At 40.9% G+C, this 70,242-nt stretch overlaps 6 protein-coding genes and 1 pseudogene across 6 annotated transcripts; 5 read left to right on the plus strand and 2 right to left on the minus strand.

Annotated features, from left to right (window-relative positions):
* Positions 1–11,729: 11,729 nt before the first annotated feature.
* On the minus strand, positions 11,730–14,359 carry LOC115674022 (uncharacterized). The gene is made up of 2 exons (XM_030596331.2): positions 12,528–14,359; positions 11,730–12,114 (listed from the first exon to the last, which is right to left on the minus strand). The coding sequence occupies exons 1-2, from the start codon at positions 12,817–12,819 to the stop codon at positions 11,933–11,935; spliced, it is 474 nt and encodes a 157-aa protein (XP_030452191.1). The 5' UTR covers positions 12,820–14,359; the 3' UTR covers positions 11,730–11,932.
* A 135-nt stretch (positions 14,360–14,494) lies between these two features.
* LOC115674021 (protein PTST, chloroplastic) lies at positions 14,495–21,707 on the minus strand. Its single transcript, XM_030596329.2, has 9 exons — positions 21,568–21,707; positions 20,451–20,483; positions 19,691–19,997; positions 19,012–19,101; positions 17,489–17,557; positions 16,098–16,203; positions 15,536–15,624; positions 14,963–15,075; positions 14,495–14,880 (listed from the first exon to the last, which is right to left on the minus strand). The coding sequence occupies exons 1-9, from the start codon at positions 21,690–21,692 to the stop codon at positions 14,778–14,780; spliced, it is 1,035 nt and encodes a 344-aa protein (XP_030452189.1). The 5' UTR covers positions 21,693–21,707; the 3' UTR covers positions 14,495–14,777.
* A 6,023-nt stretch (positions 21,708–27,730) lies between these two features.
* LOC115673900 (protein C2-DOMAIN ABA-RELATED 2-like) lies at positions 27,731–28,852 on the plus strand. Its single transcript, XM_030596161.2, has 2 exons — positions 27,731–28,006; positions 28,360–28,852. The coding sequence occupies exons 1-2, from the start codon at positions 27,896–27,898 to the stop codon at positions 28,744–28,746; spliced, it is 498 nt and encodes a 165-aa protein (XP_030452021.1). The 5' UTR covers positions 27,731–27,895; the 3' UTR covers positions 28,747–28,852.
* Positions 28,853–32,335: 3,483 nt separating this feature from the next.
* LOC115673917 (protein C2-DOMAIN ABA-RELATED 4-like) lies at positions 32,336–33,309 on the plus strand. Its single transcript, XM_030596184.2, has 2 exons — positions 32,336–32,620; positions 32,737–33,309. Exons 1-2 carry the CDS (start codon positions 32,510–32,512, stop codon positions 33,118–33,120), a joined length of 495 nt encoding a protein of 164 aa, XP_030452044.1. The 5' UTR covers positions 32,336–32,509; the 3' UTR covers positions 33,121–33,309.
* A 15,384-nt stretch (positions 33,310–48,693) lies between these two features.
* On the plus strand, positions 48,694–50,491 carry LOC130140460 (protein C2-DOMAIN ABA-RELATED 4-like). The gene is made up of 2 exons (XM_056319845.1): positions 48,694–48,955; positions 49,068–50,491. The coding sequence occupies exons 1-2, from the start codon at positions 48,845–48,847 to the stop codon at positions 49,461–49,463; spliced, it is 507 nt and encodes a 168-aa protein (XP_056175820.1). The 5' UTR covers positions 48,694–48,844; the 3' UTR covers positions 49,464–50,491.
* A 5,285-nt stretch (positions 50,492–55,776) lies between these two features.
* LOC130140459 (protein C2-DOMAIN ABA-RELATED 4-like) lies at positions 55,777–57,521 on the plus strand. Its single transcript, XM_056319844.1, has 3 exons — positions 55,777–56,053; positions 56,166–56,664; positions 57,378–57,521. Exons 1-2 carry the CDS (start codon positions 55,943–55,945, stop codon positions 56,559–56,561), a joined length of 507 nt encoding a protein of 168 aa, XP_056175819.1. The 5' UTR covers positions 55,777–55,942; the 3' UTR covers positions 56,562–56,664; positions 57,378–57,521.
* Positions 57,522–63,059: 5,538 nt separating this feature from the next.
* On the plus strand, positions 63,060–64,670 carry LOC130140470 (protein C2-DOMAIN ABA-RELATED 4-like; annotated as a pseudogene).
* The last annotated feature ends 5,572 nt before the right edge of the window (positions 64,671–70,242 follow it).

Here is a 70,242-nt window from a genome sequence, read left to right on the forward strand (position 1 = left end):
CCGGTAGTTCTTTGGCGGCGGAATAGCTTGTGCGGTACCTAACAGGTTGATAAGACCCTAGGCCAGCCTTTATTTTATAGTTGTTCTTAAGAATAGTGCGGTGAATAACATCCTCGTATCGGATCGTACCACGTCTAGTTTAGCTCAGGTATCTAGTTCCTCAAGCGAGACACGTAGAACACTTTACGCATAACAACTGGTTTCAGTCTGCTATGGCCTCATTAAGAGAGCGGCATTAGCTCCTGACCAGTTTATGCACAGAAGGCCAACCCCACCTTTAGAGCTGCTAAGGGTATATTTATTCTAACCTATAACTCTTAGCACAAACCACCCTGATGCCACTCTTACGAACCAGTTGTATCATCCTCTTTGTATCACTCACTCTTCACCACGACGCCACCAAGCTCCACTCACAAAGATACGAGAGTATAGGAGAATCATGGTCTGTGACCTCTCTCTCTCTCTCTCTCTCTCTCTCTCTCTCTCTCTCTCTCTCTCTCTCTCCAACGTTTTATCCTCCAAACAAAAGACAAGATGAAAATGTTAAGAAAATTGAAGGCGTAGAGTAGGGTTGAGTTTCCAAAAGAAGAAGATTTAGGTTCCTTTTGTTTCACGAAATACATTTTTCTCATTTTCCGGCATTTGGATCGCTTAAGAAAATAAGTCAACGGGAAACTAATGCTTAAATTCAAGAAAATGATTTCCTTTTCAAAAAATCCAAAATATTTTCCAAAATATAACTAAATATCGGCGCTTGGACCGGAACTCTGTGCTTGGGCTTGGGAACCTTTCTCGGGCCCTGGGCAATGGGGTTGGGACTAGAGGTTAGGTTTGGGTCTACCAGGGTCCACAAGGGCAAGCTCGGATCCATCGAGGCATGACCGAGGACCTTGTGCCCATGCTCGAGACTGTAGTGCACGGGTCTTCAGCACCCAAGCCCGAGTCCATTAAGGCCAAGCCTGCGACTCTTGTGCTTGAGACCCTGGTGCACTGGCCTGGGTCCATCTAGGTGGTGCCGGGACCTCGGCCACTGCGCTTGAGTCTACTAAGGCTGGGCCTAGGACACTAGTGCTAGTGTCCATGCTCGGTATGTTGGGCTTGGGTCCCTGATGCTCGTGCCTAGGTCTAGCGAGGCCAGGCCCCGAACCCTAGGTCCATTGAGGCCCCTAAACCCCAGGTCCGTTGAGGCTGGCCCCAAATCCCAATCCCCAGCACTAAGACCAGAGTCCATTGAGGCGGTGCTTGAGACCCTGACAACCGTGCTTGAGTCCATCGAGACTAGGCTTGGGTCTTGGTGTCCGCGCTAGGGTCCATTAAGGCTAGGCTCGAGACCCCAGTGTCGGTGCTTATGACGCCAGGCCGCGGGTCCATTGAGGCCAGGCCTGGGACCTCGGCATAGGCTCGGGACCTCGGCCCAAGCTCGAGATCCTAGCGCTTGGGATCGGATCCCTGGCACCCACACACGAGACCACAAAGGCCAAGCTTGGGATCCCTATGCTCGTGCTCGGAAAACATTTTCTTGAAATGTCACATTTTGTTTTAGTGTGAATGTAAGTATTATAAATTAGATGAAGTACAACGGCTTAGGGGCATCCCTTGGCATTACAAATAGTGCTAATAATTCAAAAAGATGGAGGTAGGAAGTCTCCATATAATAGCCAATACAACATTTGTTTGGGAATGTCTAATTTTTTGGTAGAGCTCGCTCTACCTCTGACATTTTTATGTACCTTAGCCAAAACAACATGGAAGTCAGTTGACTTGTTTTGAAACCGTCTATTGTTACGCTCCATCCAAATACAATATATGGTTGCTAGAAAGAACAACTTGAGGAGTCTTGCTACCAAGTCTTTGCTCTTTGTTGCCCTAATCATCCATTGAAGTTCTTCATTCCATCCTCCTAAAGGGCGACTAATCCCATGTTGTGCTAGGATACAACGCCATATGCTGCTTGTCCACTCACACTAGAAGAACAAATGTGTTTTGTCTTTAATACCAGCCCTACAGAAATTACATCGGATATCAACTGAAGGCATCCATTGTGCGACGATTCCTGATGTAGGTAGTCTATCTTTGCAAACTAGCCAGCCAATAAAATTGTGTTTGCTGATGCCACTGGTCCGAATAAGGTTATACCACTCCACAGTTGGTCCCACATGTCTGAGTTCATCATATGTATCTTGGCAAGAGTACCTTGAGCTCAGGATAATCAACATTATAACGGGTCGCAGTTTAAGAAGACATCTCAAGCTCCAAGCCATATTACCCTTAATGTCGAGCTACATAATTGGGGTGCCTCTGCATTTGGTGTTGTGAACCCAAATACTCCAAAGGGAAGATGATAGACGATTGATGAGGTTCCATAGCATGCGGCCTAGCATACTTTGATCCAAATGTTCAGATTAGGCAATCCTAATCCTCCTTCCCTTTTAGGTGAGCAAACTACTTGCTATGCAACCTTGTGCGAGACATGATTTGCTGTATTATCAGACCATAAGAATTGTTTAATCCTCTTCTCAACCTCGTATATAGTGTGCTTTGGAAGTAGGAACATTTGCATCCAGTAGGTGCAGATGGAGATGAGGACTAATTTAGCTAATTGTAGACGCCCTGCATAACTGATATGCTTCATGCCCCAACTTTTAATTTTCTGCGAAACAAACGGAACCTTAACACAAGTTACATATTGAGGTCCACTAGAAGTTTGAAAATGTTGTGATCCTTTATAAACAGATGAAAGGCAGGATCCTATAGAAAACTACATAGAGTGACACCGGTCGAAAACACCATATAGCTCTCTTATGCTTTTGTTTTTTTGGGAAAATGACATGATAATTACAAGTGTCATAACTTTCATATAGAATGCGATAATTTTTTTTTTCAATCATTTGGGTGCCATAACTTATGTACAATGCTTATTTGAGTATCACAACTTTTTTTCTGATTACAAGTGTCATACTTTTTAATCGATCACTTAAGTGTTATAACTTTTTAAAAATGTTTACCACAAGTGCTACGACATATCGAATTTTAAGCACTTGGGTGAACGTTCTTAAAGGCTATGGTCCTCAATTGAACGTATTTTAGAAGTCATGGCACTCAAGTGATCGAAAAAAAAAAGGTTATGGTACTCAAGTGAACGTATCTTTTATACAACGTTCATTTGAGTACCATAACCTTTTTTTATACAATGTTCACTTGAGTACCATTTAACCTTATTCTTTTCATTGGTCATAAGGTGCAGCTCCAGTTCACATTTCACACTCTAAAGGCTATTTTGCAAGTCTCAAGGATAGCAGAAGACCCGATCCTGATGTTAATGAAGTGCTAAGCTCAGCTGTTCCGTGTTTCAAAATGCCTGAAATTGCACTCCCAAGCTATTCAACCATTAGCAAGTAATTTTTGGTTAGCGCCTTGCCGACGGTTGGAAATTCTGGAGATATCGGCCATTCCCCATCCCCCAAGAACTTGATCTCATGCCTCCATCATGGAATTGGAGATGAACAATTCGGTAGAGTAACCGGTAACATTGAAAGAATGCATTAAACAGGATATGGGATACCTTCCAGGTCGAAGCATCAAGGTTGTCGAAAACTTTGCGAGGGAACCAATATATTCTGGGGACAAGTGCTCTATTTGATTCCAACCCTCAACTGTGCCCGTCACTTGCACACTCTTAACACATGACAAAATTGTCTTCGTGAAACCCTTTTTTGCCTTTCGGTTTTATCTTTTTAACATTGTTATTTGTTTACGTTAAGGTTGGCGGAGGTGGGTTATTTTTACTTACATTGGTAACTTGAAATAACATAACTATTCAGCTTGAACTGTAACCACAGTCAATTAAACTGGATCAACAGCTTCTGAACAATTGCATGCTTGTGCCTGTTGCAATGCTCAACAGCTTCTGAACATTTGATGAAAATAAAACCCTTTTTTCCAAGACAAGTAAAAAGTATCCTGCTTTGGATTTTCATCAAATGTTATACTTGTTATTTGCCTTGGAAAAAAGAGTGTTGCTTGCATACATATACGCATAGACGCTCCTTTGAGATGCTTTGCTTGTTGTTTGCCTGGGAAATTAAATATTTGTTCTTTTGCTTGATTAGAACAGCTACTCGGGTACGGTTCAATATTTATTTTGATTGATTTAAAACCTGGATATAAACATTTGCAATTGATCTATTGTTGCTTTTGTTCAACGGGCAACTGGTCTTTTTAAACTCCATATTTTTGAAGTTTTTCCTTTTGTTAACCTTACTTTCAATTGAAGCAGAGTTAGGTCGAGTTTCGGGTCTAAGGTTCACTAGAATTCCCTCTGTGAAATATGAGGCGTGTTTTCCTTTTGGCTACTTGAATCCTTTGGCAGGGAATCTACGGTTGTATTGCCTACATAACTTTTTCATTTTCTGTAGATGCTCCAGTTCATCAGAAACCGAAAAAGAAACACTGGTTGTTTTAGTTTTGGAAGAAGTTGGTCGCTCAAGATGTTGCAACCTGCAGGAAAATAGGAACCAAATTTATACCGTCCATACACCTTACATGTTTTTTCTTGTTTTATATTTTCTACCAAATGCCCTTTCTCTTAGGCTCCGTTCGTTTGGCGGAAAATATTATCCTTTTGGAAAATATTTTCCCGGAAGTCATTTTCCTGGAAAATGTTTTCCAGGAACATAATTTTCCGGTGTTCGGCGACCAATATGAAAAAGTTTCGAACATATTTTTTGCCGGCAACCGGCGGCGGCGGCGGCGGGCGTTCGGCGGCCGGCGACCGGCGGCGATCAGCGGCGGCGGCGAGCGCGGCGCGACCGGCGGCCGACGGCGGCCGGCGACCGACGGCCAACGCCCGGCGTCCGGCGGCGGCGGCGGCAGCGACCGACGGTCAACGTCGAGCGTCGGCGGCGGCCGCGGCGCGGCGGTGGCCGGCGGACCGGCGGCGGCGGCCGGTTGTCGCGACCGACCGGCCGGCAGCGGCGGCGGCCGGCGACCTTAGTGAAGAAGAAGAAGAAGAAGCTCCGGAAAACGATTTCCGCTTTTGAAGAAGCGGAAGTCATTTTCCGTAGACTTAGGCTATTTTGTGAGGGGGGAAGGAAAATATTTTCCCACGGAAAACGTTTTCCGCCCCCCGAACACCGGAAAACCCGGAAAATATTTTCCGGGAGAATATTTTCCGCTAAACGAACGGAGCCTTAATTTTTTTTTAATCCGACCCTTTCTCTAATAATTGCTACTCAAGGCACTTTTTAATTACAATACGTACACTAAACGGTCTTTGCTTTTTATTAAAACACTTTAGGCTTAAGTTTTTTACATTTCCCCAAAGATTTTCCCCACAAGCCGAACCAAACGTACTCATAAAAAGTCGGGAATGCTAAAGCTAGTTCAAGGCTGCCTTGAGTTAAAAGACCTTTTAGAGATCACTTGGAAATGCTAGCATATTCCAAATGGGCTTCCCAAAATAATTGCCAAACACATTTGCATTTGCCAAGGGCCTTTAGAGATCAAAAGGGCTTTGCAATTCCCAAAGGAAGCCTAAGTCTCTTTGTCAGACTTCCGTTGATCATCGAATTTTGCACATTTAGCACCTGCTATTCACATGTGGCACAGAAGTTGACGACAAATTGTCCAAACACCCTTCGTACTTTGGTGTTTTTTACTTGGTGATCTCCTGTCCTTTCAATTTGGTGAAAATAGCTCACGGACTTTTAATATTCCACCAAGAGCCCCTTCCAATCATTTTGAAATGTGTTCATCACGTGAAAATTCAGATACGACATTTCATAGCCACCATGACACATAAGTTGGGAAAATTTCAATTTTCCAAAATGCCACCAGATGGAAAATGCTGCTTTGGATTTTCCTAATAATGAACCCACCTGAAAATGACTAAAATTGGGTATCGGTTGATTTGTAAAAGTGCACCTAGAAAATGAGAAGAACGATGGAACGCTTGAATTGCTTTAACTTCGATATTATAACCATTTCCTATTTATAGGCCTCAAACCAAATCGGAGAAAATCCCGTCTAAATCATGAGTTTAAACCCAAATCCCGAGCTACGTACATGACGTGTAAATGTGCTAGATATATAATTGATTTGTAGAAGGGATAAGAACACTAAAAGTTCCAAAAGTTTTACTTTTGTGCCAAAACTTTTTGTCCAATCACTTTAGTGCCACTTTAAATAAAAAACAGTCACTTAAGTGTAAACTCCGATTTGGGTTGCCAGAAATCCAACGTGATGATATTAATTTTCCTGACCGACATGGCTCGCTGGTATGCCCGGTCAGCATATATACCCATAAACGACATCGTTTATATGTTTCGCCTCAAATATAAACCCTAAACCGGACAATCAAGCATTTTCCCAAATTCACCAAATATAAACCCTGATTCTCAAAAGGAATGACAGCAAAAGTGGATTCCAAATGTCGAAGGAGAACCTCAGAATTGTCGAACAAGGAAGGAAGATCCAAGACCATTTTTAATCTTAATTCCCTCTTGATCACCTTCAATCCACCGTCCACCATCTCCAATCACCGTTAGCCATAGTCAAATCTTTATCGCCGGCCACCTCAAGCTCATTACAGCCAAAATAGAGAACAACAAAGCATATAAACGGATGTCACGAAGGAATCCTCTCTCGAGGGTTTTTGAAGTTTGATCGTCGGTGGTCGTTCTCCATCGCTCTCCGAACGTTGTTGCCACCTTCGATTGACGCCGTCCATTGCTTCCAAGTCTCGCCGGCCGTGCCCCTCTTCTCCCCTATTTTTCTGATTTGTGAGTGTTTGAAGTGCCTTGCGCTTGCTTGATCCTTCCTAGCAGGCCGTGCTTGATGTTTTGCTTCAAACCACATCATCTTTCTAACCTAAGATACTCAAGAACAAGGCTACCCTTCAAGATTGCTATTGACACCTATTTTTAATTTGCCCAAAATTAATTATACAAAATTTAGGAATTAATTTTCTTTAATTCTTAAAACAAAAAATATTTCTATTTAAATGCATTGCATATAGAAATTAGGTACATTTGCACTAATAGAGTCTATTATAGAGTTTAATTAAAAAAAAAAAAATTCGAGTCGGGCCGGGTCGGAGCTGGGTCGACCTGGCCCATTTCTTTTTTTCCTTTTTCCCCCCGGGCCCGGCCCTTTTTCCTTTTCTTTTTTTCCCTTCGCGCGGGCCCGGCCCGCTTTCCTTTTCTTTTCTTCTTCCCCCCCCCTGGGCCTGGGCCGGCCCGGCCCAGCCTTTCTCCTTCCTTCTCCCCCGTCGCTCTCGCTGCCCTGTTCGCCTCTGCTCACCGACGGCAGCGTGACGCACGGCGGCGCCGCTCCTCACCGTCGCTATCCGGCCAGAGCAGGGCCGGATGAGCACGCCGACGGGACTGGCATTAATTGCCAGTCCCGTCCTCCCCGTTTTCCCGGCTTCCCCTTATCTCCTCCTCCCTCTCAGCTCGCTATTCCTCTCTGCCCCGTCTTAGACCTGCTCCGCCCCTGCTCTGCACCGGCCTGCAAATGGCCACGAAAGTCGTGGCGTGGCGTAGGCCGGTGCAGGCCGTCGTCACGCCGACGCAGAGAGGCAGAGAGTGCTCGTCGTCGCCGGCTATAAATAGCCAGAGAGAGAGAGAGAGGTCCGGTCGGCCGTTTTGAGATATAGAGAGAAAAACAGAGAAAGGGGGAGACGGAGCGAAACAGAAGAAGCTGAGAGCTCTTCCGGCGGCCACCGCGCCTTAGCCATCCATCCCCGCCGCCAAGCCGACGGCGGCGAGAGAGAGAGAGAGAGAGAGAGAGAGAGAGAGAGAGAGAGAGAGAGAGAGAGAGAGAGAGAGAGAGAGAGAGAGAGAGAGAGAGAGAGAGAGAGAGAGCCCCCGGTCGGCGAAACAGTGAGAGAGAGAACAGAGAGAGAGTGAGAATAGAGAGAGAGAGAAAGAGCAAACCGAGTGTTCGTCGGAGCAAGAAGGAGAACCAAATGCGTCTTGTCGCCCACGGACCTGGAAGGCCACCCAGACGCGCCGTCGACCGGTGAGCCCCGGCCGAGAAGCCCCTTTGTTTTCCCCTGTTTTTTAGCGTGGTTAGGCCGGGACTTGCGCCGGCCGTTTCGCGCGAATCTCGGCCCATACCGTCGTCGGTCCCGACCCCTAGTCGCCGTCGGAGGTGAACCCAAGCCGCCGGAGTCGACCGGATCGCTGGAGGAGGTCGGAATCCCTCGTTTTTCCACGCACCCGCCAGGCGTTCGACGAAATGCCTCAACCAAGCTGGTTTTTGTTTCATCGCCGGCCGGCGAACGGTGGTCCGACGGCGGCTCAGGTGAGTGGCATAGCCCACAGGCGGTCCTAGTCGGGCGATTTGGGGGCGGCGCTGGCCTGGGTTAGCCGGCGGACAGCCAATTTTGGCCTCTCCGACGCCCCCCCTCCCCGCGGGTCTGTATGTTCGGGTCGGATTCAACCCGAATCAACAAATCCGACCCGGGTCGGATCCGTTGACTCGGGTCGGTTCCGACCAACCCGGATTAATAGATCCGACCCGGGTCAACGACCGGGTCAGATCCGTTGACCCGGGTCGGTTCCGACCCGATCCGGATTGACCGATCTGACCCGGGTCAACGCCCGGGTCGGATCCGTTGACCCGGGTCGGTTCCGACCCGGATCCGACCCGACCCGGTTTAATATTATATTATTATTTTTATTATTTTATTTTAAAAATAAAAAATTTCAAAAAAAATTTTAAATTTAATTTTTTTTTCTTTTCTTCTTTTTCTGTATTATTATCATTTTTTTCTGGAAAAAAAATTAATTAAAATTAATTTTTTTTTAAAAATAAAAAAAGAAAAGATCTTTTTTTTAAAAAATTATTGTGTGATATAATCTAAATGTTTAATTTATTGTAGTATTATTATGCATATTTTTGTCTTGTTTAAATTAGACAAGCCTGAGAATTGCGCGGTAATATTTTGCATGTTATTTTTATTATCGCTGTATTATTATGCATGTTTTTAATATAATCGCATGAGTTGTGTTTTGAATGTCATCTGACTTAGTTAAGGTTAGAACCTTAGGCTGCATGAATTTTTGTGTTCTTGACTGCTGATCGTTTCTGATTATGCACTCGCTTGATCACCTCACATGTTAGGAGAAAGGTCCTAAAATCAATCTAAATTGCCTGACAAATGTTTTCATGAAATGAACAGGGTAAAAAGGTACCAAACGGGCATTAGTTATCCAACTAGTGTAACCAAGTCCCCGAATTCAGTTAATCTCTGGTTCGCAGGAATAGGGTGATTCTCCCATCACCTTATTTGGGTTTTTAATCGACCCACCCCAAATCGATTAGTGGCGACTCCTTGGTATAAACCACTTGCATGTTAAATACTTGAACCCTAAGTCGCGATATGGTATGGGCTTGGGAGGGCCCGAGTTAAGTCCTGAACCTAGACTTAGCACGTACCAGGCGAGCCCCCTTTTTTGCATGTTCGATATAAAAGGGCTCGGGAGTTCGGTCGCGACAATTGCATTTATCACCTGTTCAGCTTTGAGTTGTTAGGATTAGTCGCACAAACACAATGAAATAGAGAGTAAAAGCAAGTAAGACAAATCGAGATACAAGATTTTATCCTGGTTCACCCTTAAACGAGGCTACATTCAATAGAGTATTTCACTATAATTAGCATATTCACCTCTCTGTTACAATTCTTAATTAGCAGGACTCTCGTGCCTTCCTATCGATGGGAAGTATGAACCACACCCCAACATGAGTTACATATGGACATGGACTGTATTTACTTCAAGCAACACTCCTACTAAATGAGAAGCGACAAAGCCTTAAATGTAGGTTCACCAACTAAGAACATCCATAGCAGAGCATCGGTACCGCGAAATGATTGACAATCTAACACGACCTCATATCCACATTGACAGAAAGCCCTCAGGACAGCAAAATGCAGCCACAAATTGAGATTAGGCATCCATTAGTTAAGAAAATCGATGACGATGTAGAACTTCCTCACCTTAGGCGAGGTGTAGAGGATCAAGAGAAATATATATACCTTTTCACGAGGGATAAGCATCATGGCTTGAATGAGAGAGAAAGAGAGCGAGTGAGCAAGCGAGAGAGAACTTGATAGAAAGAGAGATTAAATTGTTTTAGTGCAGCATCGTTTTGTGATTAAAGGCCGCCTCATCGTCCACTGGACTTTCTTTTTTTATGCAAAAGCCACCTAGGTGTTAACATTTAATTAAAATATATGATGTATCGGTAATGTCCAAAACATCTGAAGCTCAAGTTGGTACTGGTAGTGCAGATTCACTTGAGTTTGGAAACAGTTTCAAAGAATCACCCAAATTAGCAAAACTTTCAGGTAGACAATTGCCAGGAATCCATTCAAAAGCAGTGCTTTCAACTTTAGTTGTTTGTGTAGACGATCTTAGTATGTACTAGCACCATTGGAAAAGCAAGCATCGTCCAAATGATCTTTCCGGTAGACGGTGCATATGTGTGATACTAACACTGTTTGAAAACTGGCCCCCTTGAACTTTGCGTTCGAAAGCGAGTGTTCGCATTAGCCTTGAAATAGATGGTTTGAAATTATCAGCCAGTGTTTGAAAAGCACGCAACGAAGGGCATCTTGTGACCACAGAAGCAGAAGCTTGATAAGGACCCACGATTGGTTGTGTTGCAGCCACTGCGACAAGGTTGGTACAGTACGCGGTGAGGTCATTTATGGAGGACCCTGTGTTGGTGCTTGGGGAGAATCGAAGTGGTACGGAGAACTTACAAAAGCAGATGCATATGTGAACTGGTGCATTGTGATGGCAAGGGTGAAACTTAGAAAACAAGAAGAACGATGGAACGATTCAATTGCTTAACTTCGATATTACAACCAAAGCCTATTTATGGGCCTCAAATCCAAAAGAGAAAATCTGGTCTAATATACGATATCACGAATCTAAACACAAATCTGACCACGTAGAAGATACACATGTCATCGGATAAATAACCAAAGTAAAAAGGGGGAGGAGGGAGGAGGGGGAGGAGGGAGGGGGGGTGGGTTGGGGAGGTGGGGGTGTTTGAATAATTCACCCAGATTTGAAGTACTTTCATCTCACCTCCGTCTGAAATCCAAAAAATCTTTCAGAGCAAGACTGTGCGACTGACGTTCGATACCGATCCCAAGTCCCGCTCGTTAAGACGGAGAGTGACGTCTGGTAACTCTACACTGAATTCACTAAGAGCACGAAAAGTATCACTAAGCTACGGTACGATGTTGTCAAGCCTAAAAACTAAGGAAAAGCAAAGGAAGAGGATGAAAAGAGAGGCTTTTAATCACATTTCCTTCGTTTCTGGCTCTCCCAATGCCAAAGAGGAGCTACTTCCACTATTTGCACACGATCCATCAAGTGTCTGACCGATCAATCCACATCGGTAACTTTTTAGACCGAGATTGCCCGTTGTAATTAATCCTGAGTGCTTTATGCAGTAGATTCTTGCACACCGGGACTTCCCTAATTCACATAGAGCCATTGCGCTTATGCTGCCATGATTTCCCCAAAGTCATATATTCCTATTCTTCAAGCAAAGAAAAGGATACTACTTTAGTTTCCCCACCTTCCCTAGGTAACATATTTTCCTGTCTTCCAACATATTCTTGCCCAAATCCTATGTATTCAATCATATCTTTCTGGAAAGCGAACTTGCACTTGGAAAAGGAATCATACAGGTCAACAGCAGAATGATGAAAAAGCAAACATACATGCCATATATGGTGTCCACATCAATTACAAGCTTGAAAGTGAGATGCGCTTTCCTAACAGTTCATGTCCCTCCGCCGCCGATGACATTAGGACGTTAGTGATTAATTTGTCGATGATTGCGGGAACATAATGATTTAAGTTTAAGACGATATGTATGAGGGGCTTAGGACATACAAGACAGAGCCATCTCAATGGGATAGTATTTTGAAACTAAAGCTCTTATTGAGCCATGCCTTCCAACTCCCGCTTCTCTTGCGCGATATCATCTCGGATCTGGCTTCCGTCATCTGTGGCTGAAGCTGCTTCTTGCACAGCACGAAATTCCTTCCTCCCTGAGATCCTATGGCTTCCGATGGGTTCAAGGCAGACCCTAGAAAAATCATAAGAGTCAGTCGAGATTCACAATAATGTCCCAAGAAACAGTAAGACTCATCATATCTTTGTTTTCATGCTGGATCTGGATGTCTTATCAGCCACTGACACAACTGTGAATGCGAATAAATACCAAGCGAAGCACATCATGCTGATAGGTAAAAACAAAGACCCATACACAAAAATAAATTTGATTGCCTCTGATCAAATGGAGGCTAGTCCAGAATTTCGGTTCTCATATTTAGAGGCAGTGATATCGAGGGAACCGAATCAAGCCTTCACATATATTCTCCTAAAATTGTATTGACAATAAAAAAACTACACATAATATATCTGGATAAATTGAAAACAGTGGCATATCAGGACAATAAAATCTACCATCTGAATCTGTGGCATAAATGAATATATTACCATCTGAATCTGCAGCACCATGGAGAACAAAGTTGTTGACATCGGTGCCGAGAACCGGAAGACGGCCTCCACGGGCGTAAGTCTTCAAGGAAGTCTGAATCACCGCTGAGACCAGATCATCCTCCTTCACCACAAACCTTATTGGTCCTGCACTTCCAAGGACATTGACAGTTACCAGAAACCTGTTCTTATTTGTGCTCTGATCATCACTACTAGTCTTCTTCTTATGCCTTTGCATCTGCAGTGACTTCTCAGACATATTCCTCTTCATCTTTTCTTGCCTTTTATCCATGGATGTCTCACAGGATTATGCAATAACCGAAGAAAACAGCACAGACTTGGACTTCTTCCGCCTGTGGGGGAAGAAATATCGGAAGTTCACATAGATGGGTCGAGGCCAAGGCAGCGATAGTCCCAAACTTGTTTGCAGGAGCCAAAGGTGGAAGGAGAGGAGGAGGAGGGCGTGTGCGAGGCACGCGCTATCTCGTTCTGGAGGAATAGAATGGAACAGGAAAAACGCATGAAGGTATCGATGGTTCCCACCATTCAAGACTTTGCTAATGCGTATGGCCAAGTCTCTCTTCTTTCACAGGAAAAAAGGTGAAATGAATGCTATGCTCGAGGGCCTGTTAAAGAGAAGTATTCGCACAAACAACGACACCCATTTCGCCCATATTTTATATACTAGATTCAGAGAGAGAGAGAGAGAGAGAGAGAGAGAGAGAGAGAGAGAGAGAGATTGACTAAAGCTCCATTTGAGATATAATATTAGCAGTGGAAGTTTACTTCGCACATAGGATTGGGCCACATGTGTCTGATCCTGGGCGTTAGTTGCAGCCTGTCAAGTTTACATTTTGCCCGTCATCTGTCACATTATTCATTTTTAAATGCTCAACCAAAGCTTCTTTTCTTTTGCATGCTTAGAGGGAGGAGGAGTGGGCGGTGGGGGTCGCTGATGATGATGAGGCTTCATTGGTATTCCCTAGGACATGTGAATTGGAAATGTAATGCAAAGAGGATCTTGTCTGTCATTCCAACAAAAGTCATACACTGTGTGACATCGTCTTCCAAAACCTCCCCTTTTCTCAAATGGAGGAAAAGAACGTTTTCGCAACCACACCATTTGATATCTGTTTCCTGGGTGCCGAAAGAATATTCTTGGTGAATACCTACTTCTAACGCCAATGAGAAATGGTGTAGAGTCGTCTCTTGCCTATCATCCGGGTTAATTCTGAAGGGTTGACCTCTCGCACCACCTTTCAGCTTGGGTTTATTAATTAGTCCTGACCGAGTTTCGTTAACAACGGAGTTGGTCATTCGGAATGCATTGAAAATACAATAATCTCGAATCACGCGGAGAAAGAGACGGTAGCCCCTTGACTTATGCATTCTACCTCCCCACGCCAGGGTCAGCACCTTTAACTCTCTTCCCCAGTGAAAGATTTAGAGCAAGAAACGTGCAATTCTTGCTTGTTAGCTCATGTTGCGGAGTCGAGGAACCAATTTTGCCGCCCCCAACAAAAAAAAAGTAAAAAAATAGAGGGTCCTATGACACCTATCGTGTCCAAGCGAGTATAGCCTGGAACTGGAGTTTTTTAAGTGAAAATTGCTACCAGACAACTGGTACCGAATCACTCAACTATCAAAATGCAAAGAACATGTGTACTATCCGAACAGATTGACGATGACACAAAAGCATACATCAATGTTGACGTGCAACTTCAGTCCATTCCTCCTCGATGAAGCCCATGTTACATGTGTAAAGCAACAATTTTCACAGAAATTGGGGCAGTATCCAGAAGGGTTTTCCATTTCATTGCAGAGGGAGTGTCTCTCTCTCTCTCTCTCTCTCTCTCTCTCCAGCTGTTTATTATCCAGATAGTATTCTTGATAACGTTAAGAAAATTGAAGGTGTAGACTAGGGGAGAGTTTACAGCAGAAAAGAGAGAGACTTGTACACATCGAGGTCCACAAAAAGTAAGAAAATGATGTGTCCATTATAGACAAATGAAAGGCACATGCTATAGAAAACAATGTGCATCGAAACTGGTCATAGACATAGTATAGTTCCTCTCTATTTTTCCTTCCATTTGTCAGGAGCTGCAGCTCCAGTCAGGTCCCGTTCACATTTCACACTGTAAAGGCTATTTTGCAGGTCTCAAGGATAGCAGAAGACCTGAGGCTAATGTCAATAAAGTGCCAAGCTCAGCTGTCCCGTGTTTCAAAATGCCTGAAGATGCATTCCCCAAGCTATTCAACTATTAGCAAGTTATTTTTGGTTAGCCCCTCGCCAATGGTCGGAAATTCTGGAGATATCTGCCATTCCCCATCCACCAAGAACTTGATCTCATACCTCCATCATGGAATTTGAGATGAACTGTTAGGAAGAGTAACCAGTAACAGAAAGAGAAAGCAAATAACAGGATATGGGATACCTTCCAGGTCGAAGCATCAATGTTGTTGAGAACTTTGTGAAGGAACCTGTGTATTCTGGAGACAAATGCTCTCCTTGACTCCAACCATCAAATGTGCCCATCACTTGCACACTCTGGCAAATGAAAAAATTGTCTATGTGAAACCCTTTTCTTGTCTTTTCGTTTTTGTCTTTTTGATGTTTTTATTCATTTACTTATTTAAGGCTGGGGGAGGTGGGTTATTTTTACTTATATCAGTAAATTGAAATGACCTGACTATTCGGCTTGAACTGTAACCACATGCCTACCTCATTCCACAATAAGAATTAATTAAACAGGATCAACAGCTTCTGAACAATTGTAGGCTTGTGCCTGTTGCAATGCTCATCAGTTGTACACAAACCATATATGTATCCTTCTCCATTATGTACGAGTTAATCTTTTGATCCAATCTCGCTAGTCTGAAATTCTAGTTTTGCTGGGTAGGGTAGTAAAAAACACTCAGCATATCCATTGGATCCTTATCCTTACTTCAACGAAGAGATCCTAAAAGATATACTCATTGAGGGATGACTAGAAAATGAGCAGGCATACCTCAGCCATGCCATACCAAAACAGAGGGACTTCCTTGGACCGTGCAGCATCAACATCCTTTGTCTTTTCTTTCAGCTTTTCACGAATTGCTTTAAGGGAGAAAAAATGAGAGGGAAAATCATAAAGGTGCTGAACCATAACCCATTACTTGCTCACTAAACACCTATGTAGCACAAAAATCAGCAAAAGAGTTTCCTACAAAGCAGGCAATCAGATCAAAGAAGCCACAAGAATATATTGACCGAGTTAAGGATCTGCTCCCCCTTGAAGAACCTAATAAAGTTAAGACTCTCAACTTTAATTTTAATCCTGAATATCTTTGGAATAATCATATGTACTTTAACTCTCAGGATCTAAAATATATAACATGGATGAATCTATAACCTTAGTTGAATGGAAACAACATAAAGAAATTTGTCAACCTGATAGCTGGAGATCATCATACAGGACCAAGGGGGAGTGATAGATATGATATTGATGTATTCCATCCAGCGTAATGCAAAAATCAATGACATGAATGCAATCCATCCAGCTTAGCCCAAAAATCATATACTACCAGTACCTTCTAACCGTGAAAGAAGGTGAGACTGGACGTACTTCCCATTAATCTTCCTTGTCCCCACAGGAGTTTCTGATTTAGCAATTTCTTCTGCTAGTGCAACCAAAGCCTGTTAACGGGCGACAACCGTATCAGTTCAAAAAAATTATACAGCACAACACTGACTGATTCTAGGAAATACGAACAGAAAATGATGTTTCAGTGCACAGGGCTCCCTGCATTCAGGGGAGGAATTGATGTATGCAGCCTTACCACTGAATTTAAACAGGAGTTTTCCGTCATAACTTTTATTTTCTAGCATTTTGACATAATGTCCTAGATAAAAAATGTGATTAGGCTGTCGTTGGCCCAAAGTAAGTTCTTTAAAAACTAACATTAGTCTGCTTGATCAAGCTAGCACTTCTACAGGTGCTGGATTTAGGATGAAAAGATATGCTCTACTTTTGTGGCGCGAACTAACTAGAATTAAGGTTGAACTGCATGGTTTAATCGACACAGAGAATAATGAGTAGGACAAACCCAGTACATGACATTCACAAGAGCTTGATTAGGAGTTCCTGAACAACCTCTCTTTCTTCCAAAGCTGAAGGTTATGCAAAATTTGAAAATCGATCTAGATTGTTTTTCTTTATGCAGATTGTTTTCTAGAGCGACCCTGTTCATTGAACACAGAGATGATGTCTCAATTGTGTCAACCTAGTTGTTCTTGAATACAGAGAGAAATCATCCAACCGTAGCTGCTCTTGCAAACACATGCTAAATTAATGAAACTATTTAGCATATCATTGAAAGAAAAGCTCACAGTATAACCTGCCAAACTCATTTTCAAATTAACTGAAATCATTCTTTTTTGATAAGTCCTTGCACAAAATAGGATAGCTGGCACCAATATATTTTAGGTAATTCTAAGGCACCCTCCATTTTAAAATTGACCATAAATGTATCTTCAAGTGATTGCTGACACTCCAACAAAATCAAGGTCGTTGATCACCGACATAGACTGCATTATTTTGGAACTAAAATGAGAACAAAATGGAACCATAACATCAGTTCCCATTTATTTAGACTAGAAGATCTTAATTAACACAATGTCAACATTTTTAATCTTTTCTGGATCCTACTACTTCTAATATGAAGTCTCAGACTCTCGGTTCCCTTTAAGATAATGCAGTCAACAGTCATTTTCCAAAATGTATCGGTTGTAAACACAATTTACCTAAAACTAAGGGGCTGCCATTGTATCCAACCCCAATATATTAACTTGCCTTACCATCCAACCCCCAGATACTAACTTGCCTTACCACTGCAGGCAATCTGCTTCCTATGCCCATAAATATCTCTCTCATGAAGATCAGCTAATAAATTACTGGACAGAGTTATTTTTTAAGACAAACCTGTACTTCAAGTTCCATAACTGCAAGTTCACTTTTGAAGGTAACCAATGCATCTTCCTTCACATGCAGCTGACACATTGAAGATAGAGATTGTAAGTAACAAGGCTATCCTACTGAAATGATCGTCAGAAATCAGATTCCTTGAAAACAACACTTAACAGTTACTAAATAGAAGCTTTTCCTGCAAATGAAAATCATTATGAGTTGGAAGTTCCATAGAAATTCTCTTTGAATAAATAGGAAAGAGATACTGAAACATAAGGTCACCTTAAAGGGTGGAAATACAAGCAGTCATAATTACAAGACATGCATAAGAGCAATAGTTCAGTAAAAGCAAAAGTTGATCCTGTAACGGAAGTTCCGTTCATAAGGTGACTTGTTGACGACATATGATAAACTTATCAAATGACTATTTCAGAAGTACAAAGCAAAAATTAAAGCATCAGTACTTCCATAGTGTAGATTCAGAACCATCAGTGACAGAGCATTCTATGGATTTATGTATCTCGTTACATTCCAATCTCCATTTGACCGCAGAAACTCATGATCATTATTCATGTTTTTGGCTAGCCAATGGTCTCACATTTTGCAAAATAGTTGACTAGCAAAAAACTGTTAGAAAACTACAAGTACGTCTCTAGGTTAGGGTTTAGTGCAATCCAGAAATTGTCTCAAGGCGTCCACTGCATCAATCAACTGGTTTCTTTAGCCTTTCTCCATAAGTTTGCTTTCCAAGTTGTCAAATTTTGTTCAACCCAAAAGTCAAAAAGGCGAAGAGAATCAAAATGTCGAGATCTTTAGACAAGTCCATCAGCCAAGTTTATCACATTTCCTTTCCTTGCTGAAGAAGCTCACAATTCTTATAAAGAAAAAGTAACATTTCATTGCTCACTTTTTAATATACTCCACCCTAATATGCTTTTATCTTCCCAAGAAGTCTCTTGAATGGGGGTATAATGAATTACCAGAACAAAGCAGCTCCACTTATATAGATGATTCAGTTTAATTTTCAGTGCTTCTGCAGTCTTCAACATTTACCGGAAGCATAACTGTTTCCTGCTGTCTCTATACCACGGCATGAGTAACTTGAAGTGCTCTTATAAGAAAACTTTGTCAAATATTGCATGTGTATGCATAAATCACAGCAGGAATTCACTACATTGCATTAATAGGAATATTTATTAAACATAGTCCCTGAATTGCTAGAAGTTTGTGAGAGAGATAACAAATCCAAATGTAGTTTATTCCAACATTGGGAAGTTCAAGTGTTCTTGGACCGTAGCTGGATTTTTCATTGTGCTTATTAAATCTTGATGGATGTAACTAGCCCATTAGATGACAATCAAGAGATAAAGAGACCAACAATACCTTTAATTAGTACAACAATCCCACACGATGAGAGGAATTAAAAGAAAATGTGTAATGCATAGTCATTAGTCGATGGAATCCTATGAACACATGTAAGAGAATTCAATCATGATTTGTTACACTCGAAGAGACATGTTAGGGCATAAGATGAAAACCTGCCGTTTGAGGAAGCGGTTTTGTTGATTGGCCTCACTAAGTTTTCTGATAAGTCTTGCTCTTTCTGTGTCAGCTAGCAGTGCTTTTAACTGTTCAACAATGTTAAAACAAACGAGACATAATCCTGAGCTTTATTAATGGGAAACCGTCAAAGGCAACAACTAAGTTGAATAGGCAGAAATCAATTGTATTTGGATTAGTTAAACATAAAGATGAAATGACAAAACCCCAAAACTCCAATTCGAAGTACATGGGTGTATTCCCCCTTGTGCAATCCTCCCTCCCCCTCCAAAAACAACAGATAAGCAACAAGTGAGCTACAAAAGTTAAGGGCATGATCGGTTATCCTTCAGCAGAAGCAAAAGGCAACATTTTCTTTTTGCTTTCCTATCAAAATATTCATATTATCCAAATTTCAAAAAATTATGAGAAAACTATATGTGAATCTATGTGTTGTGATTTGCATGTTGTGAAAGTTTCAGGTGTTAAGGGCTAAAAAAAAGTCAAAGTGCGTTTGTCGAAAGATTTGGATAAAGCAAAAAGCGAAAGTAAAAGCCTATCCAGACACGCCCTAAATTAGTACTCCATATTGACAACCCCACTTTGCTCGAGAATGAAACAGTAGTAAAGAGAAAACAAAGTTAACTAGGATCACAAATCAAAAGAGTGGAAGCTCACCTCTTCACTACTCAATGGTTTGGAAAGAAGGTTCTCTGGGGAGTCTTCAGGAGAATCCTCTTCATCAATATAATCATCACCTGACTGAGATGGAAATGATTCCTCTATGCTAACAGGAGTTGAAAAGGTCCGCCACTGCGTAAGGTGTTTATAGCACATCTTAAGAGAAGATGCAGGATAATATGATGTACTCTGATTGACCATTTGAGAAATAGAGGTCACAGTATGCGAAGTTCTCTTAGTAGACTCCCAATCAGGCGTTCTTGCTTTTGATGAAAGATGGAACACTTGCTTGTCAAGACAACATCTGTTTTTTTTTCAAACAGCAGAAAATAGTAAAGATTTTGCTATGAAAAATTCACCAAACAAAGTAGTATTCACATCACCTTATTTACAGAAACATATTATCCGTGTCATACTGAGCAATGACAACCAAACCTTGCTACTAAGTTTTCTTTTTTCATTTTTTTGATAAACCAGACAATATGACATCATCTAAAGGAAATTAACCATGGCAGCCTTGTTTTTAGTGAAGTGTCCACATAGATTATCTAATGCCATCCCATCCCTATGTAGTATAATCATTTCTTAGTTACATTTTAAAACCACAAAGGACACACCATAATTTCTAAACAATTAGGACCTTATGCGAGAGTTTAGTCCCATCATGGACATCTTTTAATAAGTACAGGAAGAACCAACATAATATTAAATAAAATATACTCCTTGACTTCTTCTGATGCATGTGCAGCATGTATACCTTGCAGTGCTCATCTCCATTGAACAGCTACCCCTGTCACACAAATTAGGGTTAGAAGCCTCATATCAACTGACTTGTAACTATTGGCAATCGGCAACCAGAATGCAGAACCACATTATATGATTCTCATAACAAAAGTCATACATGTACACCATCTCAAAAGATAATTGTGACTGGCTGCATTTGCAAGAAATTTTTTCTTTTGAGGAAACCAAATATAAATGAAGACTTAAGGATAGAGGTGGTTTGTCACTTAAAGCACGATCACGTGTGAGCAATAACATTTCTCCCAGTTCCATTAAAGAGACACTTCTGAAATGTCGAATTTATCAGACTTACCAAACATAGGAGATCAGAGAGCTTTTACACCTCGAGAGTCAATGACTCTATTACCTTTATAATAATCTAGTGCAAATCCAAGTAAAATTGGCCCACGAGTGTAAGTTGTCATCTTGTGTAGGTTGAAAATTAACTCTTTTCCAAAAGTTCGAATGCACTATTGCACCCGAAGAAGAGAATGAGAAAGGATATCGAACTTTAAACCTCCGTTTTCCCATTTAATTCACTTTCGCTTAAATCATCCACAAACCCAGAAGAATCTTGTCAGAACAAGTCAAAAACACTCCAAGAAATATTGGATCCTACTCCCCAGAAACACGGGGGAACTGTGGGTTTCTTGCACTGTGATTCATTTACTCGACCACATTAAGAGTCTATACAACAAATTTTTCGCAAAGCTCGACTACAACGCTTCCGCAGTTGCTCACCGGAAACAATCATATCCACACAGAGAAAAAAACCCAGCAACGCTTTTTTTTTCTGAAGCAACACACTACCACGGAAAACAAATGATCACATGCACATTATCTATCAGCTTTCCTTCTCCATTTGGACCTACCCACTACCCAAGAAGCAAGAACCAACTCAAAATTCAAATCCTTTCGCACCAGTCGGGCATTTTGTCAAACATAAGATGCCCCCCCCTGCTTGAAAATCAAGAAACGTACAGCCCCTGCATGTGTAGAGCGGAGCTGCCGACAAACGGTGCACCCCTCACCGTGAATCGAATGCGCTAAACGTTAAGATGAATCGAGCTTTCAAGTCCTGAAACACTTACTGAGAATTCGCCTTCGAGGGCAGCTTCAACTCTTGAAGAGCTTCTCTGTCGAACCGAATGAAGCTTTTTTCAGCGGACAAATATCGCGTGTGGCAGAGAGACGGCGAACTGTGCGCGAGTTCCATCTGTTTGGCTGACGTCCGTCCACGTGGCACGTAGGATTTTGCAGTAATGGAGCTCGATTCCGCTCGCGAGGGAAATTGTTTTGGTGATGAAGCAAGATAGTTTCAATGGTCAAAATGAAGAGGAGCAGAACTTTCTAATTTTTTTTTTTTCCATGTTACTCTATTCAATTCATGTTATTGAAAAAAATTCTATATCGAGATAAGGCTATTTTGGCTCTTAATCTTTGTGGGAGCCAAATTATTTTAGCTGTCGAAGTCGGTCATTCAAAAGAAAGGTGGGGTCGATCATGGTAGATTGGAGTTTGAGAGGATGATGATTCAAGATTGAGAGAGACAGATAAGTGTTTGCCCTCCTATTTGCCGTGCGATTTTTTTCGTTAATTAAAAACAATAACGTTAGAAGCACATCGATAACTTATAAAAAAGAAGCGCATAGGATTTTTCGGCAAGGTCAAGTTGCCGGAGCAACTTAATTGATTGGCTTTTGAGAATAATGGAATTGAAAAGTTGCGGTACTAAACCGAGTGCTGTCTGAAAGTTTTGGTTCTTCTAATTTATTTTTCGCACACATCGAATGTTTAGGCCAATACACAAAGAAGTAAAAAAAAATGAAATTGAAAAATCCGTCTTAAGAATGGGGTAGTTCTGCAAGCAATGGATCTAGAACTCTCCATGTAAAGTTAAAAAATGACATTGAACAATGAGTAGGAATCTAAAGACTAGCAATAGCATCACAGGCATACATTCTCTAGCAATTAGTTTTCGTTTGTTTCATTGAAAACTTCTTGTCGGTAGAAAAACATAATTTAACCAGCAACATTTTCTAATTAGGAAATTTAAGAAATTTTTTTTCCTATATTTGCCGTTTTGAAAATTTATTTTGGGAACTAGTTTTGTGGTGCTGAGAAGAACCATAAACGAGTGGAACAATGCAACACATAACTAGAAACGTCAACCGACCGTGGACGAAATGACTGAAGAACACTTGGCAGGTTTGAGACACCACGTTTGAGGTTCAAAACAGCATGTAATTCAATCAAGCATGCTTCCTCTATCCTCTCCTTTGTAGATGCAATAGGTGTGTACAAACTCCCAAAATCTCGTGCAAATCAAGCTCAATCGATAAAAATTTCACAGTCAAAATATTATTGGCCATCTTTTAGAAACGCATCGTGTTAATTTTACAAGATCGAGGGATGTGGTTTATCGTTCTTTAATATTCCGATAGAGGAAACTTAACGTCTTCTTTTTACCCACAAATTTGTACGATGTTCGAGCACAATCTCAACAGTGTTGATTGTCGAAAGATAACATATTGGAATAGACTGATGATGGGATTGACCAAATTATTGAATATGTGGTACTAAAGATCACTGCAATTTACATAAAAAAACAAAAAGAAAAATCCTTAAATGAGCATTTTTCTCTTTTTATTTGTGCATTGCATTTCTTAAGTGAAAGAAATAGTGAGATGGGGACCAAAATCCATTTCTTGATAGGAGACCCTTTCTTTGCTTGATTGAGAATCCACACAAAGATAAGTTAACTAAATTGGCTTACATTGGACTGATTGAATATCCGTGAATGCATGTTGTTTATGCAATAAATAACGTTACGAGACCCTAGCCATGACCTACTCCGCTCCTTAAGCGATGTCTCCATCGAGGAAGATTGAATTGGGACTTCCGTCCATCCGTCATCGGACCAGGATCGAGAATCCATTACTTTACCATACTGAAGGCATGGATAGACATATTTTCATTCACCCTATAGGGTCGTGTATCTTGTTAGAGATATGTCATTGGCCATTATACATCGATCAAACCGACCCGCATTTTTTGTATTTCAATGGGCTACTATATGGACTATATGTGTTATCCGACGTTTAGAGTGAGCCTACGCAATGCGAGTCTGATGTACCGTAACCGGAGCATGCAATTATTAAGGAGAACACTTCAAAAATAAGCATCACAAACGGAAACACATCAAATAGACATGTGATTCCCACGATAATCGTCAAAAGCATAATCCAAGCACATAATAACGAATGGATGCATCCAATGCTTAGTCACACGAACTGAGGACTCTGGAAATTAAAACGACAAACGCAACGGACTCAATGAAAAAAACCTTAATGCGCCTTGAACCCTCTGTATTGTTTCGAACCTCCCTCATAGAGCTGCCAGTCTATAGCATCTCGGGCGCGCCAATTAGTAGCATCGGGGTTCCTAGGATCTTCCCAAATCTTCACTTTGGTTAATCTGCGAGATGCCAAAATGATCATAAACTTAAATACCAGACTGGAGTCTTCACCAATCAGCACGAGAAAGTCTAGCCGAGGTTGATTGGACACGCAAAGGCTCGAGCAAAGATAGGAAAGTCGATTATCTAAGTGCAAGTGTGGAGGAACTGGTGAAATGAAACCTAGAGATCTTTTGGGACTGGTTATGCATAAGATAAATTAGCGCCCCACAACACCTTTTTTGTACTGCAACCTAAAGTCGTTAATCACTTATCATTTAATATCCAATGCACGCATGATGTGTTGGTTTAGGATTACAGAATACCACCAAAACATTTATTCACCATCGTTATCGATCAATGAGACCGTTTCCTTATGTGTAGTGGCGTGATTACATTCGTGTGTGAAAGTGCGCTGGAAAAATATCAATTCATATCAGACTATACGACAAAATCAAAATCCATACGTACCGAGAAAACGACATAATAAGGACATGGGAAATTTCGTATTTCGAATCGCGACGATGCGGCAATAATCACATTCAACATCACACGATAACTGTGTAATTCAAACACAACGAGAACGCGACACGGCATAGCGACAATTGCATTTGGCAAGACATGACAAGAAAGAGAGAAAAGCTTCCATGCATCCCCCATCTAACCCCTAAGCAGTATCTGGTCTTGATCATGTCCTAGTCAAATGGCCACCGCTGGTACAATAGCAACTACAGTACTGGTGGGGGCTAAGGTAAGAGTAACCATGGTCAAGCACTCCCAAGTTGACTGAGGAAGAAGAATACCAGGGAAAACCCAGACGGTACCATCCATGATAAATGTCTCTCGACAGATGCGAAAGGGAAAAGGACTTTGTGTAGAGTTCCCACTTGGTGGGGGGCAGCTTCTGTAATGTTTAGCCTTTCTCTCTTTGGGGTTTCCATCCACTCGCCTTAACTTTTTCATGTTATAATAATTCGATCCATTGATTGATTTAGAGGGGAAAAACCGTCGTGTCCGTGAGAGTTACGGCGCGAAGAGATGATGGCGAGGGTTTGATTTCTCTCGGACCGATTCGATTATGATCTGCCCCATATTGGAGGGAGGAAGTCCGGAGGCGAAAGACAACTTTGACCTTGCCTCTTACCCTAATTACAATCTTGAAAATTAGCGTAACGGTCTGAATCGTATCGCTTGAAATATTTTTCTTTCCTTGTAATTTTCCCTTTCTTTCCAGACAAAATAAGGTATTCAAATCCAGATGCTTTTTTTTTTTTTTTTATGTTCAGTTCCCACTCAATCTGAACAACCCCTAACTTCTTCTCCTCACATTTTCTTTCTTCACTTCCGTTGTTCTTTTCATCTCATTGTCCTCATCCACCTGACAATCCTTGGAAAAGAAAAGAAAGAAAAAAAGACAGAGCCCAAGTCGGCTAACTCCAGGCATTTGACCTTTGCAATTGAACGAGACCCAAAGCATGCTGCATACAATCGATAAGATTGATATGGGTGACCTTCAATCCCTCGAGTACGAAACCCTTCGTAACTAGAACCAATTGCGCCGATCCCAAAGCTTTGACTGCATTTATTTGGCCAACTATAAATTGGACTCATTCAATTACAGAACTTTTTGCAATGAATAGGAAGGAGCAATCAACTATGTGTGTGTGTGTGTGTGTGTGTTTGCGACCTCTCCTTCGGGCTTAACAATTTCAATCAAGCTAATACACGGTAGGTCCCACTTAACAACAACTTTCAAAAAAAATTTTGATATAGTAGGCAATACCATCGCTTATGATTTACCTACAAAATTATACGCTTAGTTCCCTACAGAATCCTTAATTTTAGGTTCAATCTCAATTTAGCCCCGACCTTTCTATAGTCCCAGATCCGCCCCGTGTCCAAAATCGTCACTGCTTTCTTCAAGATTATCAACGTCAGGAGGTTGTCGTTGTTCCATACGAAGGCGAGAGTATTAGTGAAGATGATATATTTGAGATTACAATGAAAGTTTGTGATTTTTTTTTTGCAACAAAAAACGGTTCATGACAGAATTAGGATCGGACTTAAAATCGAAGGTTTTTTTAAGGGAATTAAGTCGAAAATTATATACAACAAGAAATAAAAAAGCAAAGTCCGGCCATTGACGGCCTAAATTGGATCTCGCCAGCGATAAGATAATGTGGATCGAGGCTATAGATCTTTCTTTGGTGTCATCGTCAATTTGACTTGTGCATCATTCTCGGTTCTGAGATCTGACATCCACCAAAATTCAATTTCTTCCGATGACGATTATTCATCGTACGAGGCCGAATTATGTCGTCACAATTCCACGTGGATCACTTTGATTGGATGGCGCAAATAGCATCACCACTTCTTTGACTCTACCACAAGTTCCCCTCGAGGATTCCTAGGGAAAAAAGGAGTACTTTCAATTTCCTCGGAACGTTAACGTTATCTTTTTATTATTTATTATTTTAGTTCTTGATGACCGTGTCCGTCGTATGTTTCGAGTCCCGGCTAGAATACTGAATAATCCAATGCCCGTGAGGAATTAACAATTATTTTCATTTGTTTCTATATTACTAGAGATTCTAATTTTCATGCACTAAATCGGAATCCTTTTTTTTTTTTTCTAATTTTCTTTTGCCGGGCGGCCGACGCCGCACATGTTGGAAATCTTGAGTTTCTTCGTACCGTGACGTCATTAAAAAGTTTGAAGAAAAGTAACAACTTATTGAGGTTAGATTGAAATTTGACACGGCATAATCACGACGACTTTCACGACACGATGGCCGTCGGACTGCTAGCTCTATCCTCCGCTTCGTTGTTGCGAAGCTAGATCTAGCTCCGGGAGGCCTGAGTGGTGGCTGTATTAGCGCAAGGACGGCTCACGAATTGCATTCTTCGATGACTTCTATGCAATTTATAAAGACCTAGCTAAGATTCGTGTAATTCAAGGCCCCCAAAAAAGGTACTTACAAATGTGAGGAATTATGATGGTGGGTTGCACTCATGAATCAAGTTACAAGTTTTCTCCCAAACGAGTTCATTATAGCATAATTCCGATCGGTGCATTGTTGTGACAATTGTTTGGCCAATGCTCAATAGCAAATTAGCTACCGGGGGCCGGCAGCCCAGAACCTTGGCTGTAGGTGCCCGGTCCTCTCCACATAGCTGCTGCACAATGTCTCGTAATGCGTCTCCGACTAATCTCGATGTCCTAGTTTCGATCCAACACTGATTTGACTAGAACTCGAACCATAAACTCAACACTTTAAATTTGATATACCGGGAGCATAAAAAAGTTGGTTCACGAGAAGGGGGTTAAGGCACTGATGAAAGCAAAAAGGCTGGGGGGTTAAGGCATTGGTATATAATACAGCGTTTTGTTTTGCTGCATTGTCTATAATAAAATCAAGTTATCAAAGAAGAAAAATGAAGAGTTTCCCAAAAAAAAAAAAAATGAAGAGTTTCCAATGCAATTTCCTTACCAAAATACGAAAGTGCTTTGCTTTCTGGAACGCATGACCATGTCAGAACAGCCGAGTCGTTCGAAGTGTGTCAGGTACATGCAAAAGAGAATGGATCTCGATCATCCTGCTGACCAGTCAACTCAAACCTAAGGATCGCGGTCAACGTCAACGGCACGTAAAGCCTCCCCAAGGCAGCATTATCCCCAGCGATTCTTTCTCGAACTCTCGCTCGCTCGCTCGTCTTTGCGACTTTCTCGTCAAACGAAGAAAAGAGGAAGGTTCGCATTGGTTCGTAGAAGCGGTCCGCCTAATTTAACACATGGACCGCCCGAGAACCCCTTAGTATATAGATCGACTGTCCAGCTTCGTCGTAATCGTCAGTTGCTTTCTCACAGCCAGAGGAGAGCGCAACCCCATTGTCGCCTTCGCTCCCTACTGTTCAATTGCCCACTGGGGATCGGTTCCTGTAGACTGCATCAGTTTCGCTCGATGGAGCATTTCCTGGGGCTCTTGAGAATCCATGTTCGCAGAGGGGTGAATCTCGCGATCCGAGACGTCCGAAGCAGCGATCCTTACGTCGTCATCAGAATGGGGAAACAGGTCAGCTCGTCCCCGCCGTTTCCCGCTTCTTGTTTTGGTGCACGATGCGTTTCTTGGAACACCCATCTCATTGTTTCGAGGTTTTGTTTGATCTGATCAAGAGTCGAGCATCTGGGGACATGGCATGTATAGCGTACCTGCCCTTTTGTGCGATTTTCAGTAGTCTCTGGTTCTGATCGGTCCATAGTATGTGGTTCTGCGAGTATCATATAGTTTTGATCAATTGAATCAACACCGGGGACCAAAATCAGCTCCAGGGCTTTGCTCTGATCTGGATTTGTCTGATAAAACATATTGTAGGATTCGGTTTTGCTTTCGGCTTGTCTGATCGAAAGTTTCGATGTGTCTCACAGAAACTGAAGACTAAGGTAATCAAGCAGAACACTAACCCGGAGTGGAACGACGAGCTAACTCTCTCGATCACCGACCCGAGCCTCCCCGTGCAAGTGTTGGTGTACGACAAGGACAGGTTCAGCCTAGACGACAAGATGGGGGATGCGGAGTTCCACATCGTGAAGTTCCTGGAAGCCCTGAGAGCACCCACGGACGGAATCCCGAACGGGACCGTGATCGCCAGAGTGCCGCCCAGCCGGGACAACTGCTTGGCCGAAGAGAGCTGCATCGTGTGGAGCAACGGCAAGGCGGTCCAGGAGATGGTCCTCCGGCTCCGCAACGTGGAGCGCGGCGAGGTCGAGCTGCAGCTTCAGTGGATCGATGTTCCTGGTTCTAGGGGCTTGTAGAAGTGGCCAGGTTTTGCTCTATGTTCACATGCTCTTGCTAAATGAACAGAGGATGGACCTTCACTGTAGACTCTGATTATTGAATGAAGTTTCGTTTTTCTGCGAACCCCATTTACTATTGTGTCTGCGGATTTCTTCTCTCCCTTTTACACAGCTAATGTATGCATCATTCTTGTGCTCCTGCCTCGGTCTTGCAGTGACTCTAGCGGGTCATTTCAGCGAGTAACTGAACGGTTCAGGCTCTTCCTTGTTAATCTAAACCGAAGCAAAACACATCGTGAAAAGGGAACGTGAGTGCTGAAAACGAAGAGAAAATGGCAGAGAAGCAAACAGGGGTTTTCTGTACATTTCCCTCGAGGGATCGATCCACCGTGTCAAGTCATGTTTTGCTTTCGATGCGAGATAATTTCGAAACAAGATCCACAAACCGTAATCTCGTGATGAAACTTTAGTGTAGAATTTGAGGCAAATACAAATTCGTCGCAAATTCACCTCTAAGTAGAATAGTATTAGGGATGGGAGTATACGCGGTATCCCGCCTCAAGATGTTTTAGAGACAAATAAAGAGAGCTTATAGAGGCAGATAATTATGTCTAATGTATCTAGCGAAAATTATCAAAAAAGTAGTAAACATATTGCACTTGTGTCAATTTAGTCATAAACATTACAATCTCGCTAATTTAGTCCTAAACTTTTTGGCGACTTGTCAATTTAATCATAGACCTTTTAATTGTGCCAATATAATTTTAATCCTTTTGACGAATTGCTAATTTAGTTTTTCCAGTCAATTTTTGCTGAAAATCGCTGACGTGACGATTTAGTCAGCGTTGGACGTCCTGCGTAGAGCATGATTGGCACTAACATGGATAATTTTTTTAAATTTTTTCTTCTTTTTTTTTTTTTTCGAACCCTCGGTCAATCGGTGAGGCTGGCCCTCACCTATGGTCGACGAGGGTCAGTCAGCGACCTCGCCGGCCTAGGGTTGGAAAAAAAAGAAAAAAGAAAAAAGAAAAGAAGAAAAAACTTGAAAAATTAGAAAATATAAAAAATTGTCCACGTCAACGCTAGCCATCTAGTCATGGCCAGTGCTGACTAGATCGCTATGTCAGTGATTTTTGGCCAATTGTTTGGAAGGACTAAGTTGACAAATCGTAAAAAAGTTAAAGATTGAATTCGCACAATTGAAAGATTTAAGGCTAAATTGGCAGATTATCAAAATGTTTAGGATTAATTTGGCATGATTAAATGGTTTAGGATCGAATTGGCACAAGTACAATATATTTAATACTTTTTTGGTAATTTCCCTAACGTATTTACGTAGTCCACCTCATACTTGGATAACAAGAATGAAGTTTGAAAAACATATTTTAACTTTACAAGCGGAAGGAACTCCGTTAGTTCTTTCTTCTTGGTGCAATTGAGGCGTAAATGTTCTAGAAAACCTTGTTTCCTTAGCGGCATGAATGTAGGTCAAATCGTTTTATTCAACAAGATCAACTAATCATAGCATGATAACCTGTCGGGAACGACTGAATCGCTTACCAAGAAAAGGGACGACGACGGGGATAGAATATAATAGTGTTATGGTTGAATATACTTTTTCCTGGCGCTGGGAGGACTTTTCCTATACCAATTCTAGAAGACTCAAAAGACTTCCCTAATCTCAGACTGTAACAGCAAATACTTTTCTTATGAGTAACTGCAACAGTACATTATTCACAACACATCTCGACATCTAATCTGGACGTTGATCTGCTAGGCTTGCCTGCCCTCCCGCGACTTGATGCACGGGAAAGTCCGGCACGTTTGTCAGCCTTTAGATTTATGCTTGTCAAGGTCGATTGTTAGGTCTCGTGTCTTGTCAGTGATCTGATCGAAAACTTGTCAGCATCGATTGTTAAATCGGAGCACAACAAAGCTGCCTTGATTTTGCTCCCATGAGGGTACACTTGCCCTGCATTTACTCAAATATATTTCCATCTCTCCCTACCAATCGCATCATTGCCGCATGTTTTAACCGTCGTCAACGACTCAAAGGCAACCTTTGCTGTTCCACTGTCCAGTGAGAGGTCTGTCCTGGAGTCATCTATCTTTTAGTGGCCAAGCTACTCTGACTAACCACACAAAATGACATCTATTTAGAAAAGATATTCACTTATTAATCATTTAACATGACCTCTCTCATTGAAAATAAAATTACTAATTTGTATAAACTCTCCCACTTAAAGAATTAACCTTCTTGTGTCATGAATGATATTTTCCCTATTGGAAGTGCGGTTCGATCTATTACTAACCCTTTAGCTAATTTAGAATGAACAGGATGTAATTCAAATTGTTTCATTCTGAATAACCAAACAAAGCCTAGATCCTCTAAGATTAGAATCCATAGTTAGAGGGCTCTATTAAATGGCTTAAATGACAACCGAGTTTGCTCTTCTATTGTGGTCTTGGGCTTCAATTGGTGAGATGCATGTATGAGTTGTGTTATAGAAGTTCCACATTAGAGAATTTGTTTAGTGTAGAGTAGTTAATATATCCAAGTTATCTCATAACTCATTGGCTTACGCTTTTTAGTGAAAGTGGGTATAATTGAATATGTTGACGGGCTTGGACTTGGGATCCTTTTTGCCGATCTCCTCGGGTGAAGGCATCGAGCTTATTAAAGCTATTTCCGGATAGGTGGACGTTGTAGTGTAGCAATGTGGTTTCGAGGTTCCAATGGTAGACTTCATGGTTCAATCTAAAGAAATAGACCATGGATGAAGGTGAGTGTCGGAAAATTGGCGTGGTGTAGGTCAAACTGGATATGTTGACGATTTCTTACTTAAACTCTCTCTTGATGATTTCCTGCTCGCTCCCCCACATTAGTCTTGTTGAGAGGGTTGTAACAATGAAATATTGAATGCACTATGCTGATGCGGAAAAGAGTGCTTTGGGAATGTGGACCCATCAAGTACGCCAAAACCGATCCGGACACCAGGTTCGTTCCGCTAAATCCAATAAATAAATTAAACCCATTTATTAATGACAAGGATTCGGTATGACTTACTAGGGATGCCAATTATATCGGATAGCAGCCAAGTAATTTCTTCCTCCGAGCATCCCAGAGATCAGTCTCCATGCTATGCCGGAATGTTCGACCTTCCAGGGATGGGCAGACTCGGGCAATGCCGTCCCAGAACAAAAGACTTTGGGGCTCAAGGATCGTGGACATGGTCTGGTCACATCGTCCCTCTCACTCTCACCTTTGACCGTCTCGTCAATGTCGGAACACGACCCCTCACACCACCGCTTTTAGCATTACAAGCAGCCAGTTAGGCCCCCGAACGCGCATAGATAGCCCGTAATTGCCTACCTTTGCGTGTAGGTGAACCATCACCATCACAGCTTGTTGAGTTCTTTCCTAATAGACCGAACTTTTCACTGTACAGAAGAAGGAGCCAACTGAAGCAGTTCAAACTGCGCGTAATCATTGTTGAATTGATTACATGGCCGGGTCAAGTTTTCAAAGTCAAACCCAGAATCATCTGACGTGTTAATCCTTCTCTTTGTGCCTCTCGCCTTTCAGTATAAAAAGACCAGACCGGACATTGGGCATTGGCATCATACAACCGAACAAATTCCCAGTTTGCATTCTTTCTCATCCAGAAAACGATATCAGAAGCACGTAGATTTCGCTCCCGTGGCACCGCCTCCTTCTAACTTGGGCAATTTATTTCATTCTCTCTTATTTAAGGACAAGAGCAAATCTGTCTTGTACTAAATGGAACATCTTTTGGGACTTTTGAGAGTTCACGTCCACAGAGGAGTGAACCTCGCGATCCGAGACGTCCGAAGCAGTGATCCTTATGTTGTCATCAGAATGGGCAAACATGTACGTGAATCAGCCCACTCTCCAATTACTGCTTCTCTTAATTTAAGTAGTTTAAAGTCCAATGTTGCTTTCTGCTAAACAGACCCAATTAATTAAATTCTTGATGCTTCTTGCAGAAACTGAAAACTCGGGTGGTCAAGAGGAACCTGAACCCAGAGTGGAACGAGCTGACTCTCTCGATTGCCGACCCGAGCCTCTCCATAAAATTGATGGTATATGACCAGGACAAATTCACACTTGACGACAAGATGGGGGACGCTGATATACACATTGGACCCTTTCTAGATGCGTTGAGGATGAGATTGGATGATGTCCAGAATGGAACCGTGATCACCAGAGTGAAGCCAGGCAGGGACAACTGCTTGGCGGAGGAGAGCTTTATCGTGTGGAGTGATGGCAAAGTGGTGCAGGACATGGTGCTCCGGCTCCGCAATGTGGAGCGTGGTGAGGTCGAGCTCCAACTTCAGTGGATCGATGTTCCTGGTTCCAGGGGCCTGTAGGAGGACTAGGTCTGTCAAATTTGATCATTATGAGTTCAATTCAATGTACAGAGAAAGCTCTGAAGGAGTTCTCAATCATTATTTGATTCTTTTTTAACTTTTCGAGCACGTAAGATGAGACACTTCTGAGTTTCAATGTATCAATCCCAGGTCACTACACCAGTTTGGTAGCGTGTCCGGGTTTATTAATTTCTTTCCATGAATTAACGAAACTAATGAGCTTCTCTTTGGTGGAGCTTTCTCTCTACCCTCCATGTGGGCTGATCTTAATAAGTGACGAAGCCTTTTCAAGTGACAAAGTCGCAGCCCTGTGTAAACAAATCAGCGAAACTATGGTTAAATGTAGACATGGTAATATTGGATGGAGTGGTCACAACTCTGGGAATGCCAACATATCCTACTGAGTAGACTGATGTTAAACCCTGATATCAACATCTACGCCTTTCAGAGCACCATGAGGAAAGACTGAGGCTTCCGCATTTCTATTACTCATGTGGGAAAATAGGTCATCACGTGGGATGCTGCGAAGAGATCGCCTTTGATGAATCTAAAGCAGGGAAGAGAAATGGAAGTCGCTTCCGGCAGTGGTTGAGGGTTGAGATTGCAGATTTAAGCCCGTTTTGGAAAATTTTTAAATCCAAGGAAGCTGTGGTAAATGAGGAAGAAGAGGTTATACCTGAATCCCCCCATTCATACAATGCAAATTGTCCCTTATGGGAGCCCAGAATCCATCTCTGATTGGGAAACAGACATGGGTGGTCAGTGTGCTTTCAGTTATAAGATAAAGCAACCCGCCCCTTCTAGTTGTATAAGAGGAAAACCAGTTCTTTTGCGTGATGAGAACCTGAACCAGTGTTTGGAAGAATCACCAAACCTGAAACATTCTGCAAGCAAAGCCAAGGTTCGGAAAAAATCAAGTCCATATGAACCTCATGGAATGAAGAAGACTCCAAAGGTGTGCTTGGTTGATGAATCTCAACTGATGGAAACTCCAATGGAGTTCACTTTTGGAATATGATAGATAGATTTCTATGTTACAATTGGGAGGAACTCCGCTAGTTCTTTCTCCACGTTGCAATTGGGAGGGAGATGTTCTGGAAAACCATGTTTCCTTAACGGTATGAATGTAGGTCAAATTGTCTTGGTCAACAGGATCAACTTATCACAGCATAATAAAATGTGGGGAATGACATAGTCGCTTACCAAGGAAAAGAAATGATGAGAATATAATAGTGTCTTCAGGTGAAAATACCTTTTCTCGGTGCCGGAAAAGCTTTTTCTTATACAAATTATAGAAACTTCCCTAGTCTCAATTGTGACGGCTTATAATTTTCTTAACCAATTGTAACAAAATACATTCACAACAAATATCGACATCTAATCTGGATGTCGATCTGCCGGGTGAGTCTGCCCTCCTGTGACTTTATGCGGGGAAAACCGACACCTTTGTCAGCCGTTGGATCTAAGCTTGTCAATGTTCACCGTAGGATCTTGTGTCTTGTCAACGGCCCAATCTAAAACTTGCTAGAGTCGATTGTTAGATCGGAGCATGGCAAATTTGCCTTGATTTTGCTCACGTAAGAGGGGAGACTCACCCTACTTGAATAAATTTCCATTTGTCCCTACCAATTGCATCACTGCCGCGCATTTGCCAGTGTATTCAACGGCGACCCTATGCCACTCCAGTACCCAGTGCTAGGGCCAATGAGGGGACTATCTTCGAGTTGTCTCTCTTTGGATGGCGAAGCTCTCACCGCCATCGAACTCGTTGCCTTTGATAGACGTCGTTGTTGTTGATGATTCAATTGTTGAAGGATGGCACTGTTCAAGTCGGCCCATATCTATTTATATGGAACATATGACAGATATAAGGTCTTTTGCGGGATTTGGCCTACTTGGATTATAACCAATCTAAAAGAAATGATTTGAATAACCACACAAAATGACAACTATTTGGGATAGATATTTGGAATAAGTGCACTGAAAGTCCTAAAACTTGTTACGAAAATGAATTGAGTCCTAAAACTTTTAGAAAGTGTAATTAAGTACTAAAACTTATCATGGAAGTGCAATTGAGCCTTAAAGTTTATCACGAAAGAGTAATTGAGTCTCAAAACTTTCAAAAAGTGCCAGTCCTAAAACTTGTCAAATTGATCAAATCAAGTCATTCTGTTGATTGCACTTTTTGAAAGTTTTAGAACTCGATTGCACTTTCGTGACAAGTTTTAAAACTTGATTGTACTTTTTGAAAGTTTTGAGACTCGACTGCACTTTCGTGACAAATTTTAGAACTTGATTGCACTTTTTGAAAATTTTAGAATTTAATTGCATTTTTGTGACATGTTTTAAGACTTCCAATGCACTTATCCATAGATATTCACTTATAAATCACTTAACATGGCCTCTCTTATCAATGTACGATTATGTAGGATTTTTGGACTATTCAAACTCCCTCACTTAAAAGATTAATGTCGTCATGTCACCTAACCATACTCTCTATATTTGATATTTGGTTTGATCTATTCCTATCCCCTCTACGGGATTAAACTAGTGGAAGTGCCATAACTTTCGTACGGAACTCACTTAAGTGCCATAACTTTTTTTTCGCTCACTTAAGTGCATATCGGAGTAAAATCGATTATTTGAGTGTCATTTTCTACAAATCGTCTTACGTGGATTTTTTCATTTCTACGTGGAAATTTTAAAAAATAAAAGGATGAATATATTGCCACGTCATGTAACATAAAAGAAAAGAAAGAAAAAGAAAAACTTAGGGAGAGAGAGAGGGGCTACCATGGCCGCTCAAGCTCTAAGCTTCGGGCGGCCATGGCCGCTGGAGTTTCAAGCCACGATGGCCGCCGCGAGCGAAATAGAGATGGGGATGCCAAAAGTCGGAGGTCAGAGGGAATGATTTCTCGCCAACAAACAACCGATCAAGTGGTCCCCCGTTTTCTGCTACTGGGCAAAGGTGTTTTGCCATGAGCTTGAAGCTCGATCAGCCATGGTAGCCAAGAGTTGAAGTTGATTGAGCTTCAAGCTTGAGAGAAAGAATGGAGGGAAGGCTCTCTGCATCTCTCGACCTCCCATTTCCGCACCTCAATCACCACCCCATTCCATCCAAATTCACGAGCCTCTTCACTCACTTCAACACCCTCATTTTGCCTCCACTGTAACATCCTCAATTTCAGTCCCTGAGAAATGGCTATGGTTTAAGTTTGGTGGTTTTCCAATCGAAGCAAATTTTACTCTTGTTCTGGAAAATCCAGATTCGGATCCTCTGTACCCCTTCGTTTTGTTATTTTTGTGGAGACTTTTGTGATCCGAATTTTCAAACATTTCCTTCTTAAAAGTTTCTCCAAACATCTTGAAGTTTTACATACTTTAATTTCAGAATTTTTGGACTTGATATGAGTGGTACGATAGCCTAATTTCGGACCGTGTAAAACTGCCCATAATGGGTATTTCTGTGATGTTCACACTTTCTCGATTTTCTAAAAACTTTTCTGGGCCGAATTCGAACAAAATTTCTTCACAAAAGTTGTTGAGAACTTCTTTCTCTATAACATACATAAATTTGGGAATTTTTGGAGATGATTTGGATTCTAGAAAGAGCTTACTTTCAAAAGCAAAGATTCTGTTTCAGCGAACTATTTTTAGTCGGGAAAATTACCAATTCAGTCTTCAACCTATTGCATTTGTGCCAATTCAGTCCTCAACCTTTCAATTTGGCCAATTTAGTCCTAAACCTTTTGCAAACCAGCCAATTCAGTCCTTTTGGCCGGTCGGCGCTGACGTGGCCGCCGGCCGGCTGACGTGACGCCGGCCGGCACCACGTGGCAATATTTTAATGTTTTTTTTATTATTTTCGATTTTTTTTCTTTTCCTTCTCCTCCCTGGCCTGTCCGGCCAGGGGGGAGGCTCACCGGTGAGGGCTTAGCTCCGGCGAGGCGAGCTGGGCCCTCGCTGCCACTGGGCGAGGGCGGAGCTCGCCCAGCCAAGGCGAGCTCCGCCTCGCCGGAGCTAGGCGAGCTTGCCTAGCGGCGGCGAGGCGGAGCTCGCTCGCCATGGCGAGCTTCGCCCCGCCCAGATCTGGCGAGGCGGAGCTCGCCCAACTTCGGCGAGGCGGAGCTCGCCCAGCCAAGGCGAGCTCCGCCCCGCCCAGATCTGGCGAGGCGGAGCTCGCCCAGCCATGGCGAGCTTCGCCCCGCCCAGATCTGGCGAGGCGGAGCTCGCCCAGCCATGGCGAGCTTCGCCTCGCCAAATCTGGGTGAGGGCGGAGCTCGCCCATCCATGGCGAGCCGGGCCCTCGCCGCTCGCCCGGCTCGCCATGGCCGGGCGAGCTCCGCCTCGCCCGGCCTCCGGCGAGGCGGAGCTCGCCTTGGCCGGGCGAGCTCCGCCTCGCCCGGCGGCGGCGAGGGCCCGGCTCGCCTCGCCGGAGCCGGGCCTCGCCGGCGAGCCGCCCCGACAGACAGGCCGGGGGAGAACGAAAAGAAAAAAAAAAGAAAAAGAAAAAAATTCGAAAATAATAATAAAAATATTAAAATATTGCCACGTGGACGCCGGCCGGCGCCACGTCAGCCGGCCGGCGGCTACGTCAGCGCCGGCCGGCCAAAAGGACTGAATTGACTGGTTTGCAAAAGGTTTAGGACTGAATAGGCCAAATTGAAAGGTTGAGGACTGAATTGGCACAAATGCAATAGGTTGAGGACTGAATTGGTAATTTTCCCATTTTTAGTCTGTCTTTGAGCTATTAAAAGTTGTGTTTACAAAAAGATTCAGATTTTGTGTTCTTCATGGAAAATGTTTGTTAAGGTATTTTTTTTATAACATATCCAAATTTGATAATTTTTTGAGTCCATTTACTATGTTTTCAAGTCCGATTTCATGAACAGTGCAAAACTGCCGGTTTTGTCATATGTCACAGATTCATCAATTTCTATATGAGAATGTTGGAATCTCAACATGATGTCTTTTGGTGATTTAATGTGCTCATCCTGAGCTTTCAAATGAGCTATGCTAAACTTTGATTGGAGGTCACACGAAAGGGGAAACTGAGAGGGAACCGAGAGACAAGAAAGAGGGTTCTAGAAAGCAAAACTTGGTGAGCAAGTTGATCAAAGTTTGGTGAGCAAGTTGGTCAAATCTTGGTGAACAAGTTGATCAAAGCTTGGTGAGCAAGTGGTCAAAACTTGGGGAACAAGTTGGCTTGCCTATAAATAGGCTTAGTCCCCCCCCCTTAGTTACCACACACACACACTTCCTCTTCCTCTCTCATCTCTCATTCTCACGCCTCTCTCTCATCTCTCACCCTTACGCCAAACACTTCTCTCTTTCTCTCTCTCTCTCTCTCTCGCCATTTGCCGCCGCCGACCGCCGTAGACGTTTTCTTGTGATTATAGGTGATTATAGGTGAGTGAATTCCCTAACACTTGGATAGGGAGATGTGTTACATGGTTGGAACGCGTCATGTAAGTGGATTCCCTAATCTCGGGATAGGAAGTTATGATGCGTTGTTGACTTGAGTTCTGACCCGAGCCTTTGTTGAGACTTGCGTGTTGTTGTTTGTTTCGATGTTGCACGCATTGCTTGTTACCATGCTTGATGTTCTCATCCATGCTTGTTGATTTATAATAGGATATGACGTGGTGTTACGAGTTTGGCTCAAGTAGTGACCGTATCTGTGATGCTCGATGTTTGCATGAATGCTTCTTGTTTTGCTTCATAATCGTAAGTCAAAGCACATACGAGTCACAAAACAGGGTGTCGTATGGTCTCATACTCATGTTGTGGCATCACGGGACGAGTTCGGCTTGATGCGGATTTACATTGGGATGTGTAGATCCAGGCCAAGTTTGGCTCCGAGTCGGCGCTTGGCATGGCGGATTGAACCACGTGCCCTCGACCGCGACCCGCATGTTAGGCGAATGTTCTAGAGATCATGATTATACAAGCACGGCACGCCTTTGGGCTTGATTGCATGGACTAATGAAATCAAGATAATAAACCGGCTTGTGTGACCCATAATGTGTGATCACTAAATAAAAGAAGAAGACCGTCATCACATAGCATTAGCAGCGATGCCTTGGTAAACTAGCGCCAGGATGCCCTAGTTGAGCTAGGATGCCTGGGTTAAGCCCAGATGCCTCGGTAAACTAGTGCCGGGATGCCCTGGTTGAGCTAGGATGCCTTGGTTGAGCCCGGATGCCTCGGGTGAGTTAGCCCCGAGATGTCTCGGTTGAGCCGGGATGTCTCGGTTGAGCCGGGATGCCTAGCATGAAGCTGGATGCCTCGATTGAGTCGGGATGCCTTGGTTGAGCCAGGATGATGATAAATGAATTTTATATGTATGTCGGTATGTGTGTTTATTGACAAGCCGAAGGATTCTAGAGGATGCTTCACGTATAAATTTTCTTGTACATTTTTATGTGACCGGATAAATGTGAGCTTCCATGTAAACATAGCAAGGGCAAGGACAAAGCCTTTGCTATTGATTTGCCATCGACATAAGGCGGGGAAAATATTTATATGCGATAGTACAACGGCGAGGCATCATCCTGCACGAGTATTAGTGAATTTACTCATTGAGTCTCCCCGACTCATCTCCCGTTGTTTTCCTTTTTAGGTCCGTAAGATTGAGGATGACATAGAGGAGCTAGGATTAACCTCATCCTTCGCTTGTGATATGATTTGTACATAGGAGCGGCCCGTGGAAAAACGGCTTGTAAAATATGTTTAAGTAAAATGGCAATAACGTGTCTTGCCTGTTATGCTTTCCCTGGTTTTCGAGGGTAAGATAAGGATGTTATATATTAATACAATGTTTGCTCATGATGCTTGTCATAACCCCGTTGTTTGGTCTGATTGTGATTGTCCCGAATTAATTGCTTCCGTTTGTGCTTAGTCAAAGATAATAACGAATGGGACGTCGCACTAATAACCCCTAGGTGGGGGCGTTACATCCACCCTCGAGACTAGGGGTGTCAACAGTTCGATTTGGTTCGGATTTTCTGAAAACCCAAACCAAACTGAATCGTTAGGGTGAGCAGCTGAACCAAACCGAATAGTGATCCGAACCGAATATGATCCGAACTGAAAATCCGATTTGGTTCGGTTTTGTTTTTCGATTTTTATTTTTATTTTTTTTTAACCTTTATCCTCCATAGCTCAGACTCAATTGACAGAGAAGAAACGACCAATTAGCAAATCACAAAACTTCTCTAGACCACCTGCCGCCCCGCCAACGGAGCCCCTCTCTCTTGGCCGCCCACACCACAGTACATGAAAACTCGATACCACCACAGTATTACCTCTCAGCCGCCCACTGCGTAGGACCTCGGCTTGTTGTCGTTGGTGGAGTCATCCAGATCCGGAGGCTCTATGGGCTAAACATACGATGGGAACAATCTCTACTTCAAATTGGTCAACCTTACCCGCAACTTCCTGCACAAACTCGTCTCCCTTCTCGCTCTCGGTGCCCTGAGAACTCACCTTGCTTTGAGCTTCACATCTTCCACCACGGAAACGTGATCGACGCCCTTACCTGGCTTGCTCTTGGTATCGCGAACGTCGTTGCAGCCATGGCCACTGACACGGGCTTGGCGACGATGAAGGAGAAAAGGACAGCGAGAACGGCCGTTGCGAATAGTTCGTGAACCCACTCCACGATCGGGAACACAGCAGAAGAACAGATGGTTCTCAGGCGAAGAGATGAAGCGATAAGGACTGAAACGCTGGTCATGGGGCTGCGTGTGGGCCTGTGGGGACCACTCCAAATCTCTCTCGGATAATAAGCGTCTTTCTCTCTCTTTCCTATTAAACCGAACTTATTTCGGTTCGATCCGAACCGAACCGAAATAAACTAAACCGAAAAAAAAGAATGGTTATTTACCAAAAACCGAACTGAAAATCGAATCGAACCGAAATGCATGAAATTTTCGGTTCGGTTTTTCGATTCAGTTCTAACACCCTTACTCGAGACCTCCAAGACTGCAGCACATCCCGCTGCCGGCTTCAATTTCTCCTCTATAACCCTCTCTCTCGAAAACCCTAATTTCCCTCCTAATTACTCAAAATTGATCAAACCCACCTCAAGAAACAACTTCAAAGTGTAGTCCCTCATGAAGAACCTCTCCATCTTCGAGTGAGCCCCAATCGGCGCTGCTAGAAGGTAGGATCGCCGGCGCGTTCACTTACGTGTGCTTGCGCCCGCTCGACACCATCAAGACCAAGCTCCAGACAAAGGGCGCCTCAGAACTGTACAAGAACACGTTTGATAAGTATGATAACTGGAGCGAGGAGGAATTACTGGGAGTCTTGAGCGGTGAGGCGTACGGCGGAGCCCTCGCCGGATTTGGGATCGGCTAGCCAAAATCCCTAGATGCTACAGTACCCCCAACCATGGAGAAGATGAAGTTCTTCACCGTGCCCATCTGCAAATTAGATTGGCCAAATAAAAAAAATGATAAAAAGCATAATTAAATTAAATAAATTTTCAAAAATTGTCCATGTCGGATTTCCGGCGAAGCAAATCGCTAATGGCGCTCAAGTGATCAATTTTTCAAATTTGTAGCACTTAAGTGAGCGAAAAAAAGTTATGACACTTAAGTGAGCGCCGTACGAAAGTTATGACACTTCTGCTGTTCTTATCACCCCCTCTACTATCCTAGAATCCTGCTAAGAGCAACACATTCTTCAACTCGTTTCACTCTAGCAATCACTCCTATCTTTATCGGATGCCGATGGGCTTATAAGCCTAGCCATCCACAAATCACAAATCTACTGAAGGTCGTCCTGCTCTGATACCATTCATAATGACCCGATCCCCTCTCGCGATGGCCAAGACCCGAAAATAAATACAATAAATAATCTAACAAAATGGTGACCATTTAAGGGTAAGTGTTATCTTATCTATTTACTCAACCGGGCCTTTGTCTCCCATTTGAAGTTGAATTTCTAAAAGTTGCACTCACTTTCTTGTAATTTACCATGAAATAACTATAGCGCTTATTTCATATATTTTGTAGATGAAAAAAAGAGATGGAAGAATGGGTAATTATTTCCAAACTTAAATATAGTTTGCCAGGTTGTATAATTAGTGGAGAGCGTAATCGTTTTAACTTATTCAGGTTAGGGGTTTAGGCTTAGGCCATATGTGTTTATTGAGAATGAAAAGAGTGGAACGGGAATTTAACCTTTCTCCTATTAATTATGGTGTTTAGTAACTTGGAATAAAAAGCAATGGAAATGTATATGAGGAATGAAAAAGACTTAATTACCATATTTATTACGGCAAAAGGACACTATAAGTGCCATAAGTTGTGTACGGCGCTCACTTTAGTGCCAAAAGTTTTCGCCGGCTCACTTAAGTGCCAAATCGGAGGAAAAACGATCACTTAAGTGCCAAAAGTTTTTTTTGGATCACTTAAGTGCTAAAATTTTTGAAAAACGATCACTTAAGTGTTAAAAATTTTGAAAAATGATCATTTAAGTGCTAAATTTTTTGAAAAACGATAACTTAAGTGCCAATCTCCGGCGAGCCATGTTAGCTTCCGAAATTAATAAAAAAAATGCCACGTTGGATTTCCGGCTAAAAATTGTGTACGGCATCGGAGTTGACACTTAAGTGATCGTTTTTCAAAAATTTTAGCACTTAAGAGATCGTTTTTCAAAAATTTTAGCACTAAAGTGATCCAAAAAAAACTTATGGCACCAAAGTGAGCACCGTACACAACTTATGGCACTTATAGTGTTCTTTTGCCTATTTATTACCATGGGGAGAGGTGGGAATAAATAAGACTCAATATGTATGACTTAAGAAAAAAGGAAATTTCACAAATGAAGGAATATTTATGATAAGAAAACAATTTAATCAAGAAATATGACCTAATATTTTCTAATTCCTAATGGCCTAATTCCCTAAAACATCTCCAACTTTAGGTTCGGTCCGAATTCTATCTCAAACTTTTTTTTTGTCTCATAAAAAATCACAAGTTTTTACTTCAAACCTAAATCTGCCCTAAGTTGGTCACTGCCTTTGTGGTTTTGCCGCATTTGTAAGAATATGTTCGTCGATACAAGTAGAATTTTGAGCTATGTGGTTGGGAATCAACTTCGCAAAACAACTTGGTTTTCATAAGATCATTATTAAGGTTGACTCTAGAGCTATCACTGATCATGTTTGGCTAGAGCTTATCATTGATAATTCTGGCCCTACTTTACTTAAATATATTAGAAGACTATTGGGCTCTCACTTTGAGTTAACATTGCAACATAACTTTTGGGAAGGAAATTGCTGTGCTAATCGGCTTGCTAATCTTGAAATTGATAAACGTTTGATACTAGTTTCTTTTCATTACCTTCTACGGAGTTACTTCATGTTTTATTAGGTGATAAAATAGAGATAGTAGATTTACGACGCGGAATTTTTGTATTTTACTTTAACCCTTTTTCATATAAAAAAAATATGCCCTAAGTTAATTTTCTAGCCAAATGTTGTCAATTTTGTCCAACGTGTCATTTTTGTCGTCATCTTTTTCCATGTCAGCTTGAGTTGACGTTTTATTTCTTTTCTATTTTTTCATTCTTCTTCTTTCTTTCACTTTCCACCATGGACAACTAGACCTCCATCATGAACACAGTGGAAGCCAAGGGCCACCACATGCCACAAAAGCTCACATGCGCGTTGCCACTATTGAGAAAATCTCATAATAGATTTTGAAGTTGACAAAACTATCCACGTGTCTTGTAAGTCTGATAAATGCTTTGAAGTATTTTGATTCGGGAAGTTATTCTTGGAAGAGAAGCATATGGAAATCTTAATCTTGTTCAGATTGTGAAATTACTTAAAGTAAAAGAGGTTCGTACTTTATACTGTAGATGAAGAACTTCACACTTTATATTGGAGATGAAAAACTTCAGACTTAGAGAACTACTTATGTTCCCATCCTGAACAAGTTCAGATTGTAACAAAATTTCAGAACATAAGTCCAGAACGTAATAAAGTATAGAATGTGACACAAATTCAGATTGAATATAACGGCTAGTGATCTGGTTCGGATTTCACACTTAGAAAGATTTGATTGATTCAATCTTGAAGATTGTCTTGCAACGGTTTAATATACAAAACATCTTAAATGATTACCAAATCAATCTCGAGACAAGTTATTTTCCAAACAGAGAAGCTCTACTTATAGAAACCATGACTTTGGTTATATGAGCGATCAGAATTAGCGGATATTCAGATTTTGTTCATTAGTGGCTACTTAATCTTCTTCATACAAATTTGTCCAATGTGAAGATTGGAAGATAATCCTCTAGAGACTTTCCAACGGCTATATTGGAAGTGGAGGAGAATAAAAGAAGACCAAGGTGCCGAGGAGCAAAAGTAAGATACAAAGTCCATAATCTATAATTCCAAAGTCTTTTCAATCTTTGATCTATATACTCGTCTTTCATAAGCTGTAAAGTGTAATCAATTGAAAGGTGTAGACAATGTCATAAGTGTGTACTTAGGTGTGAAATAGTGTGATCTATCGGCTTGGGTATAAGCAACACCAGCTTTGGGTAGAAGCACTTGGGGATAAACGACACAACTTAACTGTGATCTCTCATTGATCATCTAGTGAAATTCAGCCAGTAGGTTATCAACGTGGGTGAGTGGACTTAGGTTTGATCTAAACTGAACCACTATACGTCTTGTATGCAGATTTTATCATCCCTTAAAACTCCTTTTGCTTATTACATTCTATTGCACACTTACTTTTAAATTTTGTTTAAAATCTGAAAGTTGCACTTTAAGTTTAAATTTTGTTCTTGATCTTTTGAATCCCACTTTAAATTTATCAAAAATTGTTAAAATCACCTATTCACTTCCCTTTAGGCGATCCTTGTTAGCCACCTCAGCCACCACTTCCTCGTCATCTTGTCATTGTTGTATGCCCAGCTCACTTTTCAAAGGTGTTGCAAACATCTTACATTCAATCCAAAGGTTTTACACACATCTTAAGTAAATTTTATGTACCATTGTGATTACCCAATGTTCGTTCCAATTCCTTTTAATTTATTCTAAATGTTTCATTCCTGCTAACCAAACGAGGCATATATCCTCTTTGATCAGAGTCAAAAGTCCAATTTAACTAAAACACACACACTCTCTCTCACACACATACACACAAAAGGGCGGTGAAGTATGTTTGGGCCAACTAACCATATTTTTTTCAAAAACAAAAAAAAAATACTAACCATAAGATTTGTAGATCCATGATGGAATATTTGATTTGAACCATGAATATTTGGCATTGTCAATACCCTGAAAATATGAGATTTGGCAACCCTATCTATGCAGTTCCATCGTGATGTTATGGGTCCATAATAATTTGCAAAAACCTAGGTACGCATGTAGTTGTAGACGACTAAAAGCTGTGTGCACAAAGCTAGATAAAGGTACTATTCCCCAAAATAGTTTTTCCCCATTGACCTTCCATTTTGTACCCGTGCCAATAGTAACTGGCTTAAATGAAAAGGGAGTTTGCTTCTTTTTTTTGGTTCTTGGGTATAAATCTTGTTGAGAGCAATCTACCACTAAAATCTTAAATGCACTGGACCAATGTAGATAAGTATGCCTTTTAGATCGCTCGAGGAGATGAAGTTGTCCAATTAAGCCAATATTAATTCGGACACCACTTGATCACTTAATTCAAAAAATAAAATAAAATAAATAAAAAAGCTATTTATTGATGATGGCAAGGAGCTCGTATGACTTCTAAGTGATGCCGTCTCGTCGGATAGTGTAACGCCCCCACCTCGGGGTCATTCATGTGACGTCCCGTTCATTATTATCTTTCGTTACACACAAGCGGAAGAATATCTCGGGACAATCACAATCAATACACACAGCAGAAATAAGACAAGAAGCATCATGAGCAAACCTTATGTTTACAATGCATGCGAACATGTTTTAACAAGCCCTTCGGGCCATGGCAAACAACACATATTTCTTAGCCGACTATGAATAGCAAAACTTGACTTGGGTTATCCTATACCCACTACGGCTTCTCGCTCCTCGCTTCTTCACCTCCACCCCGGTCCCGTCCGCTAGGCCATCTCACATCTCACCTGTGGCTTTATCCCGGAGCCGGTCCGCCCGCACCGCCAAAGCACCATTGAACCCACATAGGGATCCAACCCATTCTCCGTTCGCATAGCGCTACTACGCCACGTACAGATGAGGCACCAAGTCCGTTAGGCCCTCATCGGACATCACAAGCGTCGTGATTCGGTGGTAGGCGCGGTCTTCTCTGACATCTATCACGGTGAGCACTTTGGCTCTCTGCTCCACGGGATTGCCAACGCGGGCTGGGGGAGATGCCATCCTACGGACCTGAAAAAGGGAAACAACGGGGGATGAGTCGGGAAGACTTAGCAAGTAAAAACTCTAATATCAAGCGAGGACGAGACAATCGTCGTTTACACATGTCGACTCTTACCGTACCGACATCAATGGGTTCAAATAGCAAAATCATGCTACGAAACCAACAAAAACAAACATCAAACGTGAGTATCACACGTGAACATCGTTAGTCGAGAAAGAACGAATAACCATGAAACCAGAAAACGGGCCAAGTAAATCAACCACGAAACTGGCCAAGCAACCCATGTTACAACGTATCGCAACTTCCTTTCCCGATATTAGGGAATTTACTTACTCAACGACTAACAAAACTAGAGAACGGGCTAGAAAAGGGTGAGTTCAGGAAATTTTGGGCCTTCTCCTTGCTTCCTTCTTGCTTGGCCGAGCAAACTTAGGCCTACAAAGGCCAAACCGTGGGCTCTAGGGTAGTAACGAGAAGAAACACGGGCCGGTTCGGGATTTATTTGGGCATGAGCTTCTCGGGCCAAAAGATGAGAAAACAAGAAACAAAAAGGGAGAGGAAGAAGATGGTGAGATTGGCGTGAGAAGAGGGAGAAAGGGGGGGGGGGGAATTGTCTTGCTATTTATAGGCCTCTTGGAACTTCCTAGAAACCCTAGACTTGAGCCAATAAGAGAAGGCCTCTTAGTCAAATTTCATGATGGCATGTATTTAATGTCATTAATGGACTAAGCCTCTTAGTCAAATTTCATGATGACATGTATTTAATGTCATTAATGGACTAAAATGATGAAGATGCCAACCTTATCTTCACCTCATTAGCTCTCTCGCTCTCTCCCTCTCGGCTACTCTCTCTCTCTCTCCCCTTGGCCGAATGGCCTTGGTTATCAAGATTCCATTATAGAATCATTCCAGAAGAAAACATTTCAGCTTCTGCCACTATATGTAAAGCCTCATTTTCCCTTTCATATGACCTCCAATAAAAGTGTAACATATCTCATTTGAAAGATCATAACGTGTAATTTAAATCACCAGAAGACATCAAGTCAAAATTCCAACGTTCTCGGATAGAAAATGCTGAATCTTTGAAATCTGACAAAACCGGACAGCTTTGCACTGTACACGAAATCGGACTTGAAAGCATAGTAAATGGACTCCGAAAATTCTCAAATTTGAATATGTCATAAAAAAGGCCTTAAAAAACATTTTTCATGAGAACACGAAATCTGAATCTCTCTGTAAACACCATTTTTAGTAGCTCAAAGACAGACTAAAAATAGTTCACTGGAACAGAATTCTTGTTTCTCAAAGTAAGCTCTGTCTAGAATCCAAATCATCTTGAAAAATTCCCAAATTTATATGCGTTATAGACAAGGAAGTTCTCAACAACTTTTGTGAAGGAAACTTTTCTAAAATCATCCCAGAAAAGCTTGTAGAAAATAAAGAAAGGGTGAACATCACCGAAATATCTATTCTAGGCAGTTTTACACGGTCCGAAAATCAGGCCATCGTACCACTCATATCAAGTCCAAAAATTCTAAAATTAAAGTATGTAAAACTTCAAGATGTTTGGAGAAACTTTCAAGAAGAAAGTGTTTGGAAATTCGGACCACAAAAGTCTCCACAAAAATAACAAAACGAGGGGTATAAAGGATCCGAAATTGGATTTTTCAAAACAAGAGTAAAACTTGGTTCCAATTGGAAAACTACCAAACTTAAACCATAGCCATTTCCTAGGAATTGAAATTGAGGACGTTACAGATAGCATCCAAGTGCTTTCTTTCTCCAAGAATCCCAGAGATCAGTCTCGATGCTATTACTATCGCCGGAATGTTCGACTAATCTGGGGATACGCAGATTCGGACAATGACGTCCCAGAAGAAAAAACTTTAGGCTAAAGGATCATGGACATGGTCACATCGTCCCTCTCACTCTCACCTTTGACCATCTCGTCAAATTGCCTGCCTTTGCGTAAAGTTGAACCATCACCACCGCAACTTGTTGACCGAACTTTTCACTGTACAGAAGAAGGAGCCAATTGAAGCAGTTCAAACTGCGCGTAATCATTGTTGAATTGATTACATGGCCGAGTCAAGTTTTCAAAGTCAAACCCAGAATCATTTGACGTGTAAATCATTCTCTTTATGCCTCTCACCTTTCAGTATAAAAACACCATACCGGATATCGGGCATTGGCATCAGAGAACCGAACAAATTCCCAGTTTGCATTCTTTCTCATCCAGAAAACGATATCAGAAGCACGTAGATTTCGCCCCTGCGGCACTGCCTCCTTCTGACTTCGGCTATTTATTTCATTCTCTCTTATTTAAGGACAAGAGCAAATCTATCTTGTACTAAATGGAACATCTTTTGGGACTTTTGAGAATTCACGTCCACAGAGGAGTGAACCTCGCAATCCGAGACCTCCGAAGCAGTGATCCTTATGTTGTCATCAGAATGGGCAAACATGTACGTCAATCAGCCCACTCTTCGATTTCTGCTTCTCTTAATTTAAGTAGTTTAAAGTCCAATGTTGCTTTCAGCTGAACTGACCCAATTACATTCTTGATGCTTCTTGCAGAAACTGAAAACTCGGGTGGTCAAGAGGAACCTGAACCCGGAGTGGAACGACGATCTGACTCTCTCGATTGCCGACCCGAGCCTCTCCATAAAATTGATGGTGTACGACAAGGACAAATTCAAACTTGACGACAAGATGGGGGACGCCGAGATACACATCGGACCCTTTCTTGATGCGTTGAGGATGAGATTGGATGATGTCCAGAGTGGAACCGTGATCGCCAGAGTGAAGCGAGGCAGGGACAACTGCTTGGCAGAGGAGAGCTGTATCGGGTGGAGTGATGGCAAAGTGGTGCAGGACATGGTGCTCCGGCTCCGCAATGTGGAGCGTGGTGAGGTTGAGCTCCAACTTCAGTGGATCGACGTTCCCGGTTCCAGGGGCCTGCAGGAGGACTAGTTCTGTCAAATTTGATCATTGTGAGTTCACTTCAACGTACAGAGAAAGCTCTGAATGAGTCCTCAATCATTATTTGATTCTTTTTTAACTTTTCGGGCATGTAAGATGAGACACTTTTGAGTTTCAATGTATCAATCCCAGGTCACTACACCAGTTTGGTAGCGAGTGCGGGTTTTTTTTATCTTCTTTCCATGAATTAACGTAAGTAATGATTCTCTCTCCATGGTAGAGCTTTCTCTGTCCCCTCCATGTCAGCTGATCTTAACAAGTGATTAAGCCTTTTCAAGCGACAGAGTCGCAGCCCTGTGTAAAAGAATTAGGGAAACCACGGTTAAATGAAGACATGGCAATAATGGATGGAGTGGTCACAACTCCGGGAATACCAACATATCCTATATAGCAGACTGTTGTCAAAACCTGGTATCAACATCAACGCCTTTCAGAGCACCATGAGGAAAGACTGAAAGGCTTTCCGCCTTTCTGTTACTCATGTGGGAAAATAGGTCATCACGTGGGATGCTGCAAAGAGATTGCCTATGATGAATCTAATGCAGGGAATAGAAATGGAAGTCGCTCTCGGCAGTGATTGAGAGTTGAGATTGGAGATTCAAGCCCATTTTGGAAGATTTTTCACTCCAAGGAAGCTGTGGTAAATGAGGAAGAAGAGGTTATACCTGAATCCCCCTTTCATCCAATGCAAATTGTCCCTTATGGGAATCCAGAACCCATTCCTGATTGGGAAACAGACATGGGTCAGTGTGCTTTAGGTTTATAAGATAAAGCAACCCGCCCCTTCTAGTTATATAAGAGGAAAACCAGTTGTTTTGAGTGATGAGAACCTGAGCCAGTGTTTGGAAGAATCACCAAACCTGAAACATTCTGCAGGCAAAGCTAAGGTTCGAAAAAATCAAGTTCATATGAACCTTATGGAATGAAGAAGACTCCAAAGTTGTGCTTGGTTTGATGAATCTCAGCTGATGGAAACTCCAAAAGAGTTCACCTTTGAAAGATAGATTTCAGCGTTACAATTGGGAGGATCTCCACTAGTTCTTTCTCCACGTTACAATTGAGACGGAGATGTTCTAGAAAACCATGTTTCCTTAACGCTACAACTGTAGGTCAAATTGTCTTGGTCAACAGGATCAACTTATCACAGCATGACAAAATGTAGGGAATGACGTAGTCGCTTACCAAGAAAAAGGGGTGATGAGAATATAATAGTGTTAAGGTTGAAATACTTTTTCTCCGAGCTGGAAAATCTTTTTTTTGTACAAATTCTGGAAGACTTTCCAATTCTCAATTGTGGCGTCATATATTTTTGTTAACACTAACTGTAACAGAATACATCTACAACAAATATGGACATCGAGTCTGGATGTCGATTTGCCGGGTGAGTCTGCCCTCCTGTGAGTTTATGCGGGGAAAACCGACACCTTTGTCAGCCGTTGGATCTCAGCTTGTCAATGTCGACCGTAGGATCTTGTGTCTTGTCAATGGCCCAATCTAAAACTTGTCAGCATCGATTGTTAGATCGGAGCATGGCAAAGTTGCCCCTGATCGAGGTCGTTGTCGTTGGATGATTCAATTGTCGAAGGATGCGTTGTTCAGATAGGCCCATATCAATATGTATGGAACATATGACAAATATAAGGTCTTTTTGGGGATTTGGCCTATTTGGATCATAACCAATCTAAAAGAAATGCTCTGAATAGCCACACAAAATGACAACTATTTGGGATAAATATTTTGGTATAAGTGCATTTCATGGAAATGAATTGACTCCTAAAACTTTCAAAAAGTGCAATTAAGTCTTAAAACTTATCACGAAAGTACAATTAAGTACTAAAACTTTTAAAAAGTGCAAGTCCTAAAACTTGTCAAATTGGTCAAATCAAGTCATTCCGTTGATTGCATTTTTGAAAGTTTTAGGACTTGATTGCACTTTCGTGACAAGTTTTAAAACTTGATCGCATTATTTGAAATTTTTAGGACTCGATTGCACTTCGTGACAAGTTTTAGAATTTGATTGCACTTTTTCAAAGTTTTAGGTTTTAATTGCATTTTCGTGACATGTTTTTGGACTTCTAATGCACTTATCTCTAGATATTCACTTATAAATCACCTAACATGGCCTCTCTTATCAATATGCGATTATGTAGGATTTTTGGACTATTACAAACTCCCTCACTTAAAAGACTAATGTTGTCACATCACCTAACCATACTCTCTATATTCGATATGTGGTCTAATCTATTCCTACCCCGTCTACGATCCTTGAATCCTGCTAGAAGCAACACCTTCTTCAACTCGTTTCACTCTAGCAATCACTCCTATCTTTATTGGATGCCAATGGGCTTATAAGCCTAGCCATCCACAAATCCCAAATTTATTGAAGGTCGTCCTGCTCTGATACCATTCATAATGACCCAATCCCCTCTCGCGATGGCCAAGACCCCAAAATAAATACAATAAATAATCTAACAAAATGGTGACCGTTTAAGGGTAAGTGTTATCTTATCTATTACTCAAACGGGCCTCTGTCTCCCATTCGAAGTTGAATTTCTAAAAGTTGCACTCACTCCCTTGTAATTTACCACGAAATAACAATAGCGCTTATATCATATATTTCGTAGGCGAAAAATAGAGATGGAAGAATGGTAATTATTTCTGAACTTAAATATAATTGGCCAGGTTGTATAAAGTTTATCTGAAATCTTATAATATTGGTTGAAGTAGATTTAAAAAATATATATATATTATGACCAGTAAGATATGGTCTTAATTAGTGTAGAGCGTAATCATTTTAACTTATTCTGGTTAGGGGTTTAGCCTCAGGCTAGATATATTTAATGAGAATCAAAAGAGTGGAATGGGAATTTAATCTTTCTTGTATTGGTTATGGTCTTTAGCCACGGGGAGAGGTGGGAATAAATAAGACTCAATATGTATGACTTAAGAAAAAAAAAGAAATTTCACAAATGAAGGAATATTTATGATAAGAAAACAACTTAATCAAGAAATATGACATAATATTTTCTCATTCATGATGGCCTAATTCCCTAAAATACCTCCAATTTTAGGTTCAGTCTTAATTCTATCTCGAACTTTTTTTTGTCTCATAAAAAATTGCAAGTTTTTACATCAAACCTAAATTTGCCCTAAGTTGGGTGACTGCCTTAGTGGTTTTTCCGCATTCGTCAATATATGTTCATCGACACAAGCAGAACTTTGAGCTATGTGGTTGGAAATCAAACTTTGCAAAACAATTTGATTTTCATAAGATCATTATTAAGATTGATTCTAGAGCTATCATTGATGTTGTTAGGTCAAAGCTTATCATTGATAATTCTTGCCCTGCTTTACTTAAAGATATTAGAATACTATTGTGCTCTCACTTTGAGTTAAAATTACAACATAACTTTTGGGAAGGAAATACTTTACTGATTGGCTTGCTAATCTTGGAATTGATAAACGCTTGATACTAATTTCTTTTTATTATCTCCTACGGAGTTACTTCATGTTTTATTATTAGGTGATAAAATAGAGATAGTAGATTTAAAACGTTAAATTTTTGCATTTGACTTTAGCCCTTTTTCATATAAAAAATATGTCGTAAGTTAATTTTCTATCCCTATGTTGCCAATTTTGTTCAACGTGTCATTTTTGTTGTCATCTCTTTCCACGTTGGCTTGAGTTGACATTTTATTTATTTATTTTTTCATTCTTCTTCTTTCTTTCACTTTACACTGTGGACAACCAGACCACCATCATGAACACAGTGGAAGCCAAGGGCCACCACATGCCGCAAAACCTAACATGCGTGTTGTCATTGTTGAGAAAACGTCTTAATAGATTTTGAAGTTGACAAAACTATCAATGTGTGTCTTGTAAATTTGATAATGCTTTGAAGTATTTTTATTCGGGAAGTTATTCTTGGGAGAAAAGCACATGGCAGTCTTAATCTTGTTCATATTGTGAAATTACTTCAAGTAAAACAGGTTTAGACTTTATACTGCAGATGAATAATGTCAGACTTTATACTGGAGATTTAGACTCAGAGAACTACTTATGTTCCCATCATGACACAAGTTCAGGTTGTAACAAAAGTTCATAACGTAAGTCCAAAATGTAATAAAGTTCAAAATATGACACAAGTTTAGATTTAATATAACGGCTAGAGATCTGGTTTGGATTTCACACTTAGAAAGATTTGATTAATTCAATCTTGAAGATTGTCTTGCGACGGTTTAATATACAAAACATCTTAAATGATTAGCAAATCAATCTTGAGACAAGTTATTTTCTAAATGGAGAAGCTCTACTTATAAAAATCAAGACTTTGGTTGTATGGGCAACTGGAATCAGTGGAAATTCAGATTTTGTTCCTTAACGGCTACTCAATCTTCTTCATACAAATCTGTCCAACGTGAAGATTGGAAGATGATTATCTAGAGGCTTTCGTATGGCTAGATTGGAAGTGGAGGAGTATAAAAGGAGACCTAGGTGCCGAGAGCAAAAGCAAGAGACAAAGTCCAAAATCCGAGTGATCTTTGATCTATATACTTGTCTTTCATGAGTTGTAAAGTGTAATTAATTAAGAGGTGTAGACAGTGTCATAAGTGTGTGCTTAGGTGTGAGATAGTGTGATTTATTGGCTTGAGTATAAGCAGCACCAACTTTGGGTAGAAGCGCTTGGGTATAAGCGGCACAACTTGACTGTAGTCTCTCAATGATCATCTAGTGGAATCTAGCCAGTAGACTGTCGACGTTGGGAGTGGACGTAGGCTTGATCTTAAGCTGTACCATCATACGTTTTGTGTACAGATTTTCTCATCCCTTAAACCTCCTTCTGCTTATTACATTCTATTGCACACTTGCTTTTAAAGTTTGTTTAAAATCTGAACGTTACACTTTAAGTGCATATTTTGTTCTTGTTCTTCTGAATTCCGCTTTAAATTTGTCAAGAATTTTTAAAATCGCCTATTCATCTCCCTTTAGGTGATTCGTGCTAGCCACCTTAGCCACCACTTCCTCGTCGCCTTGTCATCGTTGTATTCCCAGGTCACTTTTCAAAGTGTTACAAACATCTTACATTCAATCCAAAGGTGTTACAAACATCTTAATTAAATTTTATGTACCATTTTGATTACCCAATGTTCGTTCCAATTCCTTTTAATTTCTTTTAATTATTTCATTCCTACTAACCAAACGAGGCCTATATCCTCTCAGATTAGAATCAATAGTCCGATTTAACTAAAATACACAGTCTCTCTCATACACACATACTCACAAAAGGGCAGTGAAGTATGTTCGGGCCAACTAACCATAATTTTTTGAAAAAAAAAAAATACTAACCATGAGATTTGTGGATACATGATGGAATGTTTGATTTGAATCATGATTATTTGGCATTGTCAATGCCCTGAAAGTTTGAGATTTGGCAACCCTGTCTATGCAGTTCCATCGGGATGTTAAGGGTCCATAATAATTTGTACTAACCTAGATACGCATGTAGTTGTAGACGACTAAAACCTATGTGCACAAAGCTAGATAAATGTACTATTCCCCAAAATAGTCTTTCCCCATTGACCTTTCATTTTGTCCTCGTGCCAATAGTAACTGGCTTAAATGAAAAGGGAGTTTGCTCCTCTTTTTTTGTTCTTAGGTATAAGTCTTGTTGAGAGCACTCTAACACTAAAATCTTAAATGCACTGGACCAATGTAGATAAGTATGCCTTTTAGATTGCTCGGGGAGATGAAGTTGTCCAATTAAGCCAATATTAATTCGAACACCACTTGATCACTTAATTCAAAAAAAAAAAAATGCTCTTTATTGATGATGACAAGGAGCTCGTACGACTTCTAAGTGATGCCATCTCATCGGATAGCATCCAAGTGCTTTCTTTCTCCAAGAATCACAGAGATCAGTCTCGATGCTATTACTATCGCCGGAATGTTCGACTGATCTGGGGATGCGCAGATTCGGACAATGACGTCCCAGAAGAAAAAACTTTAGGCTAAAGGATCATGGACATGGTCACATCGTCCCTCTCACTCTCACCTTTGACCATCTCGTCAAATTGCCGGCCTTTGCGTAAAGTTGAACCATCACCACCGCAACTTGTTGACCGAACTTTTCACTGTACAGAAGAAGGAGCCAATTGAAGCAGTTCAAACTGCGCGTAATCATTGTTGAATTGATTACATGGCCGAGTCAAGTTTTCAAAGTCAAACCCAGAATCATTTGACGTGTAAATCACTCTTTATGCCTCTAACCTTTTCAGTATAAAAAGACCAGACCGGACATCGGGCATTGGCATCAGAGAACCGAGCAAATTCCCAGTTTGCATTCTTTCTCATCCAGAAAACGATATCAGAAGCACGTAGATTTCGCCCCTGCGGCACTGCCTCCTTCTAACTTCGGCGATTTATTTCATTCTCTCTTATTTAAGGACAAGAGCAAATCTATTTTGTACTAAATGGAACATCTTTTGGGACTTTTGAGAATTCACGTCCACAGAGGAGTGAACCTCGCAATCCGAGACCTCCGAAGCAGTGATCCTTATGTTGTCATCAGAATGGGCAAACATGTACGTCAATCAGCCCACTCTTCGATTTCTGCTTCTCTTAATTTAAGTAGTTTAAAGTCCAATGTTGCTTTCAGCTGAACTGACCCAATTACATTCTTGATGCTTCTTGCAGAAACTGAAAACTCGGGTGATCAAGAAGAACCTGAACCCAGAGTGGAACGACGAGCTGACTCTCTCGATTGCCGACCCGAGCCTCTCCATAAAATTGATGGTGTACGACAAGGACAAATTCAAACTTGACGACAAGATGGGGGACGCCGAGATACACATCGGACCCTTTCTTGATGCGTTGAGGATGAGATTGGATGATGTCCAGAGTGGAACCGTGATCACCAGAGTGAAGCCAGGCAGGGACAACTGCTTGGCAGAGGAGAGCTGTATCGTGTGGAGTGATGGCAAAGTGGTGCAGGACATGGTGCTCCGGCTCTGCAATGTGGAGCGTGGTGAGGTCGAGCTCCAACTTCAGTGGATCGACGTTCCCGGTTCCAGGGGCCTGCAGGAGGACTAGGTCTGTCAAATTTGATCATTGTGAGTTCACTTCAATGTACAGAGAAAGCTCTGAATGAGTCCTCAATCATTATTTGATTCTTTTTTAACTTTTCGGGCATGTAAGATGAGACACTTTTGAGTTTCAATGTATCAATCCCAGGTCACTACACCAGTTTGGTAGCGAGTGCGGGTTTTTTTTATCTTCTTTCCATGAATTAACGTAAGTAATGATTCTCTCTCCATGGTAGAGCTTTCTCTGTCCCCTCCATGTCAGCTGATCTTAACAAGTGATTAAGCCTTTTCAAGCGACAGAGTCGCAGCCCTGTGTAAAGAATTAGGGAAACCACGGTTAAATGAAGACATGGCAATAATGGATGGAGTGGTCACAACTCCGGGAATACCAACATATCCTACATAGCAGACTGTTGTCAAAACCTGGTAACAACATCAACGCCTTTCAGAGCACCATGAGGAAAGACTGAAAGGCTTTCCGCCTTTCTGTTACTCATGTGGGAAAATAGGTCATCACGTGGGATGCTGCAAAGAGATTGCCTATGATGAATCTAATGCAGGGAATAGAAATGGAAGTCGCTCTCGGCAGTGATTGAGAGTTGAGATTGGAGATTCAAGCCCATTTTGGAAGATTTTTCACTCCAAGGAAGCTGTGGTAAATGAGGAAGAAGAGGTTATACCTGAATCCCCCTTTCATCCAATGCAAATTGTCCCTTATGGGAAGCCAGAACCCATTCCTGATTGGGAAACAGACATGGGTCAGTGTGCTTTAGGTTTATAAGATAAAGCAACCCGCCCCTTCTAGTTATATAAGAGGAAAACCAGTTGTTTTGAGTGATGAGAACCTGAGCCAGTGTTTGGAAGAATCACCAAACCTGAAACATTCTGCAGGCAAAGCTAAGGTTCGAAAAAATCAAGTTCATATGAACCTTATGGAATGAAGAAGACTCCAAAGTTGTGCTTGGTTTGATGAGTCTCAGCTGATGGAAACTCCAAAAGAGTTCACCTTAGAAAGATAGATTTCAGCGTTGCAATTGGGAGGATCTCCACTAGTTCTTTCTCCACGTTACAATTGAGACGGAGATGTTCTAGAAAACCATGGTTCCTTAACGCTACAACTGTAGGTCAAATTGTCTTGGTCAACAGGATCAACTTATCACAGCATGACAAAATGTAGGGAATGACGTAGTCGCTTACCAAGAAAAAGGGGTGATGAGAATATAATAGTGTTAAGGTTGAAATACTTTTTCTCCGAGCTGGAAAATCTTTTTTTTTTACAAATTCTGGAAGACTTTCCAATTCTCAATTGTGGCGTCATATATTTTTGTTAACACTAACTGTAACAGAATACATCTACAACAAATATGGACATCTAGTCTGGATGTCGATTTGCCGGGTGAGTCTGCCCTCCTGTGAGTTTATGCGGGGAAAACCGACACCTTTGTCAGCCGTTGGATCTAAGCTTGTCAATGTCGACCGTAGGATCTTGTGTCTTGTCAATGGCCCAATCTAAAACTTGTCAGCATCGATTGTTAGATCGGAGCATGGCAAATTTGCCTTGATTTTCTCACGCGAGAGGGTAGACTCACCCTACTTCCCTACCAACCGCATCATTGCAGCGAATTTGCTAGCGTAGTCAATGGCGACCCTTCGCCACTCCAGTACCCAGTGCTAGGGCCAATGAGGGGACCATCTTCGAGTTGTCTCTCTTTAGGTGGCGAAGCTCTCACTGCCATCGAATTCGTTGCCCCTGATAGAGGTCATTGTTGTTGGATGATTCAATTGTCGAAGGATGCGTTGTTCAGATAGGCCCATATCAATATGTATGGAACATATGACAAATATAAGGTCTTTTTGGGGATTTGGCCTACTGGGATTATAACCAATCTAAAAGAAATACTTTGAATAACCACACAAAATGACAACTATTTGGGATAAATATTTTGGTATAAGTGCATTTCATGAAAATGAATTGAGTCCTAAAACTTTTAAAAATTGCAATTAAGTCTTAAAACTTATCACGAAAGTGCAATTGAGTCCTAAAACTTCAAAAAGTGCAATCAAGTCCTAAAACTTATCACGAAAGTGCAATTGAGTTCTAAAACTTTTAAAAATGGCAAGTCCTAAAACTTGTCAAATTGGTCCAATCAAGTCATTCCGTTGATTGCATTTTTGAAACTTTTAGGACTTGATTGCACTTTCGTGATAAGTTTTAAAACTTGATTGCACTATTTGAAAGTTTTAGGACTCGATTACACTTTTGTGACAAGTTTTAGGACTTCCAATGTACTTATCTCCAAATATTCACTTCTAAATCACTTAACATGACCTCTCTTATCAATGTATGATTATGTAGGATTTTTTTGACTATTACAAACTCCCTCACTTGAAAGATTAATGTTGTCACATCACCTAACCATACTCTCTATATTCGATATGTGGTCTAATCTATTCCTACCCGCCTACTATCCTTGAATCCTGCTAGGAGCAACACCTTCTTCAACTCGTTTCACTCTAGCAATCACTCCTATCTTTATCGGATGCCGATGGGCTTATAAGCCTAGCCATCCACAAATCACAAATCTATTGAAGGTTGTCCTGCTTTGATACCATTCATAATGACCCAATCCCCTCTCGTGATGGCCAAGACCCCAAAATAAATACAATAAATAATCTAACAAAATGGTGACCAGGGTAAGTGTTATCTTATCTATTACTCAACCGGGCCTCTGTCTCCCATTCGAAGTTGAATTTCTAAAAGTTGCACTCACTCCCTTGTAATTTACCACGAAATAACTATAGCGCTTATATCATATATTTCGTAGACGAAAAATAGAGATGGAAGAATGGTAATTATTTCTGAACTTAAATATAATTGGCCAGGTTGTATAAAGTTTATCTGAAATCTTATAATATTGGTTGAAGTAGATTTCAAAAAAAGTTATTAATGGCTAGTAAGATATGGTCTTAATTAGTGTAGAGCGTAATCATTTTAACTTATTCCGGTTAGGGATTTAGCCTTAGGCCAGATATATTTAATGAGAATCAAAAGAGTGGAACGGGAATTTAATCTTTCTTGTATTGGTTATGGTCTTTAGCCACGGGGAGAGGTGGGAATAAATAATACTTAATATGTATGACTTAAGAAAAAAAAAGAAATTTCACAAATGAAGGAATATTTATGATAAGAAAACAACTTAATCAAGAAATATGACATAATATTTCTCATTTATGATGGCCTAATTCCCTAAAATACCTCCAATTTTAGGTTCAGTCTTAATTCTATCTCGAACTTTTTTTTGTCTCATAAAAAATCACAAGTTTTTACTTCAAACCGAAATTTGCCCTAAGTTGGGTGACTGCCTTGGTGGTTTTTCCGCATTCGTATATATATGTTCATCGACACAAGCAGAACTTTGGGCTATGTGGTTGGAAAGCAACTTTGCAAAACAATTTGATTTTCATAAGATCATTATTAAGATTGATTCTAGAGCTATCATTGATGTTGTTAAGTTAGAGCTTATCATTGATAATTCTTGCCCTGCTTTACTTAAAGATATTAGAATACTATTACGCTCTCACTTTGAGTTAAAATTGCAACATAACTTTTGTGAAGGAAATCGCTTTACTAATTGGCTTGCTAATATTGGAATTGATAAATGCTTGATACTAATTTATTTGCATTATCTCCTACGGAGTTACTTCATGTTTTATTATTAGGTGATAAAATAGAGATAGTAGATTTAAAACGTTAAATTTTTGCATTCGACTTTAGTCCTTTTTCATATAAAAAAATATGTCGTAAGTTAATTTTCTATACAAATGTTGCCAATTTTGTCCAACGTGTCATTTTTGTCGTCATCTCTTTCCACGTTGGCTTGGGTTGACATTTTTTTTTTCATTTTTCTTCTTTCTTTCACTTGACACTGTGGACAACCAGACCACCATCATGAACACAGTGGAAGCCAAGGGCCACCACATGCCGCAAAAGCTCACATGCGCGTTGCCATTGTTGAGAAAACATCTTAATAGATTTGAAATTGACAAAACTATCCATGTGTGTCTTGAAAGAGAAGCACATGGCAATCTTAATCTTGTTCAGATTGTGAAATTACTTCAAGTAAAACAGGTTCAGACTTTATACTTCAGATGAGTAACTTTAGACTTTGTACTGGAGATGAAGAACTTCAGACTCAGAGAACTACTTATGTTCCCATCATGACACAAGTTCAGATTGTAACAAAAGTTCATAATGTAAGTCCAGAATGTAATAAAGTTCAAAATGTGACACAAGTTCAGATTTAATATAACGGCTAGTGATCTGGCTCGGATTTCACACTTAGAAAGATTTGACTGATTCAATCTTGAAGATTGTCTTGCGATGGTTTAATATACAAAACATCTTAAATGATTAGCAAATCAATCTTGAGACAAGTTATTTTCCAAATGGAGAAGCTCTACTTATAAAAATCAAGGCTTTGGTTGTATGGCCGACCGGAATCAGTGGAGATTCAGATTTTTTTCCTCAACGGCTACTCAATTTTCTTCATACAAATCTGTCCAACATGAAGATTGGAAGATGATTATTTGGAGACTTTCCTATGGCTAGATTGGAAGTGGAGGAGTATAAAAGGAGATCAAGGTGCCGATGAGCAAAAGTAAGAGACAAAGTCCAAAATCTAGAATTCCAAAATCTGAGTGATCTTTGATCTATATACTTGTCTTTCATGAGCTGTAAAGTGTAATCAATTAAGAGATGTAGACAATGTCATAAGTGTGTGCTTAGGTGTGAGATAGTGTGATCTATTGGCTTGGGTATAAGCACCACCAACTTTGGGTGGAAGCGCTTGGTTATAAGCGGCACAACTTTATTGTAATCTCTCATTGATCATCTAGTGGAATCCAACCAGTAGGTTGTCGACGTGGGGAGTGGATGTAGGCTTGATCTAAGCTATATCACCATACGTTTTGTGTGCAGATTTTCTCATCCCTTAAAACTCCTTCGCTTATTACATTCTATTACACACTTGCTTTTAAAGTTTGTTTAAAATTTGAACGTTACACTTTAAGTGCAGATTTTGTTCTTGATCTTTTGAATTCTGCTTTAAATTTGTCAAGAATTTTTAAAATCGCCTATTCATCTCCCTTTAGGTGATCTATGCTAGCCACCTTAGCCACCACTTCCTTGTCACCTTATCATCGTTGTATGCCCAGGTCACTTTTCAAAGTGTTACAAACATCTTACATTCAATCCAAAGGTGTTACAAACATCTTAATTAAATTTTATGTACCATTTTGATTACCCAATGTCCGTTCCAATTTCTTTTAATTTCTTTTAATTGTTTCATTCCTACTAACCAAACGCGGTCTATATCCTCTTAGATTAGAATCAATAGTCTGATTTAACTAAAATACACACTCTCTCTCGTACACACATACACACAAAAGGGCAGTGAAGTATGTTCAGGGCCAACTAACCATAATTTTTTCCAAAAAAAAAAAAAAATACTAACTATGGGATTTGCAGATACATGATGGAATGTTTGATTTGAATCATGATTATTTAGCATTGTCAATACCCTGAAAGTCTGAGATTTGGCAACCCTGTCTATGCAGTTTCATGAGGATGTTAAGGGTCCATAATAACTTGTACTAACCTAGATACGCATGTAGTTGTAGACGACTAAAACCTGTGTGCACAAAGCTAGATAAAGGTATTGTTCCCCAAAATAGTTTTTCCCCATTGACCTTTCATTTTGTCCCCATGCCAATTGTAACTGGCCTAAATGACAAGCGACTTTGCTTCTCTTTTTGTATTCTTGGGTATAAGTCTTGTTGAGAGTATTCTAACATTAAAATCTTAAATGCATTGGACCAATGTAGATAAGTATGCCTTTTAGATCGCTCGGGGATATGAAGTTGTTTAATTAAGCCAATATTAATTCGGAAACCACTTGATCACTCAATTCAAAAAATAAAATAAAATAAATAAAAAGCCATTTATTGATGATGACAAGGAGCTCGTAGGACTTCTAGGTGATGCCATCTCATCGGATAGCATCCAAGTGCTTTCTTTCTCCAAGAATCCCAGAGATCAGTCTCGATGCTATTACTATCGCCGGAATGTTCGACCTTTCTGGGGATGCGCAGGCTCGGACAATGACGTCCCAGAAGAAAAAACTTTAGGCTCACGGATCATGGACATGGTCACATCGTCCCTCTCACTCTCACCATTGACCGTCTAGTCAAATTGCCTGCCTTTGCGTAAAGTTGAACCATCACCACCGCAACTTGTTGACCGAACTTTTCACTGTACAGAAGAAGGAGCCAATTGAAGCAGTTCAAACTGCGCGTAATCATTGTTGAATTAATGACATGGCCCGGTCAGGTTTTCAAAGTCAAACCCAGAATCATTTGACGTGTTAATCCTTCTCTTTGTGCCTCTCACCTTTCAGTATAAAAAGACCAGACCGGACATTGGGCATTGGCATCATACAACCGAACAAATTCCCAGTTTGCATTCTTTCTCATCCAGAAAACGATATCAGAAGCACGTAGATTTCGCCCCTGCGGCACTGCCTCCTTCTAACTTCGGCGATTTATTTCATTCTCTCTTATCTAAGGACGAGAGCAAATCTGTCTCGTAAAAAATGGAACATCTTTTGGGACTTTTGAGAATTCACGTCCACAGATGAGTGAACTTCGCGATCCGAGATGTCCGAAGCAGTGATCCTTATGTTGTCATCAGAATGGGCAAACATGTACGTCAATCAGCCCACTCTCCGATTTCTGCTTCTCTTAATTTAAGTAGTTTAAAGTCCAATGTTGCTTTCAGCTGAACTGACCCAATTACATTCTTGATGCTTCTTGCAGAAACTGAAAACTCGGGTGATCAAGAAGAACCTGAACCCAGAGTGGAACGACGAGCTGACTCTCTCGATTGCCGACCCGAGCCTCTCCATAAAATTGATGGTGTACGACAAGGACAAATTCAAACTTGACGACAAGATGGGGGACGCCTAGATACACATCGGACCCTTTCTTGATGCATTGAGGATGAGATTGGATGATGTCCAGAGTGGAACCGTGATCACCAGAGTGAAGCCGGGGAGGGACAACTGCTTGGCAGAGGAGAGCTGTATTTTGTGTAGTGATGGCAAAGTGGTGCAGGACATGGTGCTCTGGCTCCGCAATGTGGAGCGTGGTGAGGTCGAGCTCCAACTTCAGTGGATCGACGTTCCCGGTTCCAGGGGCCTGCAGGAGGACTAGGTCTGTTAAATTTGATCAATGCGAGTTCAATTCAATGTACATAGAAAGCTCTAAATGAGTTCTCAATCATTATTTGATTCTTTTTTAACTTTTCGGGCACTTAAGATGAGACACTTTTGAGTTTCAATGAATTAACGAATCTAATGAGCTTCTCTTTAGTAGAGCTTTCTCTCTACCCTCCATGTGGGCTGATCTGAATAAGTGATGAAGCCTTTTCAAGCGACAAAGTTGCAGCCCTGTGTAAAAAAATCAGCGAAAAGATGGTTAAATGTAGACATGGCAATAATGGATGGAATGGTCACAACTCCGGGAATGCCAACATATCCTATTGAGGAGACTGATGTCAAACCCCAGTATCAACATCGACGCCTTTCAGAGCACCATGAGGAAAGACTGAAAGGCTTTCCGCATTTCTATTACTCATGTGGGAAAATAGGTCATCACGTAGGATGCTGCTAAGAGATTGCCTTTGATGAATCTAAGGCAGGGAAGAGAAATGCTTGGCAATGTCTTCTGGACCGGATAAACCCGGATAAACTTGAATAAAATGTTGGATAAGAAATTTGGGTTAAGGGGTTGGATAGAACCGGATTGTAAAAAAGTAAAAAAAAAAAAAATACATAACAATTTCCTTCCAACAATAGAGTGATGGAGTCGGCTTTGCTGGCCACCACGCAAGGATCACCACCACAATAGCCTATCACTTCCGACTACCGTGCAATCGTCATTGTCTTTGAGCATCGCAGATCGTCATCGTCATCCAACCGATTGTCCTCTGATGATTGTCGGACCGAATCAACTCTCATTGATGAATGACCCGAAATCGATGGATTGACCCAAAAAGTAGTCTTTGAAAAAGAAGAGAAGAAAAAAACCCAAACGCATTAAGTTATTGGCATTCGTATATTGGTCCTGAATGGTAGTCACTTGATTTTGTTGTGATGCTTCGACGTTCGATCCCATCCTCTACTCAGATTTGAGACTTTGTGCAGACAATCGGAACATTTCAAAGAAGAGGGAAGAGGAGGAGGAGCTCCGGCGAAAACGGCGATCGCTCAAAATGGCGTTAGTCTCAACCGTGTGAGATTACGTCTAGAGGGTGCTATCTTAGATATGGTAAGGACACTTCTATGAGCAAGTGAGATTTTCAAAGATTTTGACTCCCATTTTGAATTGTACCAAACATAGGAAATAATTTTTTACCATCCGGAGGATATTTAAAAGATTTCTAATCTCACCTTATTTTATCTTATCCTATCCTAATCCAATTTCGGAAAACCAAATGCAGCCTTAGTTCTTTCTCCAAGTTTCGATTGAGACGGAGATGTTCTAGAAAACCATGTTTCCATGATAGCATGAATGGAGGTCAAATTGTTTTAGTCAACAGGATCAACTTATCACAGCATAATAAAATGTAGGAAATGACATAATCGCTTACCAAGAAAAAGGGATGATGAGAATATAATAGTATTAAGGCTTTGTTCATTTCGCAAAAAAATTTACGTTTCTAAAAAATATTTTTCAAGAAGCCATTTTCCTGGAAAATGGCATAATTTTCCGGTATTCGGCTGAAATCTGAAAAAGACCCGGAAAATATTTTCCGCTGTTCAGTATGGAAAATTTGATTTGATTTTCTTCATTGCACTCTTTTTAATAATTTTTTATTTTATTTTATTTTAAAATATTCAAAATTTTAATTTTTAATATTTATTTTTTTCTTTTCTTTTCTCTTGTTTTTTTCTTTTCTTCTTTCCCTGCCAGTCGCCGGCCATCGGGACGGTCGACGATCGGCCACAGGCGAGGCTCGGCCTTGCTCGCCCAAGGCTGGCGACCTCGAGCGAGGCTGAGCCTCACCTCGCTGACGTCAAGCGAGGTGCGGCGCCGACCTCGCCTGTGGTTGGTCGTCGGCTGTCGCCGTGGCTAGTCGCTGACCATCGCCGTGGCAGGTGACCGGCCGGAGAAGAAGGTCCAAAAAAAAGAAAAGAAAAGAGAAAAATAAAAATAAAAAAGATAATTAAAAATTAGAATTTTTAAAAAATAATATTAAAATAATTAAAATGAATGGTGAAAGAATGAGGAGGGAAAGTGTTTTCCTCTTTTTGAAAAGAGGAAAACATTTTTCACACTTTTGAAGATGTTTTGTCCATTGAGAAAAAATGTTTTCCATAGATAGTTTATTTTCCTTGAAATAAATGGAGCCTAAGGTTGAAATACTTTTTCTCAGTGTTGAAAAACTTGTCAAATTGGTCTGATCAAGTCATTCCGTTGATTGCATTTTTGAACGTTTTAGGACTTGATTGCACTTTTGTGACAAGTTTTATGACTTATTTATATTTTTTGAAAGTTTTAGGACTCAATTGTACTTTCATGATAAATTTTAGGACTTGATTGCACTTTTTGAAAATTATAAAATTTAATTGCATTTTAGTAACAAGTTTTAGGACTTCTAGTGCACTTATGCCTAGATATTCACTTGTAAATCACTTAACATGGCCTCTCTTATCATTGTAGGATTATGTAGGATTTTGGACTATTACAAACTCCCTCACTTAAAAGATTAATGTCGTCACATCACCTAAACATACCCTTTATATTCAATATGTGGTCTAATCTATTCCTACCCCCTTTACTATCCTAGAATCCCGCTAGGAATAGCACCTTCTTCAACTCGTTTCACTCTGGCAATCACTCCTATCTTTATCAGATGCCGATTAGCTCATAAGCCTAGCCATCCACAAATCACAAATCTATTGAAGGTCATCCCGATACCACTCATAATGACCCGATCCCCTCTCACGGTGGCCAAGACCCCAAAATAAATACAATAAATAATCTAACAAAATGGTGACCGTTTAAGGGTAAGTGTTATCTTATCTATTACTCAACCGGGCCTCTATCTCCCATTCGAAGTTGAATTTCTAAAAGTTGCACTCACTCCCTTGTAGTTTACCACGAAATAACTATAGCGCTTATATCATATATTTTGTAGACGAAAAATAGAGATGGAAGAATGGTAATTATTTCTAAACTTAAATATAATTGGCCAGGTTGTATAAAGTTTATCTGAAATCTTATAATATTGGTTGAAGTAGATTTTAAAAAAAAATATTAAAGCCTAGTAAGATATGGTCTTAATTAGTGTAGAGCGTAATCGTTTTAACTTATTCCGGTTAGGGTTTTAGGCTTAGGCCAGATATGTTTACTAGACATGTTTACTGAGAATGAAAAGAGTGGAACGCGAATTTAACCTTTCTGTTTAGTAACTTGGAATAAAAAGCAATGGAAATGTATATGAAGAATGAAAAAGACTTGAAATTACCATATTTATTACCATGGGGAGAGGTGGGAATAAATAAGATTTAAGAAAAAAGGAAATTTCACAAATGAAGGAATATTTATGATAAGAAAAAAACTGAATCAAGAAATATGACGTACTATTTTCTCATTCCTGATGAGCTAATTCCTTAAAACACCTCAAACTTTAGGTTCAGTCCTAATTCTATCTTGAACTTTTTTTGTATCTCATAAAAAATCACAAGCTTTTACTACAAACCTAAATCTGCCCTAAAGTTGGACTGCCTTAGTGGTTTTGCTGCATTTGTAAGAATATGTTCCTTGACGTGGTTGGGAATCAACTTTGCAAAACAACTTGGTTTTCATAAGATCAGTATTAAGATTGACTCTAAATGTATCACCGATCTTGTTAGGCTAGAGCTTATTATTGATAATTAAGATTGACTCTAAAGAATATGTTCCTTAATATCTTAAAGATATTACAAGACTATTGCGCTCTCACTTTGAGTAAAAATTGCAACATAACTTTGGAAAGAAAATCGCTTTGCTGATCGGCTTGCTAATCTTGGAATTGATAAGCACTTATATACTCATTTCTTTTCATTACCTTTTACAGAGTTACTTCATGTTCTATTGAGTGATAGAATAGGGATAATAGATTTACGATATAAAATTTTTGTACTCGGCCCCATTTTCATATAAAAAAATATGCCGTAAGTTAATTTTCTATCCAAATGTTGCCAATTTTGTCCATCGTGTCATTTTTGTCGTCATCTTTTTCCACCTTAGCTTGATTTGACATTTTATTTCTCTCTTTTTTTCTTTCTTCTTCTTCCTTTCACTTTCCACCATGGACAACCAGACCACCATCATGAACACAGTGAAAGCCCAGGGCCACCACACGCCGGTTAACGGCACAACAGCTCGCGTGCGCATTGCCACCACTTCATTGTCACCTTGTCATCGTTGTAGGCCCAGGTCACTTTTCAAAGGTGTTACAAACATCTCAATTAAATTTTATGTACAATCCTGATTACCCAATGTTTGTTCCAATTTCTTTTAATTTATTCTAATTGTTTCATTTTTACTAACTAAATGAGGCCTATATCCTGATTAGAATCAATAGTCCGATTTAACTACAAAACACACACACACTCTCTCTTAAACACACAAAAAGGTGGTGCAGTATGTCCAGGCCAACTAATCATAATTTTTAAAAAAAAAACCAAAAGAATTGTATATCCATGACGGTATGTTTGATTTGAACCATGATTATTTGGCATTGTCAATACCCTGAAAGTCCGAGATTTGGCAACCCTATCTATAAAGTTCCATCAATATGTTAAGGGTCCATAATAGTTTGTACAAACCAAGATGCACATGTAGTTGTAGAGGACTAAAACCTGTGTGCACAAAGGGAGATAAAGGTACTATTCCCGGGAATAATTTTTTTCCATTGACATTTCATTTTGTCTTCGTGCCAACAGTAACCAGCTTAAAATGACAAGCGAGTTTGCTTATCTTTTTGTGTTCTTGAGTTCAAGTCTTGTTAAGAGCATTCTCACACTAAATTCTCGAATGCACTAGGCCGATATAAATAAGCATGCCTTTCCGATCGCTTGGAGAGATGAAGTCGTCTAATTAAACCGATATTAATTTGGACACCACTTGATCACTTAATTGAAAAAGCAAAATATAATTAAATAAAAAGCTATTTATTGATGATGACAAGGAGCCCGTATGACTTCTAAGTGATGCCATCTCATCGGATAGCATCCGAGCACTTTCTTCCTCCAAGCATCCCAGAGATAAGTCTCGATGCTATCGCCCGAATGTTCGACCTTTCAGGGATGCGCAGACTCGGACAATGCCGTCCCAGAACAAAAGATTTTGGGGCTCAACGATCGTGGACATGGTCTGGTCACATCGTCCCTCTCACTCTCACCTTTGATCGTCTCGTCGATGTCGGGACACGAACCCACACGCCACCAATTTTAGCATTACAAGCCGCCAGTTAGGCCACAAATGCGCATAGACAGCAGCCCACAATCGCCTGCCTTTGCGAATAGGCGAACCATCACCATCTCAATTTGTTGAGCCGGAAAATTATCAAAAAGATTTTAAACTTAAGGTTAATGTGCTAATTTAGTTTTAAACATTTTTTTTGCTATTTGCGTCTTAAATCATTTGCATTGTGTCAGTTTAGTCTATCCGGCTAATTTTGGCAGGAAATCATTGACATTGACGCTAGTCGTCGTATGTGGAGTGGCCGTTCTTCACGTGAACGTTTTAAAATAATATTTTAATAATTTTTAAAATTTTATTTATTTATTTTTTCTTTTCATTTTTCCTTTTTTTTTTTCCTTTCTTTCTCTTTTGTTTTTTATCTTCCTTTCTTCCTCTTGTTGCTTGCCGGACCTTGGCGACCGGCTGGGCTGGCGAGGTCAAGCCTCACTAGTGGCCTGCGAAGGCACGCCTTGCCAATGGCTGGGCGAGGTCGGCCTCGTCGTCGAATGCAGTAGATGAAGGAACGATTTTGACAAAGTTCGATGCTCAAATCGATGCAAAATCGACTGGATTCTGGGGTTTTTCTTTCGTGCTCGAGAGCATCAAGCGCAACGATTTCCTACTGCTTGAACACCGAAATTCAATGAGCATACCATGGCGATGAGCCTTGCCCTCGACGGATCTGGCGAAGGAGAGCCTTGCCCAACAACGGTGAGGTCTACCTTGCCAGCCATTGCCTCTGGCCGGTCATTGAGGTCCAACGACTAGCTAGAGGAAGTAGGAAGAAGAAAAAGAAAAAAGAGAAAGAAAAAAAAGGAAAAATATTGTTTAAAAATGTCCCAGTCAGCTCCGATCGCGTCATGTAGAATGGCCAACTTCCATGTCAACGATTTTCGGTCAAAATTGGCTAGATGGATTAAATTGACACAAATGTAAAAAGTTTAGGACTCAATTGGAAAAAAAACAAGAAAGTTTATGATTGAATTGACACGATTGCAATATATTTAAGGTTTATGATTGAATTAACACGATTGCAATATGTTTAGAACTTTTTCGGTTATTTTTCCGTTGTTGAGTTCTTGCCCAATAGACCGAACTTTTCACCGTACAGAAGAAGG

The sequence above is a fragment of the Syzygium oleosum genome, unplaced genomic scaffold (assembly GCF_021117445.2).
Source record: "Syzygium oleosum isolate NSW1041296 unplaced genomic scaffold, Sole_v2.1 Sole_v2.19, whole genome shotgun sequence".
Lineage (NCBI taxonomy): Eukaryota > Viridiplantae > Streptophyta > Magnoliopsida > Myrtales > Myrtaceae > Syzygium > Syzygium oleosum.

Bases quoted from the DNA above. Each gene is read 5' to 3' on its own strand.
- LOC130140459 (XM_056319844.1), top strand. From the start codon at position 55,943: ATGGAACATCTTTTGGGACTTTTGAGAATTCACGTCCACAGAGGAGTG. The intron at 56,054-56,165 runs GTACGTCAATCA...TGCTTCTTGCAG, and splicing joins TCATCAGAATGGGCAAACAT to AAACTGAAAACTCGGGTGAT.
- LOC115673917 (XM_030596184.2), top strand. From the start codon at position 32,510: ATGGAACATCTTTTGGGACTTTTGAGAGTTCACGTCCACAGAGGAGTG. The intron at 32,621-32,736 runs GTACGTGAATCA...TGCTTCTTGCAG, and splicing joins TCATCAGAATGGGCAAACAT to AAACTGAAAACTCGGGTGGT.
- LOC130140460 (XM_056319845.1), top strand. From the start codon at position 48,845: ATGGAACATCTTTTGGGACTTTTGAGAATTCACGTCCACAGAGGAGTG. The intron at 48,956-49,067 runs GTACGTCAATCA...TGCTTCTTGCAG, and splicing joins TCATCAGAATGGGCAAACAT to AAACTGAAAACTCGGGTGGT.
- LOC115673900 (XM_030596161.2), top strand. From the start codon at position 27,896: ATGGAGCATTTCCTGGGGCTCTTGAGAATCCATGTTCGCAGAGGGGTG. The intron at 28,007-28,359 runs GTCAGCTCGTCC...TGTGTCTCACAG, and splicing joins TCATCAGAATGGGGAAACAG to AAACTGAAGACTAAGGTAAT.
- LOC115674022 (XM_030596331.2), bottom strand. From the start codon at position 12,819: ATGGATAAAAGGCAAGAAAAGATGAAGAGGAATATGTCTGAGAAGTCA. The intron at 12,115-12,527 runs GTAATATATTCA...TGATTTTTCTAG, and splicing joins TGGTGCTGCAGATTCAGATG to GGTCTGCCTTGAACCCATCG.
- LOC115674021 (XM_030596329.2), bottom strand. From the start codon at position 21,692: ATGGAACTCGCGCACAGTTCGCCGTCTCTCTGCCACACGCGATATTTG. The intron at 17,558-19,011 runs GTTTTCATCTTA...TCAATGTGTCAG, and splicing joins ACCGCTTCCTCAAACGGCAG to CTGCATGTGAAGGAAGATGC. The intron at 15,076-15,535 runs GTATGCCTGCTC...TTCATTTGCCAG, and splicing joins TTTGGTATGGCATGGCTGAG to AGTGTGCAAGTGATGGGCAC.